The sequence below is a fragment of the Ceratosolen solmsi genome, unplaced genomic scaffold (assembly GCF_000503995.2).
Source record: "Ceratosolen solmsi marchali unplaced genomic scaffold, CerSol_1.0 scaffold30, whole genome shotgun sequence".
NCBI lineage: Eukaryota > Metazoa > Arthropoda > Insecta > Hymenoptera > Agaonidae > Ceratosolen > Ceratosolen solmsi.
In genome coordinates, this window is record NW_011948421.1 from 8654822 (window position 1) to 8726910 (window position 72089).

The following is a 72089-nucleotide window of genomic DNA, read 5'->3' on the forward strand; positions in this document are numbered from 1 at the left end:
CTAAAAAAATTAGAAAAATAATAATTATTTAAATTTTCACGTTAAAATTTTTTTATATAATACATACATTTTAAAATTATTATGTGTGAATAAATTTTTTGAATTTCGAAAATTTGACGAATTTTTTTCTATTAAATTAATTTTTAATATCAATTTAAAAGACTATCAGCCATTAAAACAAATATTCTATTATTCGAAAACCAAGTTATTAAATTATACTGACATAGTCAATATTCAGATTTGCTTTGTTAAAAATTTGTTTTAGTAGAATCTCTAATTGATTTCAAGATAATAAAAATGTAATTACCTTTCATTTTTCTTGCTACTTGTGAAAATATATTTATGAACATAAAAAATTTAAAATCATTGCAAATGGAAAATATTTATTAAATAAATCTTGAGTGAAATTTTTAGTTTCATAAATTTATAATTTTATATATATAACAATGATTTATAATAAAATTATAATTTCCCATCAAGACCGTTTAATAAATATTTTTTCAAATATATTGAATATTCAATACCGAAAAATTAATTATATATTGTGTATTGTACATAAGAAAATAATATCTGTTAATTAATTTTAAAATAATTTTTGTATGGTAATCAACAAGTTATTTCAGCCATTAACCACTTTTAACCATTAATCACTTTTCTAATTAGTGAAAAAGAAAACTAAAGTATAATATTTCGTTTTATTATATTTAAAAATATATTTTATTGAGAATGTCATATAAATTAAAAAATTAAATAAAAATTAAATAAAAAATTAAGTAAAATAAATAAAAGTAGTTTATAGAAGTAAGTTTAGTATATATATGCGGGCCACATACACGCACAATTCTATTTCTTATTTGATGGGATATCTTCATAACACAATGAAAACAATAATTTAATTTTCCAATAAAAATAGAATACGTCTTTACAGATTTTTTAAAATCGGTGTTTTTATTTAATTAACTCTTATAATTAATTTATTTGTTATAAAGTATACTTGTAATATAAATAATTTTTATAAAATTTTATAAATAAATACCCAATTTTAGTTATTAATTTATAAGTATTTAATATTTTATGTATTTGATTTTAAGTATTTAATAATTCAGTTATTTACATATATTTAAATTTCATATAATGCAACTCGATTTCAATCTGTGCAGTCTTTTATTAGAATAATTACATAAATTAAATTAGATTTTCTAATAATTGGATCAAATAGAAAACCATTATTATTTTATCAATAAAATGAATACCTTTGAATATAATTTATAATTATTCATAAGTATTATTATAATTAAAATAAATCCAAGAAATAATAATAAAAATTCATTGTTTATAAGTTAGTTTCAATTTGAACTTTTTTAAATATTAAACTGTAATTAGAAGAAATTAAAAATTATATTTATAACATATTTATAATGATAAAAACATTTAAAAATTGAATAATGACCTTTATTGAGTAATGTAAACTTTTTCATTAATGAAATCAGTATCATTTTTTTATATTAAAAATATTAACTTATATAAATTTATCAATTTATTTAAGTTTTAAATAATATATAGAATAATTCTTAATAATATTAGTAATTCTTCAGTTAATTTATCTATATAAAAAATTTGTATTTTTGTATAATTGTAAAAAATTAATTGCTTTTTAATGTTGTAATATTTTATTGTCCATACTGTATATGCAAAACGTAGTTTTAATATATTCCAAATTTATAAATATTAAAAGTTTAAATTGACAATTTGAATTGTAACAAATGTGCATATTTGCAAAACGTTTATAGTATCTTTCGTTAATTGTTACAAGATACAAAAATTTATTATCTTTATGTAAGCAGAATTGTTTGTACGTAAGAAATTTGTAAATCTATTTTTAAAAAATTAATTTTTGGAAATCAACAAAATTATATTTATATATATAAAAAAATGAAATATTTTATATAGTGCATTATATCTTAAAGTAGTGATACATAATGAAAAGATTAAAAGTTATTTGCATAATTACTTAACAATGAAAGAATGTGCAAATTTCAAATTTTAATATTGAATCCCATTCAAAAATTTGTTTGATAGTACGACTAATTTTTAGTATCAGCTTTGGCGAAAATTGTGATTAATGAATCTGGCATGAATCAAATTAAATCTTTCCTTGACCCCTTTGTTATCAAACATGATTCATATAACAATTTCTTTCATTCGGTCATAATATAATTTAACAATACATTATATATTCAAATTTTATATAAATTTAAATTTTATAATTAGTGTTTCCATAAATAAAAGACAATAATATTTGATGTACTCATAATCTATTATTGTTGTTTTTACGGTCAGATAAAATAATTAATTAAGCTGAATTAATTAATATAATTGATTTTTGTTTACTCATATATTAATGAAAAGTTGCTTACTCATGAAATACTTATGAAATATGAGTATTTAGTTCTCGACAATGTTTCCATTCGGTTGTAGAAATTAATTAATTATCAAAAAATCATGATAAAAAATAAAAGGTATTTGATAATTCATAAAATTTATATTTTACCTTTGGGAAAGAATAAGAAAAGTCAATATAATAATGAGCAAATACGAATGTATTATTCTTTTACCAATATTTTTCAATTACAAAAATATGTTCAATATTATGTCATATTTTTATACTTTTAAGATTTATAAGGTTGATATAAAAATTTATAATAAACAAACTTTACTGTAATTTCGAACGTTACAAAATTATGTAACGAATATTTTATTTTAATTCACGTATATATTTTAATACATGAATATTTCTTAAGCCTCTTATGTTTAAGAATAATTAAATTTTTATTAAGAATAAAATCAAATTATAATTATTAAATATAATTTAGCTTAAAGTAACATTTATTTATGTTTAAGTAAAATCAGATTATATATAATTAGATTTATTATGTATAAATTTACAATAGAAAAATACTTTTAAAAGGTTATAATATACACATATTATTTTTTTCTGTATAAATATTCAAAGTAAAATTGTTGATATTCAAAACTATTTGAAAAAATTATCTCATATTTTTAAATAAAAATTCATATTATATTTATATATTTAGTCAAAATCATTTTAAATTTTGTAATTTCACATAAAAGTAAAATTTTTACAATATGATAAAAAGAATTTTTCAATGAAAATAATTATTGAAATGAATAATTAAAAAATGTTTACTATTATAGAATGTAGGGAATATGCAGAGCTAGTTAACAGTGTAGAAGCTTCACCGGTACTTCGGATGGATGTACAGAAAAACGTGGTGTCCAAGTGCGAGATAACTGAAACGCCTCTTATTATAGGTGGTGTTCAAGCTAAGAGTAAAGAATTCCCACATATGGTAAATATTTGGAAGTTTAAGATATTACTAACCCTAAGTAGATTGCCTTGATTGAATTCTACGAATTAATACGATTCATAAAAGTTGTTTTTTATTGTTGTCAAGTTCATACACAATATATTTCTCATATTCTAAAATATTTTTTTTTACAAATCCAAAAAAAACTTGAATATTTGAACATTTTTTTTTTATAATGCAGACTATATAATACACCTAAGGCGTATAAATTACTTACGCATTCAAGAAATAAATTATTAAACCAATTCTTTATATCAAATTCCGTTTGATATTACAAATCATTAAATATACAAGACAATTTATTAAAAATATCTAATAAATTGCATCTGTGATTTAATTATATTATCTATTATTTATTACTATAAACATTTCGCAATCAAATAGAAAACTATATTCTTCCGCAATATACACCCTTTGTAATTTTCTTTTATAATATAATGTGATGAATATATATTATTAATTAGCAATTAATCATTGATCATTAATTTATTTAATAAATATTGATATAATATAATGTAAAGTATTACGTTTTATAGATGAATTTCAATATTGTACAGGATTATAGATTCAAAAAGCAATTTCATTTTAGGCAGTATTATCTTAAAAAAATTTCTCCACTCAATTTATGAAGTAATTTTAATGGTTAATAATTCAATTTAATCATTGAATTATAAACTTACTATAATGATTATACACAAGTATATAAAATTTCATTTAAAATATAAATAAATTATTGCAAATAAACTTAAATATAAATAAAAATTGACTTTCAAAACACAATTACCATATCAAGATCAATCTTGTATTGTTTAATTGTAAATTGACTATAAAATTTCAGATATCAAACATTGTAGTTTAAAAATGTTGTAATATTTTTGGTTAAAAAAAAAAGTACTTTACACAAATAGAATGTATATAAATTCAATTAAGCGATAAACGATTTATTTTTAAATGGAAGGCCCAGTGCAAGACGCTGACCCTGATATGACATAAATTTCATTGTATATATACAAATTATATAAATTATTTATATACTTATCGGTATATAATTATAATTATGCTTTTATTGTTAATATATGTAATATAAACATATAATATGTTTGATAAAGATCTTAAATATTTTAATATTATCAATAAGCTTGTATACTAGTTAGTTTTTGAATAATTTTAAGTATAAAAGTAATGGACAAACTAAAATAGCTACAAAAATATTTATAAAAATATAAGAGTAAATATTAACGTTCTCTAACTACATTAGTTATTAGTATTTCTTTAAGTATTTACAAAGTAAAATACAAAGAATAATGCATTCAGTAATAAAAACAATGCATTTCATCTGTTATTTTTTATACCTATCATTTTACGCTTACCGTATTAATAAATAAATAAACTGCAATGATATATTTTAATTATTTAACATAAAATATACATTTTATATATTATTTCTATATTTGCGTTTCTGTAATAAATATATATTATATTTAATCTGTGTTATGCAAGGAGATTAAATAAATAAACCCATAGCAAATATTTTAGTTAATTATATTACATATAATGCTACTTTTACGTTCATATTAATATTAGACAATCTTTAAGTATATTTTTTCAAAAAAATTTATCTTTACTAGGTCGCCATTGGATTTGGCAAATCAAGTGATTCGGAAATATTTTGGGAATGTGGTGGCAGTATAGTTTCAGAAATTTTCGTCCTTACCGCGAGCCATTGCCTAGAATCCGATTTCAGGTATTTACAATTTATACATAATCCACTTAGTTTATATATTATACAAAGTATTGAATAAAAAATGTATATAAATACAAAACATGTGTTTCATAATATATTTTCTTTTTAATCTTCTAATCTAGCTTAAAACTACAATTATATTAATTTTCAATGAATATTAATATGATATTAATATTAATATTAATGAATATTATAATGAAGAGAATTAAAATAATGGTATCCTTTGTACATGTAAATACACACACATATTTTTTATTAGGCGATTAAAATGCGTTTTCAAGAAATAATATATCATAAACTAATATAAATGTGCAATTTATTTGCAAAATCATAAATCCGTTATTACAGTACATAATCATAAGATAATGAGAAAAGACTAAATTACGAATATAACGTATATTACAAATATAACATAACATATGAAGTTGATTTATAATAATTTCGCGTTTTCAGTCAAGCAATAAAGTACGTACATTTTATATAATTATTTTCAGAACATTATTAAAAAACGGAATAATTAAAATGTACAAACTTTTCATATAAAAAAAATAGGCGTAAATAAAGAAATTCATAATTATAGATTCATACGAAAAAAGAATATTACGAAAAAGTTGTTTACTTTATAACATTCTCTCATTCAAGAAGCTTTACGTTACTATAAATTAAATAACTAAAAGATTAAATTATTCTTTTAAATGATAATTTAAATACATTTGTCTATTTTTAAATATAGTTTCTATTTTGGTGTATTACAATTTCCATACTTGAATACAAATATAATTAATACTGGAACTAAACAACAAAACAGATAATCATTTATGTTATGTAATAATTTTAAATGTTAACAGGTGATTAAAATAAAAACAAATATAAATTATAAAAAACATCATATCTAATAATATTTCCCTTTTTAAAACCATAATTATATCAATATTCCTTTTAAATAATTAAACATTCTTGATTTTATTATTTACCGGCTATTTGTAATAAAACAAATTTTAAATGTGCGTTAAAGTGAACACTTTATGTTTATATATAAATATATAAATATATAAAAAATATAAAGTGAAAAACTATATTTATAACATTCATTTCTTTAGTTAAGTTTTATTTTCGTCAATTCAATATACTTATGATATATAATAGTTTTTTTTTTTAATATCTATTATATTATTTGACTTTAAATTATTATTTTAAAATTCATCTTTTTTTAGTTTTAATATAAAAAATTATTTGAGTAGAAAAAGATAATTATAATATAATTAAAACTATTATGTGCTCTTTCTTTATTCAGTAAAAGATAAAAACTGTTTTATTTTACAGTATATAATGGCAAAAAAATTTTCTCTCTTGTGTATAAGAAATGTCAATTGCGAATATAAAATATCTTGAAACGTAAAGCAATATGGTTCTATAACATTTCCGCGTGAGCTTATATAATCCATAACTTATTTCTCGTGCGTAACAATCTTTTTTTTTTCTTTTTCAACAATGACAATGCATGCATGTAAACCCGATAATAATTCAATGGATGTAAAAAATTATCTCTGAACTATCAATTTCGTTACATTCACTATTCATTCGCCATAGCATTTTAACAATTCAATAATACCTTCTATCGTATTTTCATTTTGATTTCATTAAGTATTTTATTCTCGTTTCATACCTTATCTGGTGAAAGATAACAGATGGTGAGTCAGATTGGATTTATCAAATGGATTTTCGTATGATTCATTTTCTGAAAAGTTATGGAATAAATATTTTTTTACATAATAAATAATAATATAAATAGAAAGAATAATAATAAATACATTTTTATATAATATAATAAAATTAGTTTTATATAAATAAAATTGTTTAAATATTCATCCTCTTATGCAGGTAAATATTAATTTATTTAAAGTTAAATGCATTTATCAGTAGTAAACCTATATCAAAGCTCTTCTAGCAATTTTTAGTTTTTAATGGATTCTAGTACTTTCTGTATAATAATTCATATATCATTGTTATAATGTACTATTAATATAAATCATAAAGGTAACTTAATTACCATTTCAAAGTATTAAAGAAGCCATCTATTATGACTAAAATAAAATAAAGAAAATAAAAATTAATTATGAGTAATGTACAATTTATTATATACGTACACTGTTTAGAACTCCGTTCATCCAATGGTCGATGGGCCAAGATACTTGGAGAGAAGAATACTTACAGCGTAGAAGAGACTAACACTATTATATCACAATACATCTACTCCAAGAACAATATCCACCGGTCTTGGTTTAAGATATTCCGGATCGGCTAGTGTTAGGTTTCTTAAATGCGGCCATGCCTGACGTAATGTTCTGAAGGATGGAAGCATTATGGTTAATGACTTGGAGATGTGAGCAAGAACTGTGACTGAAGATTTCGAATAATTTGATTGAAGGGTGAGTGATACAACACCTTGTGCTTGAGTTTATATAGATCCTCGTATTCCATGGATGAGGATGATGCAACTTTGACAAAGTACACCGAGCTTCTTCACTAGATTCTCTGTTACGAACGTGATTTCAGAACCGTTATCGATTAGATAACGGGTTTCTAATGTTGTCGATGATGAACTTATTTTAGCCAAGGCAGTGGCCAACAGGGTTTCAATGATGATGGTCTAGGTGGAGTGCCGATTGTACCTTCTCTTCATTTCCATGTTAATGATGAACTATGATTTGCTTAGGTTGGATTTGAGTGCTGTTCATTATGCAATAGTGTATTGTACCGTATGTAACACTTCATGCAAGTCTGTTTGTTCTTGCAAATGTACATGGGGTTCCCAAGCAGTGTAGTATAAGTGTTGTTTATTAAACTAACGCTCTTCTATCGGTTATTGACATTTCCTTGAATGATGGGCATATGGTCAACAAATGTTCTTCGTGGCAGTAGTTGCAAGTCTTGTTATACCGTTTTCCTTTTTGACGGCCCTTTGAATCAGTCTTTACGGACGACTGATAGGCTTTGACCGATATCTTTTTTGGTGAATGGGACTGAGAGTTTTGATTCCATGAGTTCCTCTATGTTCTCTATAGCCCTTACTTGTGACATTAAAAATGCTTTAAGTTGCTCAAACTTGGGGTAGGAAGTGGAGTTGCCAAGTGATCGTTCCCAGTGCGCTCTTTTTTGTTGACCGAGTTGCCTAGCGACGTGGTGGACTGTCATTCAGCCCCATGCATCGGTGATGTCTTATAAGTGTAACCCATTTAGTAAGTCATTTACGTTACTTAACAATTCTTCTACTTCATGAGCTTTTTTTTAATTGGAGAAGTGGCGAGGAGTTTTTGGAGGTGAGTCTTCATGGCTAGTCGAGAGTTTTCATATCCCTCTGTTAAAATTTCACAAGCGAGTACAAGGAAGTTATTTTGTAGTGAAAAGCCCAATATGAGTTTTGCTGCTAAGCCTTCGAGTGATTTTTTGAGATAATGCAGTTTTTGTATCTCACTGAGCTTCTGGCTTTTCAGAATTATTGATTGGATTGAATAAATCCCGGAACAAGGGCCAAGCTGAATAAATGCCTGAAAATTTCGGATTTTTCGGAAATTTCGGGATTTGAACGTCAGGAGTACAGGCCACTTTCCTTGATTTTCCCATTATAGGCAATATTTCTTCGGACTTTGAGGTTGTCCTTGTTGATTCATCCAATTCATGACATAGCCTTGTCATGGTTAATTGCGTTAAGGAGTGATACTTAATTTCTTCTCCTTGCGCGTTCTTAGTAAATTAGTCATGATTTGACAGTGATGGCGTCCATGTTATTTCACAATAGCTATGCTCCTTGTTAAATATCTGTTGTAGGTCGTCAATCAGTTCCTTTATACATAGAACTTCTTTAATGGTTGTCTCCAAATGAGATGCCGGGAACCTGTCAGTTAGCTCCTTTAATGCTGAAATACGATTCCACTGGCCTCGAGCTTTGCTCGTGTGTTCAGTAGGTAATCGTTCTTTAGTCACGCTGCGGGTTATGCGTTGTTCTCTTTCTTGATTGATAGTCCCTTCAGGATTTTTAATTGCATTTGTTTCCTTTACTTCCTTCTTCTCGTGGCTTGGCATTTACTTAATAGTGATGCAGTATGAGAAAAGAATAACAACGAAATAGTTACAGAGTTGAGGAGACTAACACTATTCTTGTTCGTTGTGATGCAGTTACCGTGTGTCCTTATGATAGGACTGCAATATTGTGATGGTGTATGATCTGAGGGTGTAGGGGCACGTCCTTCTTATTATATGGATACTGAAATAATTCACTAACTTCTACTTATCCGACTCGAAGGACTAAACTGTTTAGAACTCCATTCATCCGCTGTTCGAAGGGCCAAGATGATTGGATTAAACTATAGCCATCAGTTGCTTGGTGGGAAAAAAGACATTTCAAAAGAGTGCGGGCAAGTGGAGGGGAAGCGATTATTTCAATATTTAACACATTTTCGTTTCGTACTGTTTATTGAGTTTTACTTTGCAAACTACACAATAATGATTCTAAGTTGGTGATGAGTATCGTTGAAATCTTGCAGTTCCGTGATGGTTGCCACCTCACGTTAACATGCACTACGTGCAGAGGTAGGAGGTCGTAAAACTCTGGATCCGCTTGACGTAGTGTTCGTGGTGGTAAATTATTACACTGAGAAGTAAGAGATCGTAAATCTCTTGATACTTCTTCGTGTAGTGCCACGTGATGGTAACTTGTTGAGGTCTCCTCATTAGAAAGGTCTTGTTGGTCTTGTGCTAGACGCACTATTATTGGAAAGGTCAGAGATGTACCTCGAAACAATGCATAGGTATTGCTATGCGGAAAATCTAGTATGACGTGCGAGATCAAGGCTTTCGAATTTCCCAGAACTTTAGGAAAGTAAAGCTTTGGAAGGTTGGAGAATTTCAACCGACGTTACTATTCGAAAAACATCGTAGGACATTTGAAAGTAAGGCTTCAGTATATTTGAGAATTCTCGGAATCAAATGCTTACAAAACTCAAGAGTTAGAAGACTTATACATTTCCTATAGCCAAAATCTTGGGAAATAGTCCAATTCCGAACATACACACAAACACCCATTTATCAAAACTAATAATTTTATTACCTATTTACCATTTATTTTCAATAAGTTCAATTTATAAATATTTATATATATATGTATGTATACTTATAGTGGAGATATTATAGAAAGATAATTGAAACAAATTTTAAGAGTTAAGTACTAAAATTAAGTAGAATAAATTAAAAATAAAATTGGACTGTAGCAATTGAAATAAAAAATTATAATTAAATTATTAAAATATAATTAAAATAAAATAATTAAAATAATAATTAAAATTTAAATTTAAATAAATACTTTTCTATGTTTCCTCTTGCTTTCTTTTTAACTCCTTAATCTGATTCAATAATTAAATGATGATATCAAATTTATAGTAATTAAAATAAATATTTTGAATATAAAATTATAATATAAAATGAATATATGAATTTGATATATATATATATCCACGGACAGCTATCTGATAATGATGAAGGTCAAAGTGGAAGGGATAGTATAATAAATTCAATGTAAATATACCAAAGAGGGATGACTGGAAATACTGTTTTTAATAGTTGAACTCTTGTTGGGAATTATTACGTTTGCCGCAGCAAACGTACTTCTAATGTACTGCAGCGTGATGGTTCGAATATGAACGCTGAATGGCGCGATGATTGGTTTGTCCACACTCGGACTGTTCGTGTGAGCACGTGCTTACTTGACGTTATGGTTGGTAATGTGGGCGCGAAATACGCAACTCTTGTTCATTGAGATAATACTCAGGTCGCAGCAAGCGAGCTATACTCCTTGAGTATCGGCGTATTGTACTGCATGTTCCTTGGGAAATAAGAATTCGTAGTGTTCTTGCGTCATTATAGAAAATGCTACGTGTTGCGTCTGCTAGTAAGCAGTTGGTGAATTAGATTCAAGAGCGGCAGACTCGAGCTAAGGTGAGGGTAGGTCGATAAGTAACGCGCAACTGGCGCGAAGACTTGGCGACAAATGCTGTACGTTAATCCACACTGTATATATATATATATATATATATATGTTAGAGAATGTAAGAAAACTCCCAGCTCATTAGATATTTGAGAAATTCGAAATAAGAGTTCCGAAAAAAGCGAACTCTCGACTACTCGAGGAATAAACATTCAAACTCGCCTCGGATTAACTAAATATGAACAATTCAGCAAAATTTCGAATATCAAAAGAAAAAACAATTCATAAACACATCTGGCGAGAACAACAATTCAATGTGTCCAGCAAAACACGTCATAAAATTAATGCTACGAGACATTTGACACGGCCTCGCCACAAAGCATCGATCGACCATAAGTCATAATACTTCTGACATAATCAAGTCATAAAATATAAGCAAAAACCACCTCGTCTTACATCCGAAAAAGGGATATTAAAGGCAACACTGCATGCAGACGCTGTAGTCAAACCCATCTACATGTGGCTCAGATAGTGAAGTGAGAACGTGCCAAAGAAGTCCCCCTCATGGTGGGGATGCCAGTAAGAAGCGCTCTGATTGGAGACGTCAAGAAGCAGGAAATTCATAAGGACCACGCGGTGGCCGAGAATGCCTTCAAGAAAGACGCCCGCAAGGCGCACAATAGTCACTTCTCACCAGAGAAGCCGGCAAGGCTTCTTCTCCAAGGGAACACCAAATAACAAAGATGTAGACATACACAGTAAAGGCCGATTAAGAGGCAAAGCCTAGTCATATCCAACTCATAACAAGTGCAAGATAATTGCAAATAAAATCATACACTCGCAACAGTGCAAGACAAGGAAAAAGGAACAAGCAAACAGTGGTGCATAAGGCACAACATAATCACAACCTATAAGGAGCCGCTCGAGGCAAACTCAGCAAACAATACGAGGTATAGCCAGCAAAACACAAAACACAACACAAAAACACAAAAACACAAAACACAACAACTGCAAGCTACCGCACGAGGCACAACGTGAGCACAAGATCTGCAGAACTCACAAGGTAAAAGTTCCATTCCTTAATAACGATAATAATACACAATATACCTCACAAGGTAAAGAACTGTACAGCGACCAAGCTCACGCAAACGCACAAGGGGCAAGTTTAGTTTCCACAAGAAAGCACCAAAAACGCACCTACAGAGCCTTCAATATAAGCAATAAGACAATAGCAAGGCAAATTCAAGTTACTGCCATGTGCCACTACACAAGGAAGCACGGGGGTTTACGACCTTGTTCTTCTACGTGTATAACTCCACCACCACGTGCATTACATATAGAGGACCAGAAGGCTACGTCCTTCTTCCTGTACATGCAACGCACGTTACAGCTCTGTGGCAATAGCAATACAAAACTCAAGAAACCAAGACATTCAAGCATAAACTAAAAATCATTATAATACAACTAATGCAATTATCGCAATAAACTAAAACAAATACCAATGCTATTTATTATTGAATACATGCACTATCCTGTCCATTTGCCCGCAATCCTCCCTCCCACCATCTGGGAGTTTACAGCTAATTCTAGATATTTGGCCCTCCTAGCTCGATACTCTATTTTTAGACAATATATATATATATATATATATATGTAGTTAATGTACATAGTTAGTATATGTAGTTAATATAAAATTGAAAAATAATTTTTATAATAAATTATAGAATATCTGAGGAATTCACAAAAAAAATTTGAAATATTAAAATTTAATGTAATATGCTTGAAAAAATACTTTCATTATTAAAGTAAGTTGTTTTGCTGTAAGATATTTTAATGCCATTTAAAATGAAAGAAATATGAAAAAGAACATTAAGAAATTGAGTTTAAAAATCAAGTCAATTAACAGAATATCAATTATTAGATTTGTTACGGATTGAAACAGTTGAAAGCGGAATACAAAAGTGGGGGAGGCATGAGCTCCCGGATAGTGTGTTTATAAACATAAGCCATCGAATTCGAGAAATGTTTCTACGCTGAAAACTCGAATATACGGTTATAATTCCAAAAAATAATGCTAATGAACCTTCCAAGGCTATGCCCTATTGACGCCACGACAAATATTGGCATAGCAACAAACATCGGATCGCTACCGGCGTCGCAAACTACCACGAGAATATTTACAGTCAACGCGACGGGCTCACTATTCAATCTTCAAGCTTCGCTCTACAGTCATCACTCGCTGTAACGATACACGCATGTAATACTCAAACAATAAGCAATCTAACAATTCAATAGTGATGCCACATTATCAGAATCCGTTAACCAAACTTAAACTAATAAAGCGCTAGTGCTAACATAATTGAGAGTGAAATGATCGAAATTATACTACACATATTAACAGATCACATCGACACTAAGGTAGCAGAAAATCGGTCCCCTTTAGAAAGCTTCGGTACGACAGCGGCAGCTCTTATACACCGACACTAAAGTAGCAGCGACCCGGTCTCGCTTAGACAACTTCGGTACGACAGCGGCATTTCTCGGCAGGGAAGGAGTCACTCTTCACGCCAAGGAGAGTACACACACTCTCCTCAGCACGTAACACAATTGAAGAGTTTCCCCAATTTATTCATTCACATCCTTATTCATACGCTTATGATCATTAACTATTTATTATATTATTATATTTAATAAAGGAAAGACAAGAAAGCCTGCTTGTAGTATTGAATAACTGCATTGCTCCTGCTACTTGCTAGCAACCCCTCCACCCATCATCAAAGGGAGTTTTTTTAGACTGATCTCAGACAAGATTTGTTAGTGCGTTCCTATTTAGCTTGAGAAAATAAGAATAACACACTGACAATAATTAGTGGGTCACCCGAGAATGAGTGTATACATAAAAATGATAAAGAAGCTAAAGAACATGAATAGTCGATATAAACAGCATAAAAGAATAAATTTTTATTTTTATTTTAAAAATATTGATATAATAAAGTTATTTAAAAATCTCATGCTAGCAATTATTTTTCTATTATGATATGAAAGCTAAATTTGGATTCATCCTAAAAAGATGACGACTCAATGCATTTCAAAAACTCCGTAAAGATATATGTAATAGGTAAAATTATTTAAATTAAGTATCATAAAATATTTGTAATTGCTAACAAAAGATACAGAAATTATAAGAAAAGATAATACGTATTGTTCGGGATTGACGCAGTTTCCACGAATATCAGACAAAGAAAGGCACGCGTACTGTACGACGAACGGCACGTACGCTCGGGCGAATGTTTATAAACACAACTCGACAAAGCCGAGCAAGATTTACGACATGAAATCCAATATACTATAAGAACAAACAAAGGAAGAACGCCTACGAAACTTATAGAAGCTTCGTTTTCTAACGCCACAAAGAAGTTTTCGGTATAGCGATAAGCGGCGGCACTGTAGCCGGCGTTGCATCCTGCTGCATGTATATTTAAGGGCAGCTCGCCATGCGGCGATGCTAAGTCAATTAAAAAATATTTTAATAAGCTGTTATTAGAAACGTCTGATGTATTATTATGTTTCATTACATAAAAAATTGGCATTCAATAGTATAAGTTTCTTTAAACTTCGTTAGATTAGGTTATTAGCCCATAGATAAAAAAAATATCACACATTTTATTATAAGCATGTTCACATATGTCATTTAAAAATTAGTAAATTGTATATTAGTAATTAATAATACTATCACTACAAAAATTTAATTCATATGCAAACTCACAGATATAAAACAACAATGGGAACTTCTGAAATAGCATAACTATCTAGGTGTAATTAACATACTTAGCATACTTAACAAGCTATAGTTAATTAATTTAGTAAAGGAATTGGCAAAACAATATGTCTAACAAAGAAATATTTATTTTAATACATAGTTTTTTAATTTTCAAGATTTCTATCATACATAAATATAAGATGATAGAATTATTTAAAATTTTGAATAAGTTATAGAAACTGCTTTACGATTCTGGTAATATTTAAATAAAATTTTAGAAATTACGAAATAATAATTAAAATTAAATAGATTTAATTTCTAATTATAATAAAAAAAATATATAGATTTTCCATCATGTAGTATTTTATATAAAATTAAATTAATATATGATTATATTAAAACAATACCATACCAGTATTATAGAAAAAATACAAAATTATCTGCAAATTTATTAAATTTTATTGTATTTTATTAATATCATTTAATAGTATTTAAAGATATTTTATCAAATCTATTCTTAAGTAGATGAATTAAAAATATATTAGATATAAAAAGGAATATTGAACAATTTAATAATAAATGCTGTAAATTTTATTGGTATAGATCATAAACGTTGATTAAAATACTAAAATGAATTATTATAATTATTTTTCAACATAGTTTTTTTTTCCTTGTAAAAGATCAAATAAATACTTCAATTTAATAAATGACTGTACAGAGGTCCAGCACAATGTGTGCGCACTGGTACAACAAAGTTACATGAGCCAGAGTCTGGATATCAGGATCGTGTCATTGTTGAGCGTATTAAACACCCAAATTATACGCCACCAGCACGTTACCATGACATTGCCCTACTTAAATTAGAGAAGTCTCTGGAGTTGAATGCAGCAGTGCGACCAGCCTGTCTTGATATCGATTCCCAACTCATCGGTACTTCAGCTATTGCTAGTGGTTTCGGTAAAACCGTTTTCGGTTTGTATTTACTTTCTTCCTGTTTTTAAACATGAACTTTAATAACAAGGTGCAAGCTTATATAAATATATAATACTTATTTAATTATTATTTAAATTTTGTTAATGTAGATTTGTTCTTTTTTCTAGCTATTATGAAAAAGCATATGTTTAGAAATTACTAACTTAAAAATTAATTATTTTGAATGAATGAATTATATTTTGAATGAATTATATAATATTTAATTAACTTAATCGTAGACGGAACTTTAATTTCAATCACTTTTTAATTACTTATGTACCACTATAATCTTGTACTCTCTGTATCAACTGCTCAGATATGCTTTTTGATATTTTTGCAATGACAACTGTTATAAAAAAAAGAAAACTTTAATATTAACGGAATATAATAGTAAAAAAGTATCTTATATTACAAAATAAATAAATAATAGAAAGTAATTACCTATCAAATTTATAACTTACCTAATACTTTTACATAATAAGCGCCTATGTGTATTAATTAAATGCAACCATAGTAATCTTAATAACGTAACTAAACGAGTGTATTGATTACAAAAGCATGGGCGCCGCTTTTATGAAGAATATTGTATAACTCTATTTGATTCTATTTTTTATATTTCATTGTTCGTGTAAATGTTTTACAACCTCTTCTGGTTTCTCTCAGTAAATAAAAATAAACTGATATCTTTATGTATAATCTTGCCTAATAGCTTTATATTTTATAGCAATGAATTCGATAAGTGGTTAACCACGACTAAATTATTTTTTTTTATCTTTTCGATTCCGCAACCATCTTATTAAATTTTTAAATGATTGATTTATTTTTTATTCATAGAATTTTTTAAAAGAAATTTAAAAATACAAATATTTTCAAATAACATATTGCCTACAAATTATGTTAAGTTACAAAAAAAGTTTTAATAGACTCATTGTTAAAATATATTGTAATTCATCATCCAAAAGAAAACTAGCGTACAAAGCTATATTTATTTCCATTTTCTATTAATATATCATTTAATATATTTAATTAATTAATTTAAAATAATAGTACAGTAATAGAATATTGATAATTTATTTAATAGAAAATGAAAAGGGTAGTAATGAATTGATGAAAGTTCAGCTAAATTATATCTCAAAAGAAGACTGTGAGAAAGCTTTCAAACTTGATTTGGGCACTAATCAGTTACCATCTGGATTCATACCAAATATGATATGTGCTGGTATATTAGACGGAGGAAAAGATACATGTCAGGTATAATATTTTAGAACAGTGTATAAAACAATTTTTATTTATACCGAAATTTTAATACAACTTTTATTGAAATACGAACAATAATTTCTATATTTCATAAATATTATCATGATATTTTATTATTGCATACTAAAGTGTTGTAATATATTTATAATTGGAATAATTCTCCGTTAACAAATATTTTAAAAAGATTAAAATAATTTAAAATGGAATTAAAATTAAAAAATTGTTCGATAAAATAAAAAGATTTGTATACATTATATTATATTAGTAAATATAAGATAATTTATAAAATATCTTTTACAAATCATTTTAATTAAATAAATTACAATACTTTATATTTAGAAATATTTAAAATATTATAGTTATTTTATAATTTGATATCAAGAATCAAAATATATTATATAATATTTTAAATAAGATTTAAGTAATGATCAATAATTAATAATATAAGCATTTCTACACATAGTTATTGCAATTATCTGAATTATTTTTACTGTTTTATTATTAGTTACTATTATTATTTTTTTTTTAAATAATGGTTTTTAATATAAAAAAAAATTGTTATTGATTGAGTAAAAGTTAAAAATGTGTATAAAAATAAGCTACAAAATTAAATAATCTGCTAGTATTTAAGTTACGAAATTAATTATAAGTTCATTAACTTTTTTCATTTAATAGTGAATTTGTTATATAGTAATCATAATCTTACAGTTATTAAATTCAACGCAAATATGTATGTATAATATCTTAATCAACTAATAATATAACTTTTATCATTGTTAATATTTTTTAATGAAAATATTTTTACTAAAAATCATGAATTGACTTTTTTATGTTTATTATTTTCTTAAAAGTAATAAAATCAGTAAAAAATGTCAAGTATATAAATCTACAGCACATTATATTATTTAAAATTAAAATTAGATTATAACTATAACTCTTATCATTTATATAGTATAAATAAAAATTAGAAAAATATATAAATTCTATTTATATTAAAATTCTATATGAGAATATATTAAAATCAACTTTTGATAGCTATATTAAAAACTTATTTTCAGATATTTTATAAAACTTGTTATAACGTGCAATGAATGAATTGTTTATTGTTTTTTAGGGAGATAGTGGAGGACCATTGCAACGTATTATTAACGAACCTTATTGTATGTATAGCCTTGTTGGAGTAACGAGTTTTGGTAAATTCTGTGGCTTCGAGAATTCTCCAGCAGTATATTCAAAAGTTAGTTCATATACTGACTGGATCGAAAGCATTGTTTGGCCAGAAAATTAAATTATATTTTCAGTTTTTATAAATATATTTTAATATTAAAAGAACTAAATTATATTTTTAAAATATTTAATTATTTTTCAATGGATACTTGAAATGCTGAAATTTTCGTAAATAATTTATTAACTTCAAACATTTTTAAATGGTTTCAAATACATATTAAAATTATAGATAAAACCAAAATATCATTGTATTGTATCAAGTGTCATACAAAATATATTATGGTTGGAATGTAATATAATATTATTAATAAAAATCAATATTAAGCTAAAAAAATTTGTATTAAATTTTAATCAAAACTAGGACATAATGATAAATAATTATATTAAATATATTATTTCGTTTTGTAGAAAAAAATATTTATGTAGATAATTAAAAAATTGAGGATTTATGAATCTTTAAAAGGAATAAATGTAATTGAAATTATAATTTAAATAAATACTTTGTTACATTTTATTTGGTTTTCATTATTATTTCCTTTGCCAGATTCAACAACTAAATTATAATATTAATAAATTTAATCTAATTAAAGTTAAAATATAATTGTAAACGCCATTTCTAAATTTATTTTCATAATTAGCAATATATTTAATAAACCATACGTAAAAATGATATAAATTACTATACGATGATTTTAGTGATTAAGTATTGCTTTTAAATATAATATATGCACTAATAGAAATAACATTATATTCTATAAAAATATCTACCTTACTTATATATAAGTATCTTTATTTTAACCCATCCACTTTTACTTGGTCATTGTTCGAAAGTTGTAGTGATGTAATTCTTGGTTCGAACTGCCAATGCTTCAATAGCTCAGTTTGCCGCCCGCCCTAGCAGACGCTCGGGAGGAGGGGCTCTACAAGAGTCGTGAGAGTTGGGCAATTATATATTTATTATACAATTTATTACACAATTTACAAATGGATGTTGTATAATCTTCTTGAATCTTATATGAAGATACGATTTCTTGATTGGCTTCTTATATAGGAGGTGTCACTACACAAGATGCCTTGAAATTGTTGAATTGATGAAAATTGCACAGATAAATAATTACTGCACACTTCTGGTTGGAGAGTGTGAGATAATCTTGTTGATTGTTTTATGCCGGTTCTGCCGCCGGCTGACAATAATTGAAGAGAAAATATGTATCAATGTACTTACAGCGATGTCGTAATTTAATCTCTGATTCAGGGATGAGTTGGACACAATTGCACGCAGCAAAGTGACTGCGTGCAGCGTGACTCTTATATTCACAAGGATGCACTATTCTTGATCTGATCAACCGGTGAGAGGGATACAAATTATGTGCGACGTGACTCTTATACTCACCAGCACACACTGTTCTTGCCTTGAATTACTAGCACTTATTCCTGCGTTGAGTTAATTTTTAGGCTTGGTTTCCTTGGACAATTAATTTCTATTACTTGACCTTTCCTAGACTACTCACTCTCACTCTGTGTGATTTGTCTTTTTCGGAAGAAAGGCACTTGGTTGCCCGCGCGGACTGCGTATTCCAATAATCCCCCGCGAACAGCGACTTTTCGCTGCCTTGTTCCCATCTTTAAGGCCTCTTGCCATGAGTCCCCACTCAAGGAGCTTCTGGTCTTAGTTTTCCAATCAGGGCGCGCCGCTTTTCGGCGGCATGATGAATGTGCACGCCCTTTTCCCACTTCATAAGAAATTAGGCTTAGACAAAGAGAATATCGAAGGAGTATCTCTGGCGGCAATGCGTGAAGTGGAAGATTTGCCCCTGTTCGGGAGTCATCGTGGTGGGGGTGATTTTGGGTCAAGCAACATTTGTCGTACTTGACAACGATGCATGCGTATGCCCTTGTGGCATTGAAGGCACACGTGCGACGCAGAATGTCGAGAGTCGCGCGTGCTAAGTTTCGGGTTGCAACGGATTTTAAGAAATGTTTTTCATTCAATTGTTTTGAAATATTTTAATCCTCAAAATATACTCTTGTAAACAAGCTAGCCTGGTTTTGATGGTAAGTCGCAAGGGTCTTGATTGCATTCAAAACAATTACTACGTCTTTAATACGAAAGGCAATAAATGGCTGTTTACGAGTTCACAGATGTACAAACCTTTTCGAGTCTCATGAAACCTTAGCAAGACTTTCTTAGTTTTTCGTATCCGTTCGATGATTCCCTTTTTATTAGCTGTTGAAGTTTTTTCTAGTAAATATAATTCAAGAGATTTTCTTTTCACTCTCGAACAGTCATACGAAATCTTATTTAATAATGATATTTAATAAAAACATATTTATATTTGAATATTCAAAAATAAGATTGAATCATTGTGATATATATGAAGTTATAAAGTATAAAATCATTGTAAAGTATTAAATATAGATAATTTTAGGATTTCTTTCTTATAATCATACTAACTGAGACTTATATAAATAAAATATATTATAAACAGAGGCATCATGCACACGCTTTAATTAGTATACTTATTAAAAGTGATATAAACTTAAAATATATTGTTCGAAAATGTAGTTTTCATGGCTCGATCTGCCAATGATTCTATAGCTTATCTTCGCCGCCCGCCGTAGCAAAGGCTTTGGAAGGAAATAAGTGGAAGGGTTATAAAAAATATAGTTCGTTTTCGATGATTATAGTTTATTTACATTTTATTTATAATTACATTATTAATATATTGGATGTATCCTACTTTTAATTTTACAAAGATTGCTTGGAACGGTTCTTGTGATGGATGTTTCACTATACAAGATGCTCCTTGAAATGTACAATTTCCTGTTGATTTTGTAAGGATCAACAACTGAGTGGCACGCTTCCATTTAGCGAGTGCCTGATCAGCCTTGATCTGATTCTGCGATGGATAGCTCACTGTTATCCCAGTCTCAAAAGGGTTGGCGATGGCAATGTGGTAATTATTTGTATTCCTTTATCGTGGCTGTATTTATCAGTAAGTTAACTATTGTTGCTTTGTTCTTGGCTTCTCTACTTAGACAGCGCTTGTGTCTGTGTCGTTCTCACTCAAGAAACACCTATCCCTTTGTTTCTCCTATCAGAGCGCGCCGCTTCAGGTGGCACGACTGAGTGTGCGCGCCTCTGCCTTCCGATTTCAGAAGGAGTTAGGCTTTAACAGTGATAACATCGACAAGAGCGCCTCTATCGGCTGCACCGTCAATTGGGAGGCTCACTCTTGCACCTCGCGACGAGATGAGCTCCTGGTCAAGCGTCGCCGCTTGGCTTGTACAAGCGGCAACATGTGGAGTACTTGACAACAATGTATGCGTAATATCTCGTGACATTGTAAACACTCCGTGTGATGACTATTGCCCGATGTCGAATGAGCTGCGTTTCCCAGAACTGTAGCTACAACGATTTTAGGAAATGTTTATTGACTCGATTGTTTACATACATGACATTCTCGAATTGGTCTTCAAATCTCGCACGAATAGTCCCGCGACATCCTACTGCTTGACACTAAGGGGGCCAATAATTGAGCGACCTTTCTGAACCTCTAACGATCGTTCAGCAATTCTTAAAAGTTATGACTAATAAATAATTTCCTTGAAATCATAGCCGTGGCAATTTTCCCAAATAATAATATTCAAGGGATTCTCTGAATCTTGAACATATATTGTTAAGTAATTTAAAAAAAGGTTAGATGGCACAGAGACTTAATTCCTATATAGGAAATTTCGCTCAGAAAAATTAAGATTCATTAGAATCATGTACTTACGAATTATTAATATACTAAATGGGTTAATAAATAAAATTTTTTTGTTATCATTATAATAAGCACAATTGGTTATTATTACATACAATAAAAACTTTAATTCAATTAACTATAATCGTTCATATAAACATAATTATTTTCTGATTTTCAATTTGTTCGGGACACTTAATAACTCACGGTATAAATTAACTGGCGGAAAGCTCCCAGATGGTTGTTGGCCGGATTGCCCGCAAGTGTAAGGGATAGTGCATGTATTTAATAATTAACACTGAATTTGTTACTTGATGTTTATTGCTATTGTCCTTTAAAAGTACACTTTAATCGTTCGAAGTTAATGGAAGGAATCTTAGCTCTCTTGCTGTTCGCTTATGATTGCCACGTGGTGGTAACGTGCACTATATGTATAGGTAAAAGGTTGTAATTCTTCTGGTCCTCTTTATGTGGTGCGCTTGGAAGTGTAACTGTACACGTAGAAGTGTGAGGGTGTAAATCTCAGCGCTTCTTCGTGTATTGGCACGTGGTAGTAGCTTGAGTATTGCTTTACTCTTAGCTTATTGTTTATCTTGTAGGCTCTGCAGGTGTGCTCTTGGTGGCACTTAATCTTGGTCTGCAGATGTTGTCGGGTACGGCACCTTGTATGTATTATCGTTAATAAGAATGGAACTTTACCTTTATGTTCTGCAGGTTTATGTGGCGTTAATGGCACCTCTTCCTGTCTGTATTACTTGCCTCGTGTGGTATCTTGTAGGTTATATTTATGTTGTACTCTGAGCACTACTGTTGCTTGTTCCCTTTTCCTTTCCTCGCACTGCTGGGAGTGTATTATGCACTTATTTTGCACTTATTATGAGTAGGACACCTGCCTGGGATCAGACTAAAAAACCTCCTTTCGATGGTAGGTGGAGGCTTGCTGGCAAGTGGAAGGGACAATGCAATTATTCAATACTGCCTTTAATGTTTAATGTCTTTCCATTTATTAAATATAATAAATAATAAATAGTCAATGATCTATAAATGGCTTAATGAATGTGAGTTGTTTCTTCAATAAATGTTGGTGGCGATAAATCTGTAAGTGTATTCTTGATAGTCGGGAGCGTAATTCCTCTTCTCCTTATGAGTTGAGTAGTTGTAACGGGAGACTCGTGCTAGTAGGAGCAGCGAGTTGGTGCCGCCTTAGCTGCTGGAGTAGGGTAAGGGCTGTAGTGAACTGAGTGATGGGGGACGTCTGTGTGACGTCACTGTTTGTGTATGTGAGATCAGACATAGTAGTGGTATTGGTGTACGTTCGTGGTGTGTTGCTGCTTACGTAGCTGACAGGAGCCGTTGTGCTAGTAAGCCGTAAGAACGAGCGAAGTGGCATATCTTACGTGCGGGCGTGAGCCGATGAGTAGAGGTAAGATGTAAGAACGAGCGTGGTGCGTTGCTTACATGCGGACGTGAGCCGATGAGTAGAGATAAGATGGAAGAACGCGCGTGGTGGGTTGCTTACATGCGGGCGTGAGCCGATGAAAATGGCGATCCTGTCGTGATGAGTGCTTGATTGAACTAGTAAGAGGACGAGAGCGTCAAGTGCAACTCCTTAAATATTCTCGTACGAACTTGCTGCGCCGATAGAGCATCGGTGGCTGTTGCTATGCCGATATTTGTCGTGACGTCAACAGGGCATAGCCTTGTAGGGTTCATTTGTTATTACTTTTCGGAACTATAGTCGTATATTCGAGTTTTTCGGTTAGAAGCATTCTTCGAGTCCATTGGCCAGTGTTTACAAAACAAATGTTCGCGCGCTCATACCTCTCCCACTTTTATTCCGCTTAAAACTGCTGTAATCCATAACAAGACCTTTAGCCTTTGCTATCTTATTATTTAGCCTTTACTGAATATCTATGTCCTTATATTTTAGCGTTCCTTGTATTCGAAGCGTCTGTGCCTTGCCGGCGTCTTTCTTAAAAGCATTCTTGTGACCACCGTATGGTCATTTATGAATTGCCTCTTTCTTCGCGTCTCCAATCAAAGCGCTTCTTTTAACATTTGCGTCTCCAATCGAGTTGACTCTCTCTCTCTCTCTCTCTCGCACTGTTGAAGGCTCCAATTAGAACACTTCTTACTGGAATCCCCTCCATGAGAGGGACTTGTTTAAGCGTTCTTCCCCTTCCATTCATACTACCTTGCAGTTAAATTCCACCACAATATGTACACTATGTACCGTAAAAATCGTAAAATTTGCGTGTAGCAATTCCTTGCAAATATCAAGCGACATGCGTTTTCCAGCTGTCTTTATCACTTGTTTTCGTCAGATGTGTTTATGACTTGTTTTCGCCAGATACTTAATGACTTGGATTTTCCGAAAGTCATAATGACGTGTTTTCCAGTTGTTTAACGACTTGGGAAGATTCTTGCAATTTCGAATTCTCTCTTAGTGAACTTTTCTCAGTGAAGATGCCATGACACGGATCCCGGTCTATCTTGGCAGGTCCGCAATTGAAAGTCGCTATTGATCAACCGAGTAGCCACAGAACGACAAAGCCTTCAGTTTCGTGTGTGTATTTAACAGTCTTGTCGACGCTCATTGTAATAACATCATTCAGTCAAACTTCACAGTTATAAGCTAATTACTCAGTTACATCAAAAGCGTTGGCATTATAATCAATACATGGTCAATTCTCAAGTGCACAATAATTGAAAGCAGTCAAGAGTATTGACAGCATTATAAAAATGTACAAGACTACAAGATGCACAAAATTTGGGCACTTCCTTGGAGCATTGAGAAGATTGAACAAAGCGAAGCGCTGAACTGCAAGGGGCCACCACACTGACGTCATTATAATCCGATCTGTTCTTCGGATGAAGTGCGGCACCTTCTGTAAGCGGAGCTGTTCACCGGATTGAGGAGACAATGCCAACTGCAACTCGATAAGTGCCACAGAGTACTGCAAAGATACACTGAAGTATTGGATCATTATATTTGTCACGATGAAGAGACTCGTATCTAAAGTACCATATGTGGCATTATACAAGGAGTGTCAAGGATTTATGCCCTTGCACTTCTTAATGTATTAATTCCACCAAGTACACTTCAACAAGACGACCTGGAGATCTACAACCTCCAACCTCGACTTGCAGCGCACGCTAATTCCACTTAAAAAACCAGTAAGGAGCAGTAAAGTTTCAACGATTCTCACCTCCAACGTAGAAACATAATTGTTTGTAATTAAAAACTCAATAAATAGTACGAAAAACAATTATGTTGATTACTGATTTAAAGCATTAACCTCTCATTTATTCAGACTGTTCCACTAGTAAAATGGTGGACATTATTTAATCCAACCGTCTTGGTCTTTAGACCACTGCGTGACTGGAATTCCGAACTCAATTGTTCAAAATTAATATCTTATAGGCTTCAATTATTCATGAAAAATTTAATTAAAAATATAATTTTATTTAATACCTATCATTTTTACAATCGTTACATTCAAATTTTTGATAAGTTAAATATATAATTAATATAAATCCCAAATTACAAACTAATTTATATTTATCATTCTAAATTGTAAAAGACCAATGAAAGAACAGTATGTTAAACTTATATAAAAAACATTTTATCTTTCAACCAAATCATATGAATAATAATTATACATCGAAATAACTTTTATGTACCTTTCATGCCTTACAAACTTTCTCGGTTAGTATGATTTTTATAAATTATATCCAAAAATCAAAAGTAATTTAATCATAATTAAGTTTTTACCATGTATTTGTAAAACATAGGCAAAATTTTAGCAGTTATGAACATACAATTACCATACAAATTTAGTGTATTCTTGCCTTATAAATGAAGATATTGTCTGTATATATATATATATATATATATATATATATTCGCAATGTATTTATGCAATCGTTCCGGTTCATGGATACAAATATTACATACTTTAAAATTAACAATATTTATATTTCATATACATTAAGTAAAATTAAGAAATGTCTACAAAATAATCAAAATTTATTCATTCCAAATACAAATACATTTTTACACCATTAGAACATATAAATTAAAAAATATCGCGTATTACAGTATTATAATTTCTTATAAAATGTATAAATAAAAATGTATATATATTATCACATGATTTCAACCGTAACATACATTTTTCATTATTGACATTATTCATATTAATTTTTTGTTACAAATAACGTAATATCATGTATTTTACTTATTATTTTGTTCATTTCATGGAACGTAACTATACATTTGATATTATATTCTTCATTCATTAGAATGTAATTATGAGCTTGATTAAAAATTGACTTGAGATAAAAAATAGAACATGTATTTGTATTATTTATAAATATTATTTTATAAAATCTATGTTTTCTATATGAATGAGCTGATAAAACTAGTAGAAACCTTTTACCGTATTTTGTTTTGCCCTCTGTTTAAAAATAATTCTTTATTAATTTTTAAACATATACATAATATATTTTTATGCCGTCCTAACTAATTATTAGCTGAATAGTCTTAAGACATGCTAATTTATCACCTGCATTAAGATTTTATCACGACATATAGTACATAACTAGATTTAAATAATACTAATAAAAGAGGCATATAGATAAATTGGTATTTAAAAATATACCATTTAGAAGATTATCAAATTAAAAATTTGTATTCGATTACGAGCAAAATTTTGTTTTTCCCAATAAAAAAATGTAGGACTAGGATATAATAAATTGTATTAATAATTTTAATAGTAATTATATTGATAATGTTCATGACAATAATAACAATAACTAGAAAATTGCTTTAATAGTTATCAAAAAGGAAATAAACTATACAAATATTAAGGTATAAGCATATAAATCATATCGCTAATATTAAAAATCGATTATGTTTTATCAGTCTCATAAGAACTACGTCTATGTAGAACAAAGCTGTAAAAATAATTAAATAAAACAAAAATTTTCCAGTTTCGTTGATTTTTTACTTTAATGCATATCATCATATGTATACTATAATCTACGTCACGAATTCCGTTGATATTTATAAAATCATTTATTACAATGTTTCAATTTCTAACGCAGATTGTTTTAAATCTGTTTATTTTTTATTTTTTATTAAATATATTTTACAAACAGGCAGTTTTCGCAAGCGGATTACAATAGTCGATATAATTTCATTTATATTAACAGAGTATATCTTAATTGTAATCAATATAACCAATAATGTTAAAATTGTTATAATATCATTAATAGCTCAAGCTTAAAACTTAGTATGAGTAATAGATTGGAAAAAAATTGTTATAATTTAATATTGCATGCTAAAAACCAAGTTAAATAGAATTATTACAAATAGAAAAATAACATTTTGCTTATTCACGTTTTTATAAGATCTATTTTCCTTCTCAATTAAAATTTTCAATTTTTATTTAGCCGATATTAAATTTTAAATACTTATAATTAGCGAACATTTAAAATATTTTAATAAAGTAAAATAATATTGTTATAATACTCTTTGGTAATAAAAATAATAAAATTCCATTTAAAAAATTAGAAAAGACATTATTTATTACATTAGTACTTAAAACTTATTAAAAGTAGAAACTGAATGTATTTTATTAGTATTTAATTACATTGTTATCAATATTTTCTACTTATTACTACATTAGTTAAATATAGTATAACAGAATATTGCACTTAAAATAATTTGAATTCTCAATGTAGATTTATTTTGTAATCATTTATAATATAAAATATAATTATTCTATTAAAATATTTTATTTAAACTTCAGACATAAGTAAAATCTTTTTGCCTATATAAACTATAATGTATACATTTATAACCGTCTCAATTAATAAAGAATAAAAATTTAATTTAAATATTTGGATTCAATTGTTGCAAATTATTCGTATGCACAATAAAGCATTAAACAGTTATTAATTATATTATTCACCAGAAAATCAAATAATTATCCAAATTCAGTCAATTTTTTTATCTAATCGTAAAAATTTTAATCGTTCATCAATCGTTTGAAAAATATTAACATTAACATCAGTAGTAATATATTTTGAAAGATCGGTTGCAATATTCGAAATATCTTGAAATAATAACATTTACAAGTTTTTAAAATTTAACTTATGTAATTTTAAATCACTGATTAATTTAAGATATACAATGAAGCACTTGAGTGAATAGAAGGTAACAAAAGATGACAATAGTATAAGTTGACAAATGATAATTTTAACATTAGATAAATTGTAGTTGATGTCGATATTGGAATAAGTGATACCATGACATAACGCATGGTTATTAAGGTTCTACTAATATGTCAATTATAACCTAATCAATAATGTAACCTCAATTACAGCTCCATTGACATATTTAGTTCTCCTTATTTATTGGTAATATTAAAATCGACGCGAAGGTTATGGGTAGTACTGTTTTTGTAGCAAATGTTTAATAGTTTTGGAAACCGCTCTAATAGCGAACCGTATTTTAATCACAAATAAAAAAGGTATCACATGTAGGCACGTTTGGAATTTTTCATTTTTCATCTTACTAAATTATTAAACTTATATATTGAATGACATTATCGATAATATAATAATTTCTTATCGCTTGAATTTATACATCTATAATTATAGTATTCAAATTTTGGTAATTTAATTATATAATCGACCTTCACAGGTTTATAATCGTTAATCATTTTGTGCTATAAGAAATGGAAGGTATCTTTCATTAATAATTTAATTGTTACATCAAAAGTTGTTTAATCTTATTTTTAATATACTATATTTATATAACTACAGAATCGATTCTTACCACCATAATACTGAATAATAACATTATTCTCGGCTTTTTAGTCACTATATTCGGATGTTATTGCTTGATGTGTAGTGTTATTGCTTATTATATAAATAATATGTGAACACTTATCTTATAAACTCAATTGTATAACCATATTATCTTATCTTAGTCTTTATAATTCATGTGTATTCAATGAATCAGTACTTTAAAGCGATATTCTCTAGAATATAATTTTAATTATTATTGTCTTTTTTTAATTTCATTATATTTAAATATTTATTTACTCAATAAGAATCTATATTAATATAGCAAATGAAACCTTTTTGTGATCTGAAATAATAAAAACTAATAATATAAAGAAAAAAGAGAAAATTACGACAGTAGTTTCTATTCGTGAACGGATTTTGCGTGCATTGTTTACATGGGATCTGTAAGTATTGTCTTGATTGTGGGATTTAATTCATCGTCTCACATCTTGATTCTTCTTAATAACATAGTTAGAGCCAGCATTGTTGTCCCAGAAATCGCTACCGTCAGTAACATAATGTACGCAAAACTCTATCTGACACACGTCGCCGTCATTAATTGGCAATAGTATCCGAAAATGAAAGGTATCATAAAGGTTACGCATAGCTGTATGTGTAATTAGATTCGATTGCTTAATGTATACGCAGCTCACATCCTCGTAGCTCTTCCAATTGTCTATAGTCATACGAATTGTTACATCCTTATTGTACGTAAAGTTCTTAACTTTAACCGTTCCTATAAAATTGTTTTCGGAATTGCGCACAATAACATTTTCCAAACTGACCGATTCTTTTTCGAGTTTATCGCGGAATGCTAAGTAATCGCTAGCTGGTTGGGAAAAAATTGGTTCCCAAAGGTTGATATTAGCAGACTTAGTGGAACACTGCAATTCGGTTGAAGGGAAGGTTGTCGTTAAGCTTTGTTGAGACAATGTGAACCTGCTATCGAAGTTGTTCAAAAAGTCGCCACGCGTTAAACTCGCCACGTGAGTCCAGAGCGGTGGCATGTTGCTCGGCTCCGACATAATTCGCACCTATTTCAACAAATAAACAGAATTTTCATCAGATTAATTTTCATCAACTTTGTAATTAAGTATTTATACTTAGAAATGATTAATTTGATCTTTTAAACTAAATGTACAGCATAGTTTTAATTAGTTTTAATTATTATTTCGAATGAAAATTTTTGTTACAGTAATTAATATAAAAATAATTTTTATAACCTAAAAGTAAGTATTGGTCAATTGCTCATTTTACTACAAATTAAGAAAAAACATTTTAATAATCTAGTGATTTTATTTTTTTTCATTATTTGTAATATGAAAAGATTATGCTATAAATTTGTTTTGTTTAAAAGTTATCTATAAAGTAAAAATTAAAAAATCCCATAATTTGTTACTTTTAAATGTTACTAAATAATATATTATTACTAAATAATATAATTTATACACTAAATATTTTTTAATTATATTTATAAACATAAATTACAAAAATACCTTATATGTTATACAATATTTTTAACTGTTGTTTACAAATAAAAATGAACTTTACTTATGAAAGTATTTTCTTTTTAATTAGTCATAATATAAAAAAAAATATTTTTGATATATCTAAACATTTTGCATTACTATAGATAAATAAATCATTTAATTACTTATAATTGAAACCAGATGCACTTATGACTTATAAATAATTAAAGTATTTATTTCCTTGTGGATAAAATGTAGATATTCTTTTATCAATGCTTGCATAAAAAATTAATGTTACGCTGATAATAAATTAAATTATATACTGTTATTGTATCTTACAAATATGTAAAAAATTTATCCGTTTAATTAATTTTTTTATAATTTATTGCTTTTAATAGATCAAATATACAGATACTAGTTTTATTTTTTTTATTCAATTTTATTTATTAAATTTAATCACAAAATAATAATACAAGCAATTAGAATTATTTATCGTTTCCGCTTTTAAAATAAATATATGTTTAATATAAATAAAATAAAAATATAAACTAGTTTTTAGAAAATTAAATTAGTTATTTTAAAAATATAGCTTATAAGTGTTTTTGATCAAATAAATTTTCAAATCTCTATATATTTATGAATTTATACTAAAATTTTATCAAATGTAATTCACGATAAAAACATCAATTATAAAAATGTTGAAATTATTTTTAAAAATAAGAATATTTTTACAAAGAAATTATCAGAATAGTTTTTATTTAATTATTATATCCACAATTCTAGCATTATTATCCAAACTTGATTAGCTAATGATAAACTTTTTTTACAAAACAGGATAAATTATATGGATAATAATTGAATTGAGTGGATTTCAAATAATATAAAAATATTTAATCACATCTTTTAAGTTTTTATGTAAGTGGTCAACGTTCAATGCAATGGAAGATCATTACATGTCAAAGAAAAATCTTAATTTTTAATTATGTTTATTTTTTCAAAGGAAATACAACTTTATAAACCACTAATAATATAATATAATATAATATAAGGCACCTGTGTGAGAGGCCTCCCGCGGTCATCCGCAAAAACAACTCTTTTTTTATTTCTTTTGTTGCAAATGACATCATTATTTTTAATTAAATCATCCAAATGAATTGAAGTTGATGCTAAACAGGGTCGAATCTGCGGTGGGACAGATCTGTTATTAATTGATGGAGTCGTGACCATCAAAGAATTATACAGAAGAGAACCATAAACGGGGGGACTATGTCCCAAAAGAAGTTCCGAAGGTCGTGCTATAGAACACATTTAGAGCTAGAACAAAAAGTATATAATGCAAAGTTAGTTCAATTAATAGTATATAAGACCTTGCATATAAATAAAATAAAATGCAGTGTAGCAAAAATTGATTAAAAATAATATAATCGAATATTTTCTGGGTTTTAATAATGCTTTTAATCATAAACATTACTTTCATGTATAAAAAAAGTAGTGTTATCTTTTAATTTAATGTAAATATATATATATATATATCAGTGTAAAGATAATATTTATGTATCTATTATATGACTACAATGTACACTTATAAATAAAATAGTTTTATTTGAAAAATTGTTATTAATACCATCATTTAAAAAGAAGTGTTTAAACCGGAACTGTCATTATAAACTAAATAATTGTTCTGTGTATAACCAATATTTATTATATAATTATATTAATACATATCTGTATTAATTGTTAATAGTTAAAACATATATGTATATTTTTAATTAAAGTTTAATTAAAATTATATAGTTTGTAGTAAACAAATTGTCATTATTTTTCAAGTAATTATTATAAGAAAAACTATATTCTTTTGTATAAATTATAATATTTTATATTTAATAAACACAAAAAATTAATTTTTAATAAAAATTCTTATGCTTTCTAAATTTTTTTAAATTACCATTAATAAAAAAACCTTAACATTGTAAAACGTAATTCATGATATAAAAATTGTTTGAATTAAAATTTTGATTGTTTTATATAATAGTTTATATAATAGTGTATATATAATAGTTGTTACTACCTATATTTATCTATTATAAAGTAATTTTTATAATATAATTTAATATTTAATATAGTTGTTTTATATCCTAGTTCTATATGTATCTCATATAACCTATTTTTGAGCATCAAATTTAATATTTTAAATTATACGATCGATTTTGTGTTTCAGCAAAATAAATGCTACCATTCATTAAAATGGAATATTATATTAAATGTAGTCTATTTTAATTTTTTATGAATTAGTGTGTTTGGCAAAATGCAATTTCGTCCATTTGTCTAAAAATTAATTATTCATGTTTACTTGTAAGTGTATTGCAATTTTTTTGTAAGCAGTTTTTCAGTTTTTAAAATACGAATATTGTAAATAGAATAAATAGAAAATAATTTTTTTAATTTATCATTACCAATTAAATTTTATTATTATAAATTTCTTAAGATTTATGTTAAACTTTAAAAATGAATTAAATCAGGGAAAATGAATGCATGTTTAAAGACATAATTAACATTTTGTATAATAATATATTATCAGAATTACTTTTATATTGCTTTTATTAAAACAGATTTCCTAAGATTCCATTTTCTTTAAATAACATTCAGAGAATATGATGTTATCAAAAAAACTTCAAACTATATTTTTATTACTTTGATCATATAGACATTACTTATGACGAATATAGCTGTAAATTAAGACGATTAAAAAATAATGTATTTTTAAATTAAACATTTTTGTTAAAAGTTAAAAAACAGAAAGCATATTTCAATTTTAAAAAGCAAATAGAAAAAAGTTATATTAGTTACTATGTAATAATTTGGCACATTTATATATAAATATAAATTTCTATTGAAAATTGCATATAAAAAAGAAATTTTAATATATGATATAAAGCACTTTAAACAAGTTTATCATAAAGGTTATCGAGTGATTTTCACTGTCTTATATAATTGCAATTAACGAGTGAACAATTATTTTACTTTATTATAATTGTATGTCTTTCGATTTAATTTATTCTCTTTATAAAAACTATTAAAAATTCATAAAATATATTACTCTATTGCATGAAAAATAATAAAACTCATATGATATAGTAGTAATAAATATTAAGATTTTATATCAGTATACTTTAAATTCTATTTTTGTAATGTTTTTCTTTACAAAGTAGGAATGAGAATTCGATACAAATTTTAAAAGTAATGACAATGAGTTATTACAACTTTTGTAATTTATATGTTCTAAGAGTGGAAATTGTTATAAAAAATAAATTTGTTAACATATCTATCATATATCAAAATTTATATATGAAAATAATTTTCTATGTGTTTCAAAACACAATCGAAAATTTAATTAATATTTTTTTATCGATAACTTGAATTGAAATGACGTTATAATAAATAATAATATTAATTAAATAAACTGCATTAATTCTATTATTATTATTTACTTCCACGTAATCGTCACTATATTAATAATCATTAAATATTTTCAACTTAGAATTTTTTCGATACCAAATATTAGATTTACTAACATATTTGAATATTTTTGTTTAAAAAAATTAATTTGTATTTATTTATACTACTATATTAAATACTTCGTTTTCAATTCTAATTTATAGTATATTAATTTAATCTTTATTACTATTATTTCATAATATATATATATATATATATATATATATATATATATCGAAAGGAATAAAAAGAAAATTAAATATAACTGCAGTTACACAGATACTATATAAATATGACTTCAGGTCAATAAGGCACTATTCGAAAATTACTTGATGTACTTGATTAACAAGTATATATGTATATTAGTTATTTATAAATGAGAAAAAAATCATACGATTCTAATGAGACGCGACGATATCTCACAAAAGTCGTCTGGGTTAAGCGTCGAGGTGGATGTTCAGAAATTATTCGATTTCGAAGATATATTCCATCTGAGTGACGAAATTATATACATCTCTCTTTTTTACTGGTTACGTATTATGAAATTTAATTGTTTGTTTTATTAGCCGAAATGAAATTATAAATAATGCATTATCTTATATTAATTCTTAAGTTTATTTAATTGAAAAATACATCAATATACACATATAAATGTATCAATAAAATTATCAAAATATTTTTATCAAAATTTTTTCTCTGAATTCTAACATTGTATATAAGCTAAAATTTATAAAATAAATTTAGCGTAAGTTTCAAATAAAATAATAATTTATTATCTGAAGCATACAATTAAGTAATTACTATGAAAATCTGGAGTAATATAATAATACTAAATTGTTACTCTTTATATCAACTTACGCATTTTATAATATACTTATTTAAAATTATGTACTGAATTTTGTTGAATAATTATCTTAATGTATATAGAATATGAGATTAAAATACAAACTATTTTTTAATTTAATAATAATTTTTTAATGATCTTATATGACTATAGATATATATATATATATATAAGAATTGATAAAAATGTCTTATAGTGCATATAAGTTTAGAAATTTGATAGAAGTATATATTAAATAATATTCCATAAAGATAAATGCAGTTAGAATAAAAAATAAAAAAATGAGCCTTACTATATTATTACAAAGTTTCATTACTAAAAATCGGGTAATTCAAAATGACACTGATCTTTTTACGCAGTTCATTCTACTTTTGCACGAAAATATTAGTTTTCTAAATAATTATAAAATTCACGACTTTTTATAATATATCCAAATAACAAACGGCTCTTATTAGAAAATGTGAAATAATAAATTTTCTATTTTTAGTGATCGCAGCTGCAAAGAAGCGCTAATTATAATTTATAATATTATTTGATATTAATACATTTTCTCTACCCTACCACGGAGTAGCGTTTAATTTAACATCTAAGATTACAATAATTCTAAACAGTTGATAAATTTCTCTGTGACTTTTTATATTTTGTAATTTTTTTGAAAGATTCTCTATTTATAATTATACATTTAAAATTTGAAGTCCTATTCATATATACTATTATTACTATAAATTATCTTATAGGAAATAAATTGAATTTAATTAAATACAATTATGTCTAATAAATGTTTTATCGTGTATAAAAAAATATCTAAAATTTGATTCTGATCATACTAAAATAATTCTTTATTTGGAGTGTGTTATTATAATTAATACAAAAATTGCATTAATAATCAAATCTAAAATCGCATTAATAAATGATGAAATTATAAATATATACCATTAATAGTTTTATATCATATGAACGGTAAAATTTATAATAGCAATTATTTGGGATAATTGACGAGATAATATACTATTTAACCAATAGTATATATTAAAAATGATTATAATTTATAGTATAACAAAATTATAAATGATCTTAAAATTAGTAAAGAATTAATAATTTAAAAAACAATTAAAATATCTTAAAATTGATTAGAATATTTTATACATTACTTATAATTATATTTTTAGGAATTCACCTAATACTAAGTAAAATAGATACAAAATTACTTAATAAATTAATTTTTTACAACGATTGTATTTAGAGATTAAACAAAACTATTATATTTTCATTAATTTATGTATATAATATTTATGTATCAATACATACATATTTATAATACATAAACAATAATAATAATAGTGACAGTAAAAAAATAAAAAAATAATTCTTTACATTGATTCATAATGGAAGTACATTTATTGAATTGAAAAGAATTAAAATTTAGGTTTGACATTGTTTATTACACATTTAATTCATAGTTTTTTATTGACAAAAAATATCATTTAGTATCAATTATGAAATTGGTATTTTTTCTAAATAATTTTATAAAACAAAAATGAATGCTAACTATATATATTGTAAAATTACATTGAAGTAAATTAGTGATTTTTGAAGTATGAATTGTTTTATGATAATTCAGGTTATCAATAAATAATAGAGCTTTATTTTACTTAACTTCTAAGTAGTATATTTTCAACTGAACAACCTTTGTAAATGCCAGAATGGGCTATAAAAGCATGTTTTCCAAAACTATCGTATTACATTTACTTCGGTCGCAAGATCAAAGAGGACATCTCATCTTTGATATTCATCCTCCATTCAATATAAGATGTCCTGATTTTTACTTTCTCTTCCCTTGATTCTATTTCACTTTGGTATCATTACCATACCTTATCATACTTCATTTTTTCTACCTTTTTATATATACAGGTAATCTGTTAATACTTGTTTGTTTTTCATGAATAGAATTTTAGCATTGTCTGGACGCTTGTTTATTTAATTATGAAAACACTAGAAATTTTATTTTAGCTGTTTGTTATTACTTTGAAAGGTATAATAAATAATAAAATTAGTCGTTTGTCATTATTTTAAGATCTTACAAACCGACTTATAATTAAGCATTAATTGCTTCTATATAAAATGTAATTTTTTATCATATAAATTTTCATTGAAATTCACTGATATCTAAATCTTCTTAAACTATGTATAATGAAATTTATGATTTGTAATAATATCGATATTGAGTTATTATAAAAACTATTGATAACTTATTTTAATCTTCTTTGAATATTTAAATAAATTTCATGTATAGTCAGTATGAAAATAATGGCCAATCACATTTTACTAGAATTTGTAAAATTGTTATATAATTTGTGTAGATTGATTAATAGGTTCAATAAAATTAATAAATTTATAACATTATAATTATTAGATTTATGTTACTTTAAATTTGTATTTGTATAAGACATAACTGAAAAAAATTCTTGTTACTTCATTGACAAATATATCTAGATGAATATAAATTGATAAGTCATGTGAATTATAAATTGAACATAATGATTTTTTTATTAAAATACAAAAATAACTATTGCTGAAAAAACTTTATTTAAAATATTACTGAACTATATAACAAATGAGATAAACATGATTCCTTTATTAAAAAATCGGGAACAAAAATGATTCTTAATAATTGATAATATATTAGGATATATTAAATTATCGAAAATACATTTATAAATTTATGAATAAAACTATTTATTTTTTATATATTAATAATAAAACTAGTTATTTTAACGGAATTAAAAAAATCGTTAATTAAGAATCTTTCATTTTTCATTCTTTTTTTATTTCTTTTTTTGTTCATAAATGATTAAGAATCTTTCATTTTTCATTCTTTTTTTATTTCTTTTTTTGTTCATAAATGATTACTGTAAGGTATAAAATATTTATATATATTTATATATAAGGATATGAATAGAACAATATTTTATTCATATTAAAAACGATATTGATATACTTTTGATTGGTAAAATACTGTCTTTTTTTATTGTCTTCTTGACTACTACTTCTATAACATATCTATGATTATTTAGTATTTAATAATAAATGCTATATGCAATACTATGTATTTAAAATAAAACATAATTAGAGCCTAGTCTTAAATTGTCAATTAAAATAAAAAAAATATAAAAAATACGAATATATAAGCTAATAGAATAAATACAATATTCGTTAAGACATTTTGAAGGTGGTGCGTAAATAATATAATATAGCATAATGATTAAAAAGAATATTAAGCTTAAATTATCATCCAAATAGTAGTAAGAGTTGATAAATATTACAGATATCAAATTAACAGTATTAATACTTGTTTGATATTTTTTAACCGGTTTGGTAACTAAAAGGTTGGGGTTTTCAGTTAAATTTATATTTTTATTGCCTCAACATACCTTCAAGTACATGAAGATAGAGAATATTTATATAATTCATATACAATAACTAATAATATGGCACTATTAAAAAAAAGTTCTTCAAAATATATAAGAAAAAATCTTATAAAATTTAGAAAACTACTAAGAGCGAAGAATCAATTTATTTGATGTCTTAAATGTCATAGCTAAATTGAATTGGACAGTATCTTTATAAGCGATTAAAAGTTTATTTATGATTTTACATAATCCAAATTCATTAAAATAAATATTAATATTATTATTTATTCATTGTTTTATTCTTTTATACATTTATTGTTTACTTTTAATGCGTAGAAAATCATCATCAAATTATTTTTATATTGATTTGATAAGATATTCAATGAAAAAAATACAAATAAAAAGTAAACGTAAAATATTTTTAATATTAAATACTAAATGAGATAAATTACGTAAATATTTTAATATACAAATATTTATGTTTATTTAAAAAAATTATTTATTTAACAATTATTTGTTATTACATAACAGTTTTTTAATTAGAATTATCTTACAGAAACATTACAGTTCACATTTTTTCTATTATTATTGAATACAATATAAAAATATAATAACATTGCATTTCCTATTAATTTGGAACATTATCTTTAAATATAATATATTAAACCTTACATATTAGAATCCATTTTAAATAAGTGTTGCTCTATAATATACCTTCGTGATATATTAATTTTAATCGTAAAATTAAAGAAATGTTTTAATATTTTTATTGAGTAATTTTTTAGATATAATAAAAAATACTATGTCATTTAAAAATCAACTCAATTATGATATTTTATTTCAATAACAAACCTTGCTGATAATTTATCTTGTTTAAATAATAATAATATTGATAATAATATAAACACAGCATACATTTTACCGTAAAGTGAAAAGATATTGGGTTTGAGGTTTATATATAAAGAAACAAAATTAAAGTAATAATTTACATAATTATTTCATTAACTTTAAAATAGATTGAAATATACGTAAATATAATCTATAATATAATATAAAAACAAGTAAAGAAAATAGTTTGTTTTAATGAACTACATATTAATATTTTGATATGTGAAAAATTCTTGATTTATATTAATTTTTCAAAATAATTAATAATATACAGAGATATTGAAACGTAAAAAACAGCATACAATTTCAGATTTTTTATCTTTAGAAGTTTTTTAACCTTATGACATTTCTCCCACAAAAATAAAAACGACGTATAGAATGTAAAGAAAGGACATCTAATCAGTTAACTTTTTTGGCCTATAAGCCTGGAATATATCAATGTTTGTTTGAATGTACAAAATTCATTATGTGTACTAAACAAAAACATAATATTTATTTCAATCAGCTCACCATAAAAATAGTGACCTCAACATATTTTTCACCGAAATGACATCATGACTATATAAATTCATGGAAATGTTTTTTAACAAAAAAAGATTTATTTTATAAAAATATACGTTAATAACATTTATTTGCTTATAAATTTATTAAAAGCATTTATATATCAGAACACTATATACTATCTTGATACTAAAATTAGGATTAAATCACTTTGACTATAACGATGATTTATAGATTTAAAGTTAGCGAGTATCCATATAAAAATGATAAAATAAAGTTTAATGTTGTGATAAAAAATTACTATGAATGAATTACGTCATAATTACTTTATCAACGACAAAATTAACATCAATACACAAAATAAGCACTTCTAAAAAATTTATTTAAAAAAAGCGTGAATATTAACTTCTAGAATGGAAGCAATATGCATCAACAGATGTTAAAACATTTTAAATTTAAAGAATCGCTAAACATTAATCTCTAAGAATTTGGAAACAATAGTGTTGATAAATCAATTTAACGTGTATTAACAGAATAATAAAGTAAAATGTGAAACACCATTTTAATCTTAACTTATAATTGTTAAAATAATCGATAATCGTCAAGCGACATTAATATGGGAGTACCAAAGAAACTAAATATATATATTTACAGAAGTTCCAAATCTTCATAGTCAAATTCTGTTTTAATTGGTATTCGCATAAGCACATCAAACATAATATATTTAATATTTGAAAAATTATATCTTGAGAAATTTTGTAAACTAAAGGGAAATTAAAGGTCTTCATGTTTTTTGTTAAAAAAATTTATTTTTACAAAAAATTTATTCTAAACATTTTTTTAAAGAAACAGAAAACGATAATAATCACAAGAATCAATGATGTGTAAAAAGCCATATCTTATCAGAAAAACGAATGGACATTTTTGTAATTATACGATAAAGCAGTGCTCAAATAACTCATAAACAATGATGGTAACACTGAATTATAGCACAAAAGTGCTGCTTAACTCGGTGCTATAAAAACGTAGTCCATATACTTATAAATTGCTTGCAATAAATACTGTTATAAAAATATTGAAATATATTTTGAATGATACAATTTTCATAATTAATGATCGTAAATCATAAATTATTTTAATGCAATTCATAAATAAATGTTTGAAAAATATTCTCTATGATATATAAGATACAAAAATTTTTATGGATGATAATGGGCTATTAAATTACTGATCTTGCTTCTTCAAATTCAAACAGTTATAACAAAGATTAGAAAGTCACAATTACAAAAATACGATCATCTAATGAATGTTGTAATTAGATTTATAATCAATAGTTTGATTCTTTAACGTACAAGTCTTTATAGACATATTTTCATCTCTTAATATTATATTACAGAATTATAAATAAATAAAATAAAATAAACAAATTCCAATAATCAATGAAAATATCGAAAACATCTCTCAAAGTTTTAAGAGCCATAAAAAATCAATTAAAGATTAATTTATTTTATAATTGCATACAACAATAAGCTTTTCATCAAATTCTTAGCCATAATATTTGATTAAGAATATATACATATATATATTCATATACATAGACATATCAGTTAATGAAAAAATTGCGATACTCAATATTTTAGATAAATATTAGTTAAGTAACAAACTTTGTAATTTTATTATTAAGTATCTATGTCGTTATATTATATATTTTATAATATAAACTTAATAATTTCAAATGAAATTTGAATGACAAGTAAATAATTACAAACCCTCTGATATAAAAACTTTCATCGCAAATTCGAAAAATCGATTGTATAACAATTGTACCATATTAATGGAATATATCGAAAAAAATTATTTTTTATAAAAAAGGATATGGTCTGCAACATTTAAAAGCTTGCGAATTAAATCCTTTTGAATGAACTTACGCATTTGATGACTTAGAAACTTTAAAGTTTTTATTCTTATTCTTTCGAATACTTTATTCAAATGTTGGAGAAGTTTTTTTTGATAAATATATTAAAATTAGAATAATTTAGGTTCAATAACTTTTATAGCAAACAACATACTTATGTTATTTATTATATTAATTGTGATGAATTTCTAAACTATGGCTTAAGCATAAAATAAGTCAGCATAAAATAATAAAGCAACGTTAAAAGCATCTTTTAATAAATATTAACAATAGAGAAAGAAACAGTATTGATTTCATTTGTGTACAAACATTTTGAGACTTTTATATATTATAAGAAGTGTATAATAATTATTTTCAAAATAAACCCTGTTTTTTTTTAATAATAAATCTTTGAATAATTCGATTCACAAAAATAATTTCTGAATAAATATTGTTTTAATAAAATATTTATTTTAAAATATTTTTTCAATCGCCAATTAAAAAAGGCTACCATATTTAAAATTTTTTACCAAAGTATAAAAAAAGAGCGAACATACTAAAAATACTAAATACTGTTATTATAAATACTAATTATATAAATACTAAAATATAATACTAAAATAATACTAATATAATACTAAAATATAATAAAATATAAATACTAAAACTGAAATTATACTATAACTTAATAATAAAATTTTAATCAAATTGATTTTAGTATCTTTCTTGCCAAATATTATACAGTATATTTATCCAGTTTAATCGAGTAAACAAATAATTTATAATAATTTAAGTTCAAGTAGTATGAGTTTTATTTTAAATGTTTTTAATTTATTCTTATAAAAAATTATTAACAATATGTACTTTTATTACAAATCAATTTAATATAATAAACATTATATAAAATATAATTGAAAGATGATTTAGTTATAAAAAATGAAGACTTTCTTTAAAAATAGTTCAAGACTTTAATTTGACTTAATGCATGTTATAATTATCAGTTATTTTAATAAATTATATTTTATTTTTAAAAATAGATGTACATTAAATGCAAACATAGAAAAAATATAACATACGTTACTTGTTACATACGAAAAAGTTAAAATCAATATACTTTTACACATTCTCACTTACAATTTAGTAATAGTAAACTAATTAATAATAAAGTATCTTACTCTATTTAAAAAAAAATCAAGATACATATCATGCTATAATAAAAAAGTGATAAAGTATAATTTATTTTCTATCTAATAATTGCAGATAATAAAATATTGATTTCATATCGTTATTTTATTATTCGATTTCATTTTTATTCAAGTTTAAATATTTTTTTCTCACAATGATAAAATAATTTATGTGATAGTATACACATTCATACAATATTTTGTATTCTTAATTGATATAAAAGAATATAAATTATATTACCTACAACTTGTTATTTTATTTATTAAATTTAGTTTAATTTCGAATGATAAATTGACAAATACTATATTCAAAATGTAATTAAAAAATGAGATTACTATTTAAAGTAAATACATTTATAAATAAAATAAATATTTAAATCTACAAATAATTTTAGCACTCTTATAAATTATAAAAATAATGTATATATTTCGTAATTCAAGGTCTCTCATAAGTTTGTTTTATCAATTAAATATATATAAATATAAAGTATGATAGGAAGAAAAGAAAGGCGATGAAAGAAGGATGTGACTAATAAAACATCTAATCTTGTATTTTAAAAAATTAAATTTATATATTTTATTTATTATTATTATATATTATATCTAATCAAGCACAGATGTTCATAATCGATAATAATAATAATATCATAATAATACTAATACAATTGAATATTTTGTATACTGTTCTTCTTACTATCCTTATGAAATTGTCATATTAGAATCAGCGAGAGGACAAGCATAATATCAATTTTTTTTCATTTTAAATTGTATTGAATTATTCCATAATTAATTCGATAACTAAAAAAAAGTTTATTAATTTTTGTCTTGTATCATTAGTTGGTATAGATTTTTAATACACGATATTTTAATACATGAGATAAATCTTCTTACAATTCTAATTATTCAAAATATTTTCGGTTTGGTTTTATCGATTTCTATAAAAAATATAAATGATTCTTTAATAGTTATACTTTCGCTTTAAAATTCATCGTAGCTGTTTAATTAATGCAATATTTTTATTATCAAACACTATTAAAAATTAACTTATTTACGAAAAATTTTAAAAACACATCTTTCAATAAGCTTATTTTCAACAATAATTTTTATATTATAATGTATTTTTTAAATTATACTCAGCACATAAATTCAATATCATTAAATATGAAATAATGATTATTAAGAAAACAAACACTTTTTATAATATGCACTACAAAATAAATCTATTTATATCAAATATATTTTAACTATAAATAAAAACATTTTCCTTGTGTTTAAGATTCATCATTATAAATTTAAGAAATTAAAATAATGATTGTCAATTGCTTAAACCTTTTGTCTAACAAACCATTTTTCTGTATATAAGCTGTGTTTCAGAAACTTTCTTTGAAGTTGTGTTTATTTTTATCAATTACCTAAATAATATTGAACATATCAATATATTTGCTGCTTCTTTTAAATCTAAACATTAACCAATTTTAAAATATAATCTAATAGAATAATTTGATATTACTTGTATTATTTGTCATTTAATAAAATTTATACGCCTATTAAAATGCATATATTCAAAATTTTTGTTTGTAATATTTAATTGGTTGCTAATTTCAATTATTGTTGAAAATTCAAGATATAAAAAGATTTTATAAAAAGTCGCTCGTAAATATCAACACGCGTACAACAGTAATCTAATTTTAGCACACACGCGATCATCACTTTTCAAGTTTTTTCGAAGTCATATATTTATAGCAGTACCGTGTTCATTTTTCTTATAGAATAAACAACCAATTATTTTTATTATTTTTATTTGAAGTTATTTATTTATAAAATAAATTTTAAATAATCTTTAGGATTATTAAATATTTTTTTCATCAATTTATTTATGTATATGAATGTTTTAATAATTTATATTTATTTAAAATTTGTGCGCGTTTTTTTAGAATTCAAATTATTCAACATTAATTAATATATTTACGTATTATTTGTACTGTGCTTACTTAAATTATAATCATAGACTATAGCGAATAATAAGTTTGTTCGAATATCACCAAGGTATTATTAATTTGTATTAACAATTAAATTATTCTAATTTGCGATTAAATAAAATACTTTATTAGTATTTTTAAGCATATAAATGTTTTACTCTTAAAATTATTTTGATTGAAAACAACAAATTGAAATGAATATAATAGCACACGCGCAGAAAACAGTGATGATAAAGGTTCATATTGTTTGCGAGACTTCGCCGAGATGCAATGATGGATGATTTTTCCAACAGCAACTTGATGCATTCTGCACTTATACTACTATATTTTTCATTTATTCTAGGAGGTTTCATATATATATATATATATATACACAAGTAAATATTCATATATCTTGTTCTGTGCCCCGTGATTGTTAAAATAGTAAATGCTTGTAGTTTGTTTTTCAATGTGTTTTTGTGTATTCAGAATTGATTAAATATACAGCTTTAAAATATTACAAAATCTCTAAATATAAATCACATACTTGATTCATTATACAATCAAAGTGTAGTATATAAAAAACAAATAAATCATAAAAATTATATATTAGTTTATCACTATCATGAGATTCTTTGTACAAGACCAACGGAACTCGACTTTCTGTAACTAACATATAGAACAAAGAATAAATAAAAACAAAGTACTTTAAACAAAATACTTAAAATGTTACATGGTATATACATTCAATTAAAAATTGAATAACTAATGAATTTTACATTTTGAAAATCTTCCCAGAACTGTGTAATATGGCAGTAATGTGAGCATAACTTGAGCTTTGGTTTAGTCAACATATATTTAGCAGACAATCTATTATATATCGTATAAATAGATTATTATATCATACTAATTTCAATGAAAGATTACTATTCTACTTGTGTATACATTTTACTATCGAATTTTAATATAACGATTTTTTCATTAATTTTAATATATAATGTAAAACATTATAAATTAAGAAAAAAAAATTATCGTATCACCAAAGCAAAACCAAATTTAACATTAATATTTTATTTATTATACTTTTGCAATTCACATCAACTAATTATAATAATTATTCAATTGAAAAGAATTTGAAAAATTTGAACATATTTATTTTTAGAGTAAGAAACCTATACCTATTTCTATTTACTGATAAAGATAATTTTTCCATAAATAAAGTTATTATTTGAAAATTATTCAAAATATTTGAAAATAATTTTTAGATAATGGTCATTAATCAATATTATTAAAAAGTTTGATGATTCAAATTTTATTCTGAAAAGTCAAATTTCGCTTCGCACACGTTAAATCTACCACATATTCATCCAAACTGAAATAAAATTACATTAAATAGATTAATTGAATTTATGATCCTTAGACTTTATTTACAATTTTTTATTCGTTCTTTTTTCCATTTATATATTTTGATTATGATTTTGAAAGTTTTTCAATGTTTCGTAATAAACGTATAACATTTGTATATTTACATTTAATATTACTTTTAAATTTTCTTGAATTGGCTACAAATAATTTGTACACATATTTATTTGCTTTTTCAAAGTCTATTAAATATATTATAACATGGAAATTGTATTTATATTTGTATGTACAGTATGTACAGTAAAAAAAATCTAACTATATACAATATATACAATCAAGTGTTATATTGATTTATAAACAACTTTTGTAAAATTCGTTTATAAAACTATTTTTTTCTAAAAGTATCATAGAAATAATTTTAATGTAAAAAGCTAAAGGCTAAAAATGTAAATAAAAATATTGTTATACATTTAACTTTATAAACATTTGATACAGCTTCTCAACTTTCCAAGATACACTTCTATTTTTCATATATTAATTATACACATAAAAAACAAATATCAACTAAATATATGGCCACAAATTGGTTAATACTGTCAATTAATAAAAGTAAAATTTTATTGAAATTCAGCGCAATAAATACTTACTTGTTCGTTCAACAGATAAGTAGAATTGAAAATTTTCTTCTTTTAAAAATTCCGCTCCAAAATTTCAAGCGTGGCTCAACACATACGTAAAAGGTGCACGCGTTTGCAACTTATTTTTCAATTCACTCATTTAATACAAATTAAATACAATGATACGTTACTAATGAGGTTGTCAAGACAAGAATTAAAAATACCAAAACTCAAAAAGCAAAAAAATATTTTAATTTCTAATATAATATTGCATGCATAAAATTCACAATTCTTTGACTTAGTATACGAAAATAAAAGTAAATTGGCTCACGTTGCCAAAATTGTTTGATTTGGAAGAACAAATCAACTCGTAAAAGGAATGACGTCTACTTTTGTATGTCCATTGCAATTGCTTCAATCGAACGTACCAACTTGATATATGTTAGTATAAAGATAAGTCTTACTCTTAGTCGTAAGAACGTAAGTACTTTAACTCTCGTTAACTCTTAGTACAACAGAATAAATTGTGTGCGTAGCAGTGACGCTCTGCGCGCCTTCGGTAGCTGCTACTTTTATCCCTTCTCCGTTACCTCCCGCTCTGACCATCAATTCCAGGCAAGTTAAGAATACGAATGATGATTGGCACCCCAACAAATCTTTGTAGACCTTGCAGCAGTAATACAAAACATTACTGTTAAATAAAAGTATTTTTGGAAAAAAATACATTGACTAATAGATCACGAAATATTGAATGCTTCAAATAAGTATGACTTATTTCTAGGATATTTTTTAATGATAGAGCAATTTCCAATGATTTTTAAAATTGATCAACTATATATGAATATTTAGATTAACAATAATTATGACTCATCATTACATATTATTACGAAGTCTCCAAATCGATACCACTACAATTATTCTCAATTTAAAAAAAAAATACATTTGAACTATTATAAAATAATAAAATTACAATCGATAAAATTATAGATAAAAGTAATAACAAATAATAAAAATATTTCATATAAATAATTATTATACAGTGTATAACAACCATATATGAATTCATTAAAAATATTTCATTTTATGATTTTCCCAATTTTCAAATTATGTTCATTTGAATAAATTTTAAGAATAATTAAAAGTAAATTTAATTATGAAGGTGTATTAATCACTTGATAATTAATCTTTTTAAGATTATGAATATATGTGGTGAAATATTTACATAAGTTAAATCAATTAAATTTTATTTTTTTTTTAAATATAACTAAAACAATTTATATAATTATTTACCTATTATTTACCTATAATTATTTTGGAGAGCTGAAATGAATTCTCAAATTAAAAATATTTAAAAATTTTTTTACAACATCCTTCCAAGTAATTTCAATTTATGTCAGTTTGAGTACTCGGTCAACATAATTTAGCACTTTATCGTATGTGTAGTGAAAAACGAAGAGAGTGCAATATACTATCTGTATTATTCGAAAGTACATATTTGTTATAAAAATAAAAACCATTTTTATAAAATAAGATATATTTAAATATTATTAAAGCAGAAACGTATTCCAGAATATTTATTAATCCCCAAATATTTTGATTTTATTTTTATTCAATCACCATTAATATAAATATATGTATAGTAACAAAATACTGAAATTTATAACATTCATTTTTTCAAATTAATTAATGAACATAACAAAATGAACAATGAATTCTGCTTTAGTAAAAACACTATAAAATCTATAGATATTGTAATTAACACTCTTATGATATTAACTATTTATATAAAAGTAATAAAATAATTTTGTTTAGATTTTTTTTATAAATATTTATTTTATAATTAATTTTCTTACAATATATGATTAAATTCACATATATTCTATTCATTTGCAAATTAAACTGCTTGCTATATTCGTTGTTTTATTATCTTATGTTGGTTTTATTTGTATATAAACTTATCTAAACTGATTACACATGCTTAGTCTAAGTTAGAAAAAATAATAAAATAAGGCAATATAAATTAAAAAAAATATATAAAATTTTGAGTCTATAAAAGTATACTTCGAAAAAGATATTTCAAAATCATTAGATGTTACATCTATAAACACAAATTAATGTATAATTATTTTATTTTAATGTATTTAATTCATTGAAGACTTAATGTACTATAAAATATTACTTAATGTTCGATTTATAAACAGTATTATATCATTGAAAAAATTTTAAATACAATGTAAATCGTTTAATTAGTTAATATATATAGTATAAGTTAAACAGAATTAAGTTTGTTAATTTAATTTATATCGTCAATTCAGGTACTGTATTTGATCAAATTGAAATAAATAAAAAAATTAAAATATTTTGAATAAATGAGATACATTTTATACTCCATTTTTTAAGGAATAATCCTGAAAAATAGCTAATGCATTATAAAATTTAAAAAGTTTATTTCTGTGATTAGATTATTTCAAATAACTTTATTAAACAGATAACATTTTCTGATCGTAGTTAGAAAATCTATATTAAAAAAATATTTTACTGAATTATCAAACCATATTTTATTTACTATTAATAAATTACTGGAATTATGCATAAAGCATATGCTTAAAAAATGTATTTACAGTATAATGAATACTAATAACTATGCTGATATTGTAATATTGCATTCGAACATGTGCAAGAAAACAAAAGAATTTCTTACATTTCTTTTTAGAAAACTATTCTATATAATTAAACTGGTTATATATTTTATATATTTAAACAGTTTATGAAAATAAATATTTGGTAATTTGATGAATTAAAAATATATATCATAATTTAAAATATGGGATGTATGGGAAATATGGGAATATAAATACTTAAACCAGCAAAGTGTTAAAATTTTATAAAAATAATACATAGTGAACAACTATAACAGCTTCTTAAAATAATTGAAGTATTAGCAACAAAAATAATATAAACTATATAATATAAAAAATATATTAAGTGAAAATATACAAAATGACATTTACATAGTAATGATATAAAATACATCTGCAAGATTTTTTATTGAGTTGGAAACTATATTACACATAAAATAAAACAAATATATTATTAATATATTCGACTTATATCATATTTTAAAGTAAATAATAGTCCAGAATACTTTCAAATTTTTTACGAATTGAAATTTTTAATAATTAAAACTCTCAACCAACTGAAATATATTTAACTGTATACAACAAATTAATTTAGTTGAAGACTGTACGAAAAAAGATATTTTTATTAGAATATATAATAAACTATAAAAATAACTTAAAAATATATAGATCAATCTTATTTTACAACTAAATATATGTACTTACGAGTAAGGGATTGCTTTGACAGAAATGAATTATTAAAAAATAAATGATTTTAAGGTTATAAATATTATATATTTTACTAAATTACTTGTATTCAAAACAAAAAATTGACGTTTTGTAAATTAAAATAATTACTTAAACTTAAAAATAATTACATGTCCAAATTCCTTATGAAAACATTTAAATTTTTAAATTAAATTTTAGGATATTTTTATAAAAACACGTGTAACCATGACATGTAAAGAAATGTACTTATTCGCTGATATGAAGAGAGTTTGAGTTCATCATAAATGAATTTTAAATTAACTTAAAAGATAACAAAACTAGTAGACTCAATCAATAATTTGCATTCACTATTGGCATAAATACTATCGAATGTAAATATTAATACCCATACATATTTGTATTTGCAGATGTGTATTTACATTGTGAGTTTTTCTTATTGGTAGTAAAGTAATTCTAGAAGTATGTTTCAGTTCAAATTGTATTAAAATAGAAATTTTTTATTTCCAATTATAAAATTTTCGTATATAAATATTATTAAAAATAATGTTTTATTACATTTTTTTGTTTATATTAAGTATATCATTTCACAAAAATATTTTAATAGTAAAAGTAATTTATTTACTAATATACATAAAATAATTGAAAAACAAGAGTTATGAAAAGAAAAGAAGGAAAAACCCTGAGATGTTTTATTGTATCCAATAAAGTTCATGCAATATTACCTCTATGGTAAAGGAAGATTATAATTTTAATTTCATTTTTTAAGTAAAAATTAATACTGTAATTAAAAAAATTCGATACAGAAAGGAATAATAAAATACTTTTAATATACAAAATATTGAAAATATATTTTAAACTAGTCACTGTAAATATGTAAACTGTATAAATTATTTTTAAAGATCTGTTTTGAACACATTTTAAATAGAGTATCTTCATTTTTTAATAATTTGTGATAGCTTAAATTAAGTTTCTGGAAAATTTTTTTAATCCACTGCATAAAAAGACATAAAAGTATTTTTTATTATATATTTTTCAATATTTAAACATATATATAATTCATTTTTTGTAATTTAATAATAATGAAGTATAATGTGCTCGCCAGAAAACTCAAAGCAAATTAAATTTAATTAGTTAGAACTTTTTAAAGCACAGATGAAATGCTTAGAAAAAAATGTATTTAAACTAAAATTTGAATTCTTGAAGAAGGTAAGGTAAATGGCCCAATAAAGATATTAAGAAATTTGAAACTAATAGTATATAGTAGGTGTAACTAACTAAATATAAATGATTATTATTATAATTAAGTTTTAACTTGAATGAATAAGAAGAAAGGAAAAGCGAAGTATGTAAGATTGAACAGTCAATTATTTTATGTTATCTGAGAAAATTTGGAAAGTGAGTAGGTTTATACGTAGTCTCATGCAGATAACGGATTAAAAATAAATATATTTATTATTATGGTGCTTAATTTGTAACACAGCGAATTGTTATTCCCACAATATTTATGTTTTTTGGCTTAAATATTGCGCCATATTTACTTGTACAAATTTTAGATTAAAGTAAAACAAAGGACGATACTTTAGCTATTGTTATTAAAAAATAATATACAATTGCATTGAAAAATTCTTAATGCATCCAGAATTTTAATCAAGAACTATTAAACCAGTTATATAATCAAATCTAAAATTATAGATAAATAAGAAGACAGAATTTTTTCCTTATACTGTTAAATATCTATCTGAATAATACTTTTAAAAACCAATAATAAAAATGTACATTTTTACACAGATACAATTGCTGTTGAAGTCAAAAACTTAAAAAAAAATAATTGAAAATCTCTTTAGACGATATGGACAAAACATTTTCAAAGTACTATTCTGATAAATAAAATATAATCAATTAATCATGAACTGCATAGTATTTTATTTTTTATTCTATAAATAAATATTCGTTGATCTATTAATAGTGTTTACAAACATTAAATATAAATAATAAATATTTAATAAAAATAATTTCAGCATAATTCAAGTATTATATTTAAAACAATATATTGACATACAAGTTATAGTTATAAAATTGAATAAACATTGGTAAATTTATAATTTTAAATTACATGTAATAGAATTATTTATGTAAAAATGTATTAAGATGATAGTATTTTAATAATAATGCATCAGAATAAAGATAGATAGTTAAGTATTTACGTTGTCACTCATGTAGTCATTTTTTATTATAAATACAAATATAAAATTATAAATATAAAAACACTTTTATTATTCAATTAAACAAGAAATTGAATAATTTACTTTAAAATTGAAATAAATTATCTATAAATTTTATTTTTTTTTTTAATTTTAAACTGTTTTTTTAACAAATTTTATATTTCATTTTTATTATAAAATGTTCTGATATTAAATTATTATTAAAAATAATATTTTATTATTTATTGATTTTTATTGATTTCATAAAAAATTTTGTCGCTAAGAAATTCAGATTTTTAAATATGGTTTTTTCCCAACTAATGTATCGAAATGTTTAAACTACATAACTGATTAATATCTACATATTTTAAAATAAATCTAAAATATAAATTATTTTAAATAGTTCAGTATATTGAACTAAAATATAAGCTGTTGTATTAAAATAATAAATAAATAAATAAAAAATTGTATTTCCTTACCAATGTATGTTCCATTTTTGTGTACATTTTTATACCATATTTAAGTAACTTTTTCAATTTATGGATATTCCAATATTTATCATTCATTCTATTTAAGTACGATTTAAGCTATTGGCAGTTTTATATTATTTATCTGTTTAGTTGTTTAAAATATATCATGTTTGCTACTAAATATGTTAAATCGAATATTATAAATGTATGCTATTTTGCACAAGAATAATGGATGATCCAATGATAACAATTTTATTATAAAATAATTTTATTTTCAATGTTAATATTAAGTTGTTAATGATTAATTGTTTTGTCCATTTTTTTGTTTTTAAAATTCTATGAAACATTATACTTATAACAAATTATAAAGATAATTCTATAAACTGATTTAAAATTAATATTTCTTTTTTTCTATTTCACGTCCTTATTAAATGAATTTATACAAAATTCTTGTTCAATATTAAATTTTTTACAATTATTTGTGAAATGATGAAATAAACATCTTAATATAGATTTATATTTATGCATAGTATATATTTACAATTTCATTATTCTTACCATAAGTGTTTATTATTATATAAGCTTTGTAATTACTAATGCCTTTTAAAACTACATTCTATATAACATTTTCTTCATTTGAAGTATTTAGTTTTTTTCTTATTATTACGAATTTATAAAAGCAATTATGTATATAACAGGAATTAATACGTATATTATTATTATTAATTATATTATTAAATAGTCATGACTTGTATGCACTTTTATATGACTACTATATGTTTAAATGAGTGAAATAGCAATGTTGTAAATTTGGTAATAACAAACGGTTAGGAAATAGTTTTTTCATACATTATAAAATATATAATACATAGTTCACTTAATAAATTCAAAATATTGCATGTATCCTATGCATAATAAATAACATGCATTGGAATATAACAATTTTAATTACTTATTTAAATAATAATACATATTTTATATAGATTATTTCAGTAAGACAAATATAATATACCATACAATGCAAAATAAATTATCTAAAAATTAAACATTCGGATAAAAAGTTTTATTTCACCGACGTTTATTATTGTTATGAATACCTATAAAACAAACATAGTAGCTTGAACATATCAATAAACAAACCGACAAATACTAACAACTAATATTAATTAAGCAAATAATATAATTTGAGTAATTAATATAGATTCCATCTTAATTTAATTTTTAAACGTATATTATGTTTAATCGTTATCACATCTAAGACTTTTATATATTGAATATCACTGCTTCTATTTTTATTCTAAAATTTTCTCCCTTTTTTTATATTTTTTGTATGGAACTAAATCTTATTATTATAAAAAATTAAAGTGAATGCAATTGAATTATTTATCAAATTTGAAATTAATTAAAATCATTGCTAGATAAATTTTCAACTGTTTCCTTTATCTTTAGATTCAATATACAAAAAATTCTAGTATAATACAGTTGACACAATCTGACCGACACTTGTGCAAAATCTTACAAATTCGGTATACTCAACTACATTAATCCAATTAAGTATTCACAATAACGTATTTTTTTATAATTCCATAAGTTTTAATAAAATATTATAATTTTATAACAGAGTAAATTATATATGGTTTGTAATATTTTAATAACAAACCTTTTAGAATTAGGGGAAATAGAAAGTATAACCCGCATTTCATAACTTTCTACATAATTTCTATAGCTTTATGTCGATATATTTACGCATGCGCATCATTTTTTTTTTGTTAGATATCTTGGAGATCGAACGATGAAACTAAAGTTCATTTGTAATTAGTATTAAAAATTTGTAAATATTCTATATTTTTTACAAATACAAATAATTATGATTAAGCGATATTTATAACAATAAATAAATGCATTTGAGATTTTACTAAGTTATATACATTTAATTAAGCCTAGATTAAAAATTTTTTTCAACAAAAACCGTTTAAAGAGATAGTATAAAAATACAATTTTGTTTACTTAAGATTTTAATATACATGTTTATGGAGTGAAAGAAATTTTACAATTATAAATTCTACATATCATTTTATATTTTTTAATTTTAGTTGTTCAAATATGTTAATCCTGTCAGTAAATTAATATTTTTTTATAGCAAAACTTAGATACATAAATAAATAGCTTTAAATGCTTTGGTTAAGTTTATCACAAAAAGTTTTAAAAAATTGTATGAATTGTAAGTACTCATGTCAACAATTTAAATTAATCTAATATTTTATAAAAATATATACATAATTAATTATAATTTAAATTTAATATAATGAAATGTTTTTTTAATCTTTTATATTATGGTCCTATAGTTTTCATATATCACTTTTAATTATATTGTTTTTTATTTTTTATTATTGATAATATTATATGATTGAAAAAATTTATGTAGTTTTTATATACAAAACTTGTAATTTAAGTTAAACATTATTTTTCATATTTTTAAATCTTAATCTTTTCAGTTATTGGTATATGTAGATTATTAACTTGTCAAATGGATATGACACAAAATACAAATATAAATATCAATAAAATTGAAAAAAGATTATTAAATGATGACATTACAAATAATTCAAAAAAACAAAAAGTTGATCAATATATAAGAATAAAAAGAAAAAACTATGCTATGTTGTTAAGTTATCTTGGTAAAAATTATTATGGAATGCAAAGAAATCCTGGTATGGCAACAGTGGAAGAACATTTAATAAAAGCATTATTAAAAGCTAATTTGATAAATTCTGAAACTTTTGGAATGATTCAAACTATTAACTTTCAAAGGGCAGCTAGAACAGATAAAGGAGTATCTGCTATTAGACAAGTTGTTTCTCTAAAGCTACGTAAGATTTTATATTTATAGTATATTTTTAATTTATAGAAATAAATTGAATATTATTTTATTTTTTATACATGTTAAATTTTTAATTAATTCAGTCATTAATTTAATTATAGCATAATGTATATAATAGATAATATGTATATGTAATGAATTTAAATTCTATTTTTTATCATTTATAATAAATTTTTTGTAGCTGAAGATCCATGCAAGGATACGATAAATAACTATTTGCCTGAAGATATACGAGTGTTTGGAATTAAACGGGTAACAAAAGGATTCAACAGTAAATCACAGTGTGATGCACGAACTTATTCATATACCATACCTACATATGCATTTATCCCAGAAAATTTAGAACAATTTCAGACAACAGCAAATTCAATACTTATTGAAAAACGGTTAATAGAATTATCTATTATTAATGGAAAACCATATCACGAATATAGAATATCAAAAGAAAAACTACAAAGGTTGCAAGAACTATTGAAATATTTTGAAGGAACTCATAAATTTCATAATTATACATCTAAAGTGTAAGTATAATAGAAACAACTTATAATTGATCAAATTTTATAACAAATAATTTTTAGACTGCCATTAGATCCAAGAGCAAGACGTTATATAATGAATTTTATAGCCGAAGAGCCTTTTACTATTAATAACATGGAATTTATTACCTTAAAAATTAAAGGGCAAAGTTTTATGTTACATCAAATCAGAAAAATGATAGCAATAATAATAGGAATTATGAGAAATATTATAACAGCAAAGGAACTTGAACAAACTTTTGAACAACAAAAGTTTGATATCTATAGAGCACCAAGTTTGGGATTAATGTTATATTTTGTAATAAAAATGTTTAAAAATAAATTACTGAAGTATTAAAAATATAGTAGAATATTTTTTAATAAAATATAAATTAATATAAACTTATATGTAAATCTTAATGTTACATTACAGTACAGTAATATTTACTACTATATTTTTTAATATTTTTTATTACAAAAAATCATTTTTACACAATATATTTAATTTTATTATTTTAGGTACATTATGAATATTATGACAAAAGATATGGATCAGATGGAATTCATGAAAAACTTGATTGGGCTGATTGTGAAAAAGAAATAATAGAATTTGAAAAAAATATAATTTATAATTACATCATTGATACAGAAATCAAAGAAAATACGTATCCTTTTAATGATTAATAAAATAATCATACTTTCAAGTTATATATTTAATACATATTCTATATCATATTAAATATTTTTTAAATTAACCAAAATAGAATAGAAAATATAGAACATTTAGTAAATTATATTGCTTTTTGTAAAATTCTGTAGATACATCTACAGGTGAATATTCATGTAATAAAAAAAGGCACATTGAATGTGGAAAATATAAAAAATATATAAATCTAGTTAAAAATATATTATATCATAAGTCATTTTACATGTCATTTTTTAATTTTTTCGATAAAATTATGTATTAGTTACAATTTCTTAATAAATGTACAGTATGCTAAATTGGCTAGCAAAATTAAATACTAATTCATTTATACTACGAACAAATGAAGAACAAAATTTGAATGAAAATAAAAGAGACAGTTATAAAAGTAAAAATAAAAGTGAAGACAAGATTCTAATATCTTAAATTAACAAATTTATTAATCATATTACATCTTGTAGATTTTATATTAATTAAGCAAATATAAGTATTTGCATTTTCAGCAATATTTATATGAACAATGTAGTTAAATACTGAAACAATGATTTTTAATACATCTTGTAAAAATATTTTATAATTCATTGAATAATTTGATACTTCTATTAATTCGTAAATGTTATTTTAAAATATTAAAATATTTGATTTTGCTTGTTTGACAGATATTAGACAAATTTGTTATTAAAACGATGATAGTAAATATTGAATATAAATTAGCTTATTACATTGATTCGGGGTCCTGCAATATTAAGCAAATATTAATATCTTACTGAAATCTACTTTTATTTGTACTATACATTGATTCGTACATACCAAATGTTTTCATTTAATTAATTATATTATTTTTAAAAAAATATTTAATCTCGTTTTAATCTGAATTAATTAAATTAAAATGTAAATATCAATGAAATCAAATAAGTCAATATAAAAATATATTCAGAAATTTAGGGATCCATATCTACCTTTTTTCACTCAAAAAATGAAAACAATGTACTTATATAAATTAAACGTACATATTACATAATTAGTTTGTCTTTTGAATAAACAACATGAATGAGATACAAATAATTGTTTTAATTTTTTCGTATCAGCTTTGAACAACTTTATACTTTTACATATTATAGATTCAACTGGTATAACAGAATCAAAATTCATTTGATTATGAATATTTGTGGTAGGACAAATAAAGTTTTACAGATGCATTTAGAATACAAAATAATTAACTTATGTTGCATTTAAGATATAACATTTGATTACACTTATATATACTAATATAAGAAATTGTAAATTTAAATGACTATCAATAGCAGTATATACATTACTTTATTATTTAGCTTTTTGATATCTATCAAATATTAATAATATATTTGAAATATTTTCATTTTTAAATATATTTAACTAATAATTTATGTATAAGTGCAAAAATTTATGTTAAATACAAATTTTAGACATGAAAAACACTTAATATTTATTATATACATATTTTAAACATTTTTCCTGTACCTACTATTATAATTTATTATTAATCATAGTTTATAAATATCAATAAAAACAATATATTAAGAATTGCTTTATTTAATGTTTTTACAGTGTTATTAAGGAAACCTTATTAATAAAATTTGACAAAATGTCATATTAATTTAGTTTTTGAAACTTACCTCTAAATATTAACAAATAAGACTCAATAATTATAAATACATCATTTACAAAAATAATTATTTGAAATAATTTATCTGCAATAAGAAATTTTTTTTAAGTAATCCTAAATTTTATGAAATCTCATTACAATTAATATATTATGCAAATGATTCAACAACATGACAATCATTGTTATGAATGGAATATTTAAATTTAATTTTAATATTTATTCATTTTAAAAAATTTATTTACCTTATAATGACATTTTATTTCTAATGAAGCTTACTAGGTTTAGAAAAATTAAGTTGATTTTGGAGAAATTTTGTTTTATATGCTGATAGATCTAAGAATAAACAAATAAAAATTTTAAAATAAAATTTTTCACTTTTAATTAAAATATCAATTAGAATTAAGTATAATTGAATACAAATATTACTTTTCCATAAATAATTAAAAATATCTTTTATACATTAAAAAAAAAAAAGATTTTATGAAAACAGGGTCCTGATATATAAAATTCATTTAATATCATCAAAAAAATGACTGGTTAATTTTAAGATTACAAGCATTTTTATTTTGGAAATTAAAGATTGACTATAATATCAATTATCAACTTTCTATAATTATAAAAATAATTTTATAATTATTTATAAAGTAAAACATTAGAAGATGATACATTTTAAGTCAGTAAAGATTTAAGATATTTTTGGATAATATTATAAATGAATTAGATAGATACATGTTAAAGATAGATTATAATTTTAGATAGTATTTTAAATTCAATAAGACTTATTCATTTATTTCATTAAATTAAATATATTCAAAAATATATAAGTTATAACTTAAACGATTAAAATAAATAACTATAAAATTTTTTATATTTAATTCATTATATAAAGAATTATACAATTTAATATATTTAATAATATACTAGTTTAAATAAAATAAAAAATTGTATGGTTATTATAAAAATTTTAGTTATTTTTTTAATAACTTTACAAATTGTTACAGGCACTTTCTGTTTATATTATATTTTTGTTAAAAATTATTAAAAAAGATTTTTTCTGTTGCTTAAATTATGAACAATAAACAGTGTCCAGATAAAAATATCAAATTTAAATTTATTTGTATTAAAATGTATCCATGTGTTTAAAATACTATTAGATTATCTTTTACAAAGTCAATAAAAAGAATAAAAAATATATAAATTAACATCTTACCGTCTAAATCTAAATCTACCAAGTCTGGTAATTCTAAGATATTCAATAACTGATTTGTATTCATTGCAGATGTAGATAGATTACTTCCAGTGCTTTTCATTATTTCAGTTAATTCTTTCTCTAATTCAAAATCTGATTCAACAGTAAGTACAGGCTGAATCATAATAGATTTTATTTCATTTAAGTCTTCAAAAATCTAGAATGGAAAAGTTTTAACATAATACCTAACTACTAAATTCGTAAAATATTTTTGCTGTGGTACATAATAAATATGATTTAATTAATGTATATTAATAGTTATGTATAATTTTAATTCAGTAATATATTTAATAAAAATTGTTTATTATACACAAAAAATATATTATAAACTAAAATTATATTCATAAATTAATTTTGGTATTAACACTTATATATACCTCAGATAAGTCATTTACGGTATCTTTAGCTTTATCTTCAGTTAGACCATTACTTTCAAACTTTTTCAATATATTACAACCTGCCTTGTATGCAGCTAATGTATTAGTATTATAATGAGCATCATCAATACTGGATAAAAGCTTTTGAACATTGTGTAAGGTAATACTACGTTTTTCAATACACTTATCAAGTTCATGTTTTTTTCGTAAAAGACTTTTAGCTACTTGTCTCAAGCCATTTTTTAATGATAACTTTGCTTTTAAAATTACTTCATTTCGCTTTTTCTCCAATTCTTCAATACATTTCGTTATTATATATTCTTGTTGGGTTAATGTATAAATACCTTCATCAATTTCTGTGACATCTTCTACATTATTTGAGGAAATCTTTACTAATAAATTATATGAATTATCCCCTTTACAAACTCTAAAAGCAGCCTGTTTGGTACGCCTAAGCCAAATTAAGGCCAATTTTATATTTTCCTCTGTAATTCTATCATTACTGCTTTGCTTAATACAATTCTTTGTCAATTTAGATAATGACAGCAATTTATTATCATTTTTACTATTAACTGTCAATAATATTAATTCTGCTAATTCTTTAACAGTAGCAAGATAAACATATTTTTCAGTCATATTAAAATTTGGCTCTAATATATAACCTTTAACTTTTGAAAAAATCCAAAAAGTTGATTTTTTTATAAATATGTCTACCATCCAACCAATCCATGTATTACTGGGTTCTTTTAAAAAATCTGATATTGATATTATCTCACCATTACTGTATTAAAATTGATAAAATAGAAATGAGTATAAATAAAAAAAAACTAAACCTTTAAGTACTTTTAGAAAACTAAATCACTTTAAGAATAACATAAATGATTATAAATCAATTTACCGGTAAAGTTCTTGCCAAACTGTTGGTAAACATGAAATTTTTTGAGAATTTCTCTGAAAGTTAGCATTTACAACTGAGAGGGTAAAACAACATAATGCATAATAACTTGACCAACTATTTATTAATTCGTGCCAAAATTGATACTTATGAATCCATTCTTCTGGATTGGAAGAACGATTTCTAAATGGAGCACAAAAAAATCTCATTCGTTCATCTATATTCCAACTTGGTGGTAAATGATTATTAAGTAGAGGAAAATAAAAATCTGTTGGTAACATATTTACTGCCTAAAATAAAGTATAAATACTAAAATTTAAGTGGAAAAATATTTGGAAAGCAAAAAAAAATTAAAGATATTTATATGTAACAAAAGATTATATATATGGAAATTGAAAACATAATATTATAAAAATTAAAGTTAACGAAAAAAAAATTTTAATATAAAATAAAGAATCAATACAATTTTAATATTCGCATATTTGATTTCCCAGTTATCTAAGTATTAACATTTTATATACGAATTTATTGCATCAAAATTTTATATTATAAAAATTTAACTTCACTATTGGAAATTTAATGCTTCAGATTATATTAATTTTTCTTAAATGTAATTCATACCTAATATAAATCATGATTTGATTACAAAACTGCATATATAATACAAAAATTAAATTAATAAATAGCAAGTACATAAAAACTAAAATAAAAATCCTAACACTAATGACAAACATCTAGATAAAAACGTATATAACAAGCATGAATATAGAAAGTAAAAAAAAACAAAAGAAAATATCAAATACATGATATAATCTAAAGTTAACTAATAGATAGGTCTATAACATACCCCGCGAAAAAAAAATCAAAATATACAATATACATATAAAATTTCTATATGAAATTGAAAAAGTTCGTTTATTGCAAATGAATAAATTTCTCAATACTTCGTCGGATTAATTCTATTCGATAACATGTTAATATGACTATTAATGACAAAAATAAACATAGATTTTTATAATTATTATGAAACTATTTTTGGTATTGAACATTGATACAAACATGATCACATATGCAAAAAACCTAATGTCTATTAAAATGAAATAAACAGTCTAAATTTATGTATTTACTCTCATACTCTTTCTTGTTTATCACTAACCTTGACGTATTCAGCCTACTAAACGATTTTTGTCACAATACGAAACATAGATACGGCGCCTATTTCAAACAAGAGTAATTAAAAACTAAGCTTTGTAACTACGAGATAGGTGTTCACGATATTACCAGATATATAAAGACATCACATATTAATGAGTATATATGGACTATTATAATATAAATATAACATCGTTATATTAATTCTATAAAAAATATTGTTCTTATTTTTCTTGTACCTTATTATAATATACAATACTCCGATTAATATATAGTGAATCACATTAATATTTAAAAAAAAGATTAATAAGTACATGAATTGAACTTTTTATTTAATTAATTACTTCTTCTTATTTTAAATTAAATTTTTTTATTTTATCACAACTCATTTGCATACTTTAATTATAATAATTAAAATGATGTTTGATAAAAACATACAAATTACAAATTTATAATTTTCATATGTCAAAACAATTTTTTCAGTTTAACACTTTGTGGTTTTAGTGTGACATTTTGTACTCTTGTAGTTTTATAATAAAAATGTTAGTATACATTTTAATAATCAGAGAAACTTCTTATATATTTAAACAGGAACATAAAAAGTATTTAAAAAATGAAAAAATCAATATAATCAAAATTAGTCATAATTAATCATAATTACTAGACTATGAAAATGATATCAATTATTTATAAACTGTTATTTGTATTTGAATTGTTATGTAAACAAATAATTTTTAATTAACATCTTTATCATGAATCATTAATATTTTAATTTTCAACTGTGCCTATTAGTTAGATATTTAGCGAAAATAAATATTTTATTTTATTTATTTAGAAAATATCCTTTGATTAATCATTGTATTTTTAAAATATTAGAAAAATATATAATTATATTCAGGATTGGAGCACTTTCCAAGCAAATTAATTCTTCGAAATTTGTAATCGTTCCAGCTCACGAAAACAAACATTGACTCCGAAATCTCTCGATCATTTTAAAGCTTTTGCTTGCGAACTCCTGTAATATTTATCTAGTTTCTGCATAGCAACGTCGTTACGAATTCTACAAAATTTGTAGAGCCTTGCTTTCCTAGAGTCTAGAAAGTTCTAAAGCTTTAGTCTCTGACGTCATGTTTTTTTCAATAATTTTTCAATCAATTAGTTATCAGTTATTACTCTACACAGCAACTAAACTCCGCCTTATACCAGTCAGTCAGTTTCACTAAATATACGCACATAATTCAGCCAGAGTCTGCAACAATAAGCTAGGAAGCCAACAGTGAAGCCAATATATTTAACAACTATTTAAGCACACCATAGTTCAAGCAGTCAAGAGTGCTGATTGCATTACGAGAGTGAATATTAAATAAGAAGCGTATCACCAATGCACTCATCACAGAATTAGGTAAGACAATTAATTTCTGTGAATTTAATCGAAAGAAAAACCAAATATTGAAAGCACGAACGCATCAGGCTCATATGGCAGTAAAGTGTACGAAGGGATACCAGTTGCAAGGGCATTCTTGCTTGAGTCAACTAAGAGGAAACACACTATGTAACTCACACTCTCCGGACGAGGCGCTGCGCCTCCTGCAAAAATCTTCTGCAAGGGGCCGGCTGAGGTATTAATTCAATATATTATCATCACAAGGAAACTCGTATTTAAAGCACCATACGTGTCTCTATACAAGGAGTCTCAAGGTTTTACGCCCTTGCGCTTCTTAGTGTAGCAATTCCACCAAGCACACTACAACAAGACGTCCAGGAGATCTACAATCTTCAACCTCGACTAGCAGTGCACGCTCGTTCTACGCAAAATACCAACAAGGAGCTGTACGGCCTCAACAATTCTCACTACAAACGTAGAATCATATTTATGTGTTTCTAATTCAAAACTTAATAAATATCACGAAAACCAATTGTGTTGATTACAGAATTGAAGCATTAACCTCTTACTTATTCACACTTTACCACCAGTAAAATGGTGTGTATAGTCTTGTTCGAGCTTAAAGCCAGTTTCAAGACCGTCGATTGTCGGCATCGCCGGTCTTTTAAATCTCAGATTTCTGCAAACACTTGGACGAGAATTTTCGTATACTTGCTATGTTTTTGTTTCAAATCGCCCGTAATGTTTATATGGTCTTCGGGTAATAACATCGCCAGAAACTCTCTATCGTTATTACGCCTTATTTTTTCTTTCGTCGAATTCTGGAAACATCTAGATTTTTCTTTCTGCGCCTCATGTAATATTTCAGTGCAGCAACGACGATGCTTTGTTGCCAGCTAAGTGAGCCGCCGCGTGGATATATGAGGCAAGCACGTGAGTGCCTCGCTTTCTTGCTAAACATCTCTTGCTGAACTACCCTTACTGAAGCAACCTCTTACTGAACAGTGCTTGCTACTAATATCTTGCCGTGACCCGACTGTAGTGAACCAATCTAAGCCTCTACCAGTAGAAGCCATGGCACGGGTCTCGGTCTGCCTTTAGCAGGACCGCCATGGAAGGGTCGGTATTTTCAGCAGAGCCGCCACGGAACGATCAAGCCTTGGGTTCGTGCGCGTATTCAAAAGGTTTATACGTGGCCGCATCTTCAGCAGCCAACCTAAAAATACACGTGCATTAAAAATAAAAAGAAATCAGCAAGATTAAGTAGCGATAGTACAGTGAAGCCAATTGGAATAGTAATCAAAAGGGCCACACCAGCCACGCAGTAAATGAACATACCTTGTCGGCAGTTTACAAGGTACATCTCTTTATATTATTAAATAGGATAGTTACAGGCGCGCAAAATCACGCTTCACAAAACTGCCTTTAAAGAATCGACCGGGAAAGAGGACGCTCTATCGAACTAACACTTCGACACCGTACAGGTCCACAAAAAGTCGATATAATTGACGCAACACGTCAATTACATTGTCAAATCCAGACAACAATTTACAAAATAATCGACAACAAAATACATGTTCATTGAGTCTTTCAGAGGTCGAAGCCTTGTCATCTATGATTCTTGCGTGTGACTAGTTTTCAACTGCTCCCATCATAATTAAAAACATAATTGATTAAACACCAATCTCCATCAAGATTTCACACTACGCTCACTATTATCATTCTCCCTACAGAGCACATTTTATTTTAAACACCATCTTCTCATGATCATTCATGAGCATGATCGACTACACAGGCTGATGTTTACATCAACATAACTTTAACTCTCACGATACACAGTAATTTCCATAGCATCTACAATAATAAAGAACGCAAGAAAACACCCTCACTACTACAATAGCATAATTCTCTCTCTCAACAACAGTGCAATGTTATTATAATATTTAACAAATAATAAATACTAATCATATTTTTCAGCCCTTCCACTTATTATTTGCTCTTAAGTTATCAGGACGAGAGACTAATCTACTGAACTACTGAATTGGCAGTTCGAGCCATTAAACAAATCCTTAATAATGGAACAGGTCTAATCCAATCATCTTGGTCTCTTGACCTCCGGGTGACTGGAATTCCAAACACATATATATACCTTATAAATCAAGGATTATTATTTATAAGTAATTGAAGTAAAATCTAGTGACGGATAATTGGAATCAGAATTTAGTTGTTCTTTTTTTAAATATTAATGGATTAAATATTTATCGATTTATAATTAATATATTTAACAAATATAATAAGCTTAATTTATTTTTCTTTCAACTAAACAAGATACAACTTATAAAATGATTATTTTGGTGAATGCAACTTTTGTGGTATTCTATGAAAAAATTTGGAAATAATAAAGAATCTTTACTTTTGAAAAACATCATTCAGTTACCTACTTTATTTTCTATAATTTAGAAATTTAATCACTATCTATCTAGTATGTATTTAATTTTAGTTTAATATACTAATAAATTTATTCTGTATTATATCCATTACTTGAGAAAATTTAAAGGATATTAGATATAGAGATATATAGATATATAAAGATATAAAGATAACAATTTATTTATTTTCCTAGAAACAAGTTCATATCAGTTTCTTACATAGCGAAATATAAACTTAAAATAAAGTTTTTCCGTAAGCTACGCATTCTTAATTAGAACATAATAATAATTATAGGAGTTTTAATGTATAATAAATATTGATATAACTAACATCATAGCGAAAACTAGTTTTTAAATAAAACAAAAAATAAGAACTTCAGTTAAAAATAATAAATTTAAATATTACATTTTTTAAGAATGTATTACATAAAGTATACTGCTTCAGATAATTTAAATATCAAATACAATTTTTACAATAAATCATTCATACAAATTTTATAGAATATAGCTATTAGTTTTCGAATTGCAAAAAATTGCATATATATTCAAATCTTACAATCGATATTAAAATAATTATTATATATATAAAAATGTAGTATTTAATTAAATATTAGAAAAGCTTATTTTTTATTCTCGCATATTATTTATATAAAATTTAAAGCAAATGAATTGACAAGAATTAAAATTGAACATGTACCGCTAACATTTAATATTTTGAACAAAAATTATTATAAATCCTTTTTTAAATCATTGGAAGTTTATTTATTTTATACATTGTAATATGAAATAAAAAAGTTAAAAGGTACAGATGCAATTTTATATATACAATACAAACCATCTACTTCACCTTGTTACTTGTGTTAGTTTTCAATAATTTATATTAATTCAATACGTATCTGCATAATTTTGATATCTCTTCTCCCTCCCGGCAAAGTTCTCTACTAAGAGTTAAATCAGTAGATCTTGTCTAGATTTGCATTGATTGTATACTACATGATTGAATATGCCCTTTCTTGATGTATAAAAAAAGCATTGCAAAACCATCTTCATTATTAATCATGATTTCATTACTGACAATTTTAATTTGATGTCTAAATAAACTGCCGTTTTTATATGACTGTACATATTATAATTTATTTCAAGTGTATACTGTTTTATAATTTGAACATATAATTTGAAAATAGCAAACATTATTTTGAATATATTTTCTACTTAAATAGAGATTATATTAATTATATATCTATCTACATCAAATATATTTAATCTATAAAATTCTCTATATATAAAATTTGTATTTTATTAACAAAAAAAAAATAATGCTTAACTGAACATTATATCTAATTATATCTTGATTTAATGTTCTTTATAGAATTTAAATATTAGAAAATTTAAATAGCTGCATTTTTGTAATACGTTTTCAATAACTTTTCCATTTTAAGACATTATTTAATATTTGATTTTTCTATTTTTTACTATTTTCTACAATTAGAGAAAACACATATTCGACAATTGTACAGTTAATTAAATTTATTTTATAAGTAACATAGATTTTTCATTTGATAGCTATTAAGACATCTTATACATCTCTCTTTCTTTTTTATCTTATACTTCTCTCGATTTTTTAAAAATCGAATATATGATAAAATATTTATCAATTATTAAAATATAATTTTAATGATAGAAATAAAAAATAAGTTTCAATTCATCAATGAATTAAGTTGTTTTGAATAAATTAAACTAATTAACCCATTTTTTCCCTTTAAGTATCAGAATTCTTTTATAATTTAACTAATCGAGTTGAATCCATACAAAAATATGTTCAAATTATGTAACAGTAATATAATTTCAAATATAGTGATTTATTAGTAAATAGCTTGCGTTAAATAATCGACCAATTTAGAATGAACCTGAAATAATCGTATCTTTTCAAAATTCACAACTACTAAAATAATATAATAAATAACAAATAAATAAAATTTTCGACGTTGCATTAATACTTATTTTTATTAATGATTATTAATAATCGAAATATGTTTTTAAAATACTACAAGAAAGTCTTAATACATATTTTTATGAGACTTACAGTCAAATTTATTTACAGTAATTAATACTTTTTTATTATTAGAATTTATAATACGTTAATATGTAATGAATAATAATAAAAATATTAAATTTAATTATTTACTTTCATTTCAGGTTTTTTCTATAGTTGTTGATTCAAGAATCCTTACTTTTATTATGTTCTAGTAAAATAAAATTACATATATTTAGATATTTGGTAGAATTTATATTTATTAAAAACTTGATATAGTTTTACTACCAATAAAGGGATATTGAATTAATTATCAAGTGCCATTTTCCTTCACAATATATAAAAATAATTTTCATTAATGATTAGATGCTTTAAAAATTTCAAAATTACTGTTTTTTTTTTAAAATTATAAAGGAATTTGTGAAAGTACTATTGTTATATTTACTCGAATTTATACAATAACAATTTTTTTACAATGAGGATAGGAAATCATCGCAGTTCTTGAATTTTTAACTAAGTCTCTATTATTTTATCTATAATTAGTTTAGTAATGATACACACCTTTTTATATATATCGATCCTTCCAAGATTGAAAATTTAAAAATACATATTAATGAACAACAAAGCATGTTCTAAAGATTTTATTTATTGTTATATAATAATAATATATATTAATACCACAACATTTAATTTACGGAAATATATTTAATAAAATTATGGATTTAAAAATAGAAGATTTTCCTTTTTAATAAATATGAAGCTTTGATTCGACATAAAGAATTACTTTCAGAAATTAAATAAAAAGAAAATTACTTTTATATTATCTATACAGAATAAAGATATAAGTATTTCCCTTATCTTGTTATTTAATTAAGACAATAATTTAGAATTTTTTTATCGAAAAGTTTGTCATCAGACAATTATTATCTTTAACATAACTTTAAAATGAAAATATTGTCAATGAATTAAAAATTTTCATTTGTATTCATAACTTAAAATTATTTCAAAATTTAAATGTTATTCCTTAAGAGACATCGTTTAAATTATATAATAACGTAGTATTGAGTTTTTCAGTATGCTAAACTTAGAAGGAACCCTTCAAATAGCAATCAATATGATTACAATGAAAGATATTTGTATAAAATTAAATGATAGATAACTCTCAAATATTTTAAGTTAGAATATCATACAAAACAAAAATTTAAAACTAATTTACTATATTTTTAAAAGTATCTGCAAAATATTATACACTAATGCCATGGTAGTGTTTAATAGTTTAAAAAAATGAGTTATAGTTTAGCGAATACTTAAGATACACAAATTGACCTTGCATTATAAAATATTAATTATAGTAAATTTTACATTAAAATTTTGGTTAGTAAAAACGTAAATAAATTTTTAAAAAATTTATGTAAAAAAATTTTAATTATTCAATGTTAATGAAGATAGTGAATTGCAAAGTGTTAAATTCTGACAACAATAGAGTTGGCGCGATTGCGTGCCGACTACACGTATTCATTTAAGATCACCGCTCCTCAACAGTTTCACTGAGTTGCTCCAATTCTTGCTGCGGTTGTACTATTTGATAAGTGATGAGATATTCTGGGTAGGCTTGCTCACCTCTATAAACAACATATTCAGGAAATACAAGACCACCTTGCGATGGTCGACCCATGACGCTGTGGTGACCTGGCGGGGCGTGGGCCATCTTCATTGCAGAAAATTGCAAAAATGATTTTCCCAATGTAACTCGACACAGTAATAAATGCCTGTAATTGTTATATTAATAATTTTACAGTTTTTAAATTATGTTTAAATTAGTGGAATTATAATGAAGAAACTATTTCCATTAGTGATATTCATTAAATATGAACAATCAAAATTTTATTTATTTTAGAAATTTTAGGAAGATTCTAATTATTGAAATAAATTTTTGACTTTATAACCATTTTATGCAATTATTATTATATCGGTAAATATATAATTCTTTTTTAACTAACATTGAAACCATATAAATCAAGCTTTTAACCTGTGACAAATGTAACAGCTTCTGTCTTTGTGTAATGGACAGCCTGTACCTCCACAGATACCGTAGACGTATTGATTACTTTTGCTGCTATGCTCAGCAAAGTAGATACCAGCTCCAAACATGCCACCGATGTAAGCATGACGCTCGTCGAAACCCTTCTGGACAATGGCATTTATGAATGGACTACCATGGAACAACATACGCTCATTTGCCTGGGATGTCGTTAGGATAGTATTTAGACGATTAGTTGGTGGCCCCGGTGATATGGGTGTCGTCATTAAGCCAACTTCTTCCGCTACTTCCTGCCGTCGATGTGCATACCGTTCCCACAATTTACGATTTTGTACTTTTTGTATCTGTATATACAAAATAAACGCCAAACAAACAAACTTAAGTATCATCATATTTTCGTTGTTAATAAAAAATATGCGTAAAATTTACTAAAATTTGCTAAATTGCATGTTTCTTTTTATCATTTATTACTAACAAATATTTATTAATACTCAATTATTAAATGTTAAAAAATTTAAGAAATTTAATACATTAATCGGTAGCTATATAAAGAAATATTTTTTATAAATTTGTATTTTTTATTTGAGAATTATAAACAATTATTTTAAATAATATTTCAAAGTATCTTAAATGTTAAATTAAAACCTTGAATATTCAATTTTCTAAAAACTTTAAAAATATATTGTTACATATATTTAAATTATTTTTAAATGAAATAATTAGTAACAAAATTTACTTCACTTACTCTAATAATATTATACCGAGAAAATATTCCACCCGAATGTCCATTATCTCGATGTTCTCTAATAGTGCTCTGCATTTCCTCATCCACAGCAAAAAATTCTTTGTCTTCAGCAAGTAGATCAACTAATAACGTATTAGGATTGATCATTGGTTGCCAAATAGATCCAGATGTCAAACTGAGTACCTTATCCATGCCTTTGATGAGTTTATGTCTGTAACCATAAGCCGAGATTCCAACTTGTTTAAGATCCTCGTGACCCATTTCTGCGAGAATATCTAGGGTGATCTGTTCACGCTCGAATAGTTCCAATAAATGCTCGAGATTAAGGCTTTGCAAAAAACTAGCAATATTGGGAATACTTTGGCTTCCGCAATTGCTAGATCTCTCACTACACGAATCCTTGAAAAATTCACCGCCTTCCAAAGCGCAGCCTGATTGCTGTTGTTCTATTGAAGAACCGAGTGGACTAATACACGAACTTGGTCGAGCGGCAGGGACGCAGAGGGTCATCATGATACCTGATGGCATTATTACAGTCTCTTGGGTGATTGATGGTGGTGGTGATACTGGAACTAAAAATGATAACTGCTTTAAAATTATGAAATTTTTAAAGTGGATCATATATCACATTTTATTTTCAAACTTTAATAATTTGTTATTGTTTCCATTAAAATTAAAGTAGATATCAACAAAAGAAAATTATATTACATTACTTACTATAATTTGCATCAATTTTAAATTGTTCTTTTATAGATGAAACAAATAAATTATCTTCAGTTTACAATATAATAAAAATCCAATTTATTCCAAATGCATTTAAAATATTCAATTATAACTAATATTCATTTTTAGCTACATTTTATGTAAGAAAATAATTAATTAAATTGCATAGATTATAAAAATACATATAACCTAATTAGATATATTATTGGAACTGATTTTAAAATATTTTGAAGAAATTGAAATATTTTAATTTTTTGAAAAATAACAATAGAATTAATAAATATGAAACTGATGTTTAAAAAATTACAATTTTTTTAAGAAAAAATTTTCAATGATTCATCTCTAAAATTATAATGTATAAATATTTAATAAAAATGCATTAATACTCAATAAAATTCATGATTTTATACATATTAGAATTTCTTAACTATTTATATTTATTTTTAAATTATTTTAAATTAAAATTTAATTTACATTAAAGATTAAAAAACGTTTTTAATAATGCATTCAAAATTTTGGCTCAAAATAATTATGGTATATGGAAGAAATTATATACGAAAATTTTCTTCTCAAAAAATACAATAATAGTCATTTTATGATTATTTTAAATAAAAGTAAACCCTTCAAAGAAACTCAAATTTTTTAAAATATAAATTAGTCGGATGAATAATTTACATCGTTATTGCATTATGATCTTATGATGATCAATCATTTATATATTTTATTTATTAATGATAGAATTAAA

General features: G+C 24.6%; 5 protein-coding genes across 6 annotated transcripts in view; 2 read left to right on the forward strand and 3 right to left on the reverse strand.

Moving 5' to 3' along the window:
• Window positions 1–4693: 4693 nt before the first annotated feature.
• LOC105361718 (serine protease snake-like) lies at window positions 4694–18403 on the forward strand. Its single transcript, XM_011498970.1, has 5 exons — window positions 4694–4702; window positions 5018–5133; window positions 15592–15845; window positions 16927–17096; window positions 18217–18403. The coding sequence occupies exons 1-5, from the start codon at window positions 4694–4696 to the stop codon at window positions 18388–18390; spliced, it is 723 nt and encodes a 240-aa protein (XP_011497272.1). The 3' UTR covers window positions 18391–18403.
• A 10600-nt stretch (window positions 18404–29003) lies between these two features.
• On the reverse strand, window positions 29004–47247 carry LOC105361569 (protein phosphatase 1 regulatory subunit 3C-like). Of its 2 annotated transcripts, none has more exons than XM_011498792.1 (3): window positions 47020–47247; window positions 31456–31716; window positions 29004–29967 (listed from the first exon to the last, which is right to left on the reverse strand). In XM_011498792.1, the coding sequence occupies exons 2-3, from the start codon at window positions 31708–31710 to the stop codon at window positions 29368–29370; spliced, it is 855 nt and encodes a 284-aa protein (XP_011497094.1). In that variant the 5' UTR covers window positions 31711–31716; window positions 47020–47247; the 3' UTR covers window positions 29004–29367. The 2 variants fall into 2 exon arrangements, with proteins under 2 accessions (XP_011497094.1, XP_011497093.1); XM_011498791.1 differs by having other exon boundaries at window positions 46887–47246.
• A 7828-nt stretch (window positions 47248–55075) lies between these two features.
• Pus1 (Pseudouridine synthase 1) lies at window positions 55076–57038 on the forward strand (the record flags this gene model as incomplete). Its single annotated transcript, XM_011498971.1, has 5 exons — window positions 55076–55443; window positions 55636–55975; window positions 56033–56288; window positions 56489–56634; window positions 56963–57038. Coding segments are annotated over exons 1-5 (1161 nt in total), but the record flags the coding sequence as incomplete, so codon positions are not given.
• A 344-nt stretch (window positions 57039–57382) lies between these two features.
• Window positions 57383–61499, reverse strand: LOC105361720 (charged multivesicular body protein 7). Its single transcript, XM_011498972.1, has 5 exons — window positions 61460–61499; window positions 60842–61128; window positions 59944–60724; window positions 59528–59723; window positions 57383–57408 (listed from the first exon to the last, which is right to left on the reverse strand). The coding sequence occupies exons 2-5, from the start codon at window positions 61117–61119 to the stop codon at window positions 57383–57385; spliced, it is 1281 nt and encodes a 426-aa protein (XP_011497274.1). The 5' UTR covers window positions 61120–61128; window positions 61460–61499.
• Window positions 61500–69339: 7840 nt separating this feature from the next.
• Window positions 69340–72089, reverse strand: part of Tnks (tankyrase) — an 11394-nt gene continuing 8644 nt past the window's right edge. The window contains exons 10-12 of the mRNA XM_011498793.1: window positions 70622–71193; window positions 69865–70220; window positions 69340–69604 (exon numbers count right to left, since the gene is read on the reverse strand). Coding sequence (XP_011497095.1) covers window positions 69361–69604; window positions 69865–70220; window positions 70622–71193 — 1172 coding nt within the window. The 3' untranslated portion in view covers window positions 69340–69360. The remainder of the gene's footprint in view (window positions 69605–69864; window positions 70221–70621; window positions 71194–72089) is intronic.

Excerpts from the sequence above, each read along its gene's own strand:
- LOC105361718 (XM_011498970.1), top strand. Across the intron at positions 5,134-15,591 it reads TGCCTAGAATCCGATTTCAG|AGGTCCAGCACAATGTGTGC; the intron begins GTATTTACAATT and ends ATGACTGTACAG. Across the intron at positions 15,846-16,926 it reads TTTCGGTAAAACCGTTTTCG|AAAATGAAAAGGGTAGTAAT; the intron begins GTTTGTATTTAC and ends TTTATTTAATAG.
- LOC105361569 (XM_011498792.1), bottom strand. The coding sequence starts at position 31,710 with ATGTGTTCTATAGCACGACCTTCGGAACTTCTTTTGGGACATAGTCCC. Across the intron at positions 29,968-31,455 it reads GCGGGAGGCCTCTCACACAG|GTGCGAATTATGTCGGAGCC; the intron begins GTGCCTTATATT and ends TTGTTGAAATAG.
- LOC105361720 (XM_011498972.1), bottom strand. The coding sequence starts at position 61,119 with ATGTTACCAACAGATTTTTATTTTCCTCTACTTAATAATCATTTACCA. Across the intron at positions 60,725-60,841 it reads GTTTGGCAAGAACTTTACCG|TAATGGTGAGATAATATCAA; the intron begins GTAAATTGATTT and ends ATTTTAATACAG. Across the intron at positions 59,724-59,943 it reads CCGTAAATGACTTATCTGAG|ATTTTTGAAGACTTAAATGA; the intron begins GTATATATAAGT and ends TTTCCATTCTAG.